Source organism: Apus apus, chromosome 2 (assembly GCF_020740795.1).
Source record: "Apus apus isolate bApuApu2 chromosome 2, bApuApu2.pri.cur, whole genome shotgun sequence".
Taxonomy (NCBI): Eukaryota; Metazoa; Chordata; class Aves; order Apodiformes; family Apodidae; genus Apus; species Apus apus.
Genome location: NC_067283.1, coordinates 67,866,643 through 67,938,731, shown reverse-complemented (window position 1 = coordinate 67,938,731; position 72,089 = coordinate 67,866,643). Strand labels below are relative to the sequence as shown.

The following is a 72,089-nucleotide window of genomic DNA, read 5'->3' as shown; positions in this document are numbered from 1 at the left end:
TCTAAATACATTGACTTCTTGGTGTTGCAGAATAGATAAATGTGTTATGTCATAATAATTCTCTATTATAAATGAGTGTGTGTACCCTGTACTTGATAATGCTCCAGATTGCTGCCTTATTGTCTTATTCTTCCACTCATGGTTCATGAATGCTGTTTCGAATCTATCAATTTTCAAGTGTTTTCTGATGTTTTTAAAGTATATCACCCTTCTCAACTCTATCAAAGCTCCTTTCACTGGAATATTAACCATCATTTCTAGTTAAGCCGAAAAGGGCTTTTTTTTCCCTCCCCAGCTGGCCGTCTTTTAGGATCTCGCTGTTCAACCCCATGTCAGAGAGGCTAGATGATTCTAGAAGTCAGTGTTAGCTTATTTTAAGATTGATGGTTAAGAGGTCTCTTTAATTTAGTTAGACAATTGTTTGTTTCATCAAACCTTAACCATATTGATTGGTTGACAAATGGAATTTGTCATTTAGTTTTCGCTATTTGTCTCAGGAGCTGGGTCATCAAAGTTACAGTCGGGTTTTTGTATTTCTTGGGTAGAGGATCGTTAGCTATACAAAGGAAGACATTTTTATCTTAGCAAACTTTCAGAAATAAAATTTTTCACTCCACCTTTGTAATAATAATAATAGTAATAATAATAATCTCACTTTATCTGTGAGACAATATGAAAAATTATTTGGGCAAGTTGCTGCTATTCTTAAGCTTTCTGAAAACATTTCTGTGAATGAAATCTTGGTTAGCTAAATTAGTCTGAGAAAATGACAATAATAAAAACAAAAGCAATGAAACAAACCAGAAGGCTTTATTGATGCTATTTTGAGGTTTGTAATAAGATTATTTTAGTCTTTATAATCTGCATCCCTTTGACTTTCAAGCTGCTTTTCTTTTTTTTTTTTCATTTTCTTCTTTTTTTCCCTTCCTATTAATGTTTTATGATGAAAATCAAGGAAGTTAAAGAAAACAAAGGAGGAATAAATTTCCCTCAGTAAAATCTATTACCAATTATATCTTGAGGTCATATTTCAAGATAACGTGGGGAGACAAGAGGAACAATGTTTACCAGTTTCACAAGGATGGTGCATCCTTACTTGATCTTAACCATATCTGGTTCTCATTCCTGATGAAGCACAAAAGAATTAAGAAGCTTGATCAATTGTGTTTCAAGGGTCTACAGGAAAAAGCTCCACAATTCCACTTTCTCTCTGCAGAATGTTGGCTTCAGAGGGAAAAATGAACAGTGGCCCGTGTCTGGAAGTTCTGAACTCTAACTCTTCATGAACTTGACAGGTTCAGATGCTTTTAGCAGTCTTTATTCTCTGATACATGTCCTTGTTTCAAAGACTTAGCTTGTTTCAGATGAAAAGCATTCCTGCAAGAAACAGTAACATGTTATTGGAAAAAACCAAACAACAAAACAATAAAAAAAATTGTCTACCTGAAATGATATGGTTTTAAATTTCTGTCTGGATTTGATTAGCGCTGCAGTGTAAACATCCAGACCAATACATGCAGAAAAATAATAAATAATTCTACTTTTAAGGAATCTTTCCTAGGTAGATATTGGAAATCACAAAGAAGCAATGCATACAGAATAACACAAGGGAAATTGTCACATCAAGTGAGGTTAAAGAGATCACACAGATTACCTTTGTGTTGTTATAGAGGACTAAAAGAACAACAGAGTAGATCAATAAACATTCAAAATTACTTTTGTTGTCATTGTGGGTATGGCCATGACAGATTCCAGCAGCATTTGTAGCATATACAAAAAAAGGAGGCAGAAAAGGTAAATTCATTAAAAAGCCTAGCTCTCCTTCCAGAAGGTCAAAATGGAACTGTAGTTTCGGTGCTGTGGGAATTGCCTAGAGTTTCTAGAAAAAGTCTTGTGAAGGAATCTCCTTTATTTCAGGCACTTAGGAAGCGTAAGAAGACAAACTTCTCACATGAGTGCTACCAACTGTCTCCCTGTTCTCCTTGTAACTTATGTATAGTTCAAATGAACCTGCCTGTCTCAGGAATACACTGTTTTCTTTTTCTATTTAAATTCTTAATTCTGTTTAGTTAGTATAGATATGTTTATCTTTTCTGACTAAATACAATAAGAGTATACAGCTTATAATCAGAAAACTTTTGTACACCTAACGTGTTCTTTGTGCACACAAAGACTTTTCAACAGCTTAAAATGTCAAATGTGCTCAAGCTTCTTTCTGATTCCAAATTCAACATTACCAAAGTACCCACAGCAAGCTTCTCAAGCTTTTTTGTGTGTGTGTGTGTGTGGTTTGCTTTTTTTTGTTTGTTTTGTTTGTTGTTGTTTTTTTTTTCAATTTCTTGTTTTAAATATTTGTGCTTTCCTAGGTTAGAATACTGTCTCTTTCTATAAAGGCATAAATTTTTTTTGTGACATAGCAATTATTTCCGTGGCAACAAATCATAGCATTGTGAAGGTGAGCAAAATCCAGCTACAGAAGACTGCCAGTGGTGGGGATGAAAGCTTGGAAAAAAGCCTTCTAAAGTAAAAGGGCTAATAGAAAATTATAGGCAAAGTAAAAAGCATTTTGTTTAAATGTTCTCTATTTCCTATTTGCTCAAGGATGAAACTAATTTTAAGAGGGATGTTCCAGACTTGACTGAACTGACTTTTCAGTGATTTGGACTAGCTCCTAAGAGAACTCTGATAAAACTAGCTCCTGCAGATCTCTGGGAAGTTCTGAATACCTTTACCAGGCAATTTTTTTAGTGAATTCTTTAAGAGTTTTTCATTAATACAGATTCCTAAATTCTAAGTTATATACAGTTACATGAGTTCAACTTATAATGCAACTATTACAACTGGTATAAATATATTAAATGCTTGCTCAAGATTTTCAGGCTGTTAATCAAGATTGCTCTTTGTGATCTTGCCTCTGCTGTTTTAAAAAGATTTTGACATAACCACTGCAAGTATAGTAACAAAGTGTTTCATTGGTCCAGTGGGACCTTACGCACATTAGCTCCAACAGATACAACTATTTTATGGTATTTTAAAGATGAGTATATCTGCATTAAATACTGCAGCATTGTTTATTCCATATTGATTTTTCATTATACTAACAAATGCACATTATTTAAGAGAGGAGAGAGGAAGTTTTAGCCTAACCTTATTAGCTTGAAATCAATGGCATTTCAGTTTGTCCTGAGTCTGATGTGACTGAGAACAGATGTGGCCCCTCTTGGATTAGTTTTTTTGTTCTTATGACATAATAATTTCATTCTGGATTAGAGTTTTTATTCATATGACATGGGTTTGGCGTATGTTGAATTGATCAAAGACTAGAGAAGGCCAAGCCTATCTGAGTATATAATTGCTTCATCTTTTGTACTGTAGTTGCATAGGGTCAAAGCTTGATATCTCAAGTTATTTTGACTTAATCCTTTTTAAATCAGGCCTCAGCTTTCTTCTAGCTTTATTAATGTAATGGCATTGAAAACAGTGCACATTTGCCTAATGAATTAGGGTGGTTTAAATGGAGAGGTGTAAATCTGCTAGTTGAGCTCAGCTTATAGATTTGTACCCAGGTAATTAAAACTAGAGGCTGACCATGACCATAAGAAGCATGTTTCAGCTGCTTGGCCCAATGTTAAGCTTTTGCAAGGATTTCTGTGTAACCTTAGTCAAGGGATGTTGTTCCTTTGTGCCAATTTTCCACAAAAACCTTTTCCTTAGTTTCCAATCTTTGCTGTAACCATTTCTGGGGAAAAAAAACCCAAACCACAAGCCAAAAAACAAACCAAACCCAAACTTTTTTAATCCCCATTAGGGAGGGCTCAATAGAGCAGGAACATAGTCTTATGTGTTACCATGGGATTTGACCTCAGTTCAACCACAATAGCCTAATAGTATGTATGGCACATCAGCATTTTCAGTGTATGTATGTACGTCCTCGCACTTCAGGGGAAAAAGTCATACTGTGGCTCCTATACCTCCATTTCACTAATGGAATATAGATATATAGCCTTGGTAGATTAGGTTTATATGACCTTTGCATGACCTAAAAGAGTTTGCTAAATTCAGAAGAGCCCCCTTGTACTAAAAGCTGAATGTTTGACTCAGTTGCCAATTTTCTAAGACTTTCTGAAGTCGTTCTTTCTTGTTGGTGCATAAAATAACTAGAGAATCGCCACAGAGGCTATTGTACATATTGCTTGAAAAAATGTCTTTCATTCTTCATTTGTTCTGGAAAAAGCAACAGCACTAGAGGACCCTCATCCCCGAATGTAATAATCACATTGTTTCACTCATATGTAGCTGGTGACTTTTCTAAGTATTTTGGATCAATAGAAAGAAATTTTAAAAATCAGTAGATTGCAGCTTGTAGCTGGAATTGATAGATAGTTTAGGTGGCAGGCTTTGAACTCCCTTGGCAATCAGTAGTTGAAAGAAATTACCTTACTTCCATAGCTAGGATCTTCTGCCAAATTTACCCTGTTCGTGTCTAAATCTCTTACATATTTTAAAGGATTAAAGTTAAAGATGAGATTAAAAACTTTCCTCTTGGCTTCAAAAAGGAACAGAATTCTCTACAGAAGCATAACTGACAACCTTTCAAGAGAGAAGAAAAAAAACAACAAAAACACACGAACACACAAAAAAACCCAAACCACAAAAGATGTTTTCTCATCTCCTTAACCATTTATTTTCCTTATTTTTTCTACCTAGGTGTCTCACTGGGATGGCTCTTTATGAAATGGTGTTGTTAGACTTTATACAAAGGTTATACTTTATGATTTGACATACAGTATTTTTCTTCCTTTGAACTCTTCTTTGAATCCTTAATTCTTAACAGTGTAGTTAATTCTACATGTTGTGGCAGAATTAATTGTGTTGCCATAACATCACTTTCCCCTAATAAATTTTCCACTGTGGGGATTTCAGCACTTCAAAGATGATAAAACATACCTTTTGCTAACTAGATGATAAGGTTTCATCTATGCAATGGAGCCAATGATTATTTTTGAACCAACATATAATTATGAAGACACAGTGAGAGAACTTTCAACATGCTCACAAGTGGCAGAACTAAATGCAAGCAGAAATGTCATGTTGGGGTGGAGGTTCAAAGTCAGCATCCAGTCTTCAACTCTGCAGCTGCTATAATTACACAACTCTGTAAATTGGAATCATTTATCCTCTGCCAGCTGCAGTAATTAATTTTCTCTTCAGTCAGTGGAGGGGGGATTGATCTTTCCTTTATGAAAATCTTTCTCACGCAAATACCACTTCGCTCATCTATGTTTCTAGTTCTAGAAATGTGTCCTTCTGTACAAGTGGTATTAAAGAATGGACCTGCAACTTCCTTGCCTGTGTTCCTGTCTGTGTGGCAGTTATGAAAACAAAGATCCAAAGCATGGGGTTTTGTCATGGTATTTAATTGCTACCTGATTGTCGAATGAAGGTGGCTTGTTGAAAAGCTAATGATGACTGGTGTTATTTACATGGAGACCTTTAGCTGGTTATATTAATCACTATAGGATATTTCTTCTGTATAAAGGCCTCTTGAAAATCTATGAAAATTAATCATGATTTACATCTCTTTCATAGTGAAGATGTGTCTCCATTTTCACACTGCCCTTATTCTCTTAAAAAGTTGCACGTAAGAGGAAGAAATCTTGGGAGAAAAAGCCATACCCTGAAAGTCAGGGACTTTACCCATAGAAGTTGATTTCTGTGTAGGTTTTTGTGATGTAGGTTTTTTTATACTCTGGTTGCTGCAAAAGAGCTGTTGCCACATAATTATTGCCTAATAGGTATTATGTAGGAGAGGAGTTTAGTCTACTATAGACTTTGTGTAATATTACTATGCTGACTGCTTTGTAGTTAAATGTAGAGGTTATGTGTAGTTCTCGCTGAAAACACGCTACAGCTGAGCTGGACGTTCAGTATTCCTAATGGCCTGAGTAAATGTGTAGTCAGTGAAAGTGAATGTGTGGTGGATGCTTCAGTTGTTTGTAACTGATGCCTTGTAGATCAGAGAATTACATCAGCAAGAATAGAGTCACCTTTGCTGTCCAAAGGGCTTCTGGCTCCAAATATGTGACTGGGCAAGAGTCAGAACTTCCAGCTAGGGAGGACAGGATCTGACTTTTTCAGATCCTTCGCTGTTGTCCTTCCAGTTCAAGGAGAGGCATTTCAATCATGCAGTGTGGGAGAAGATTTTATTATTATTAAGTATGCTCTGCTTGTCCCCAGAGAATATGAAAGCCTTGCATCTCATGACTGGGTACGGAACCCTTCTCCTAAGCAAGAATTTTCTCATGTTTTTTTTTTATTTGTTAATAGAACTTCTGTATATACAGTAAAAAATATGGCAATTTGAGTAGAAATACAATTTTCTTTACCTTTTGATCATAAAGGACAAGTGGGGCATTTCTCTACAAAAAGAAACTCACTATATTCAGTTTGAGATATTTGATAATCCTTCTCTGTATCAGAGTTTAACACAGTTAAAACACATCAAACATGATCAGGCTACATTTATCAGCAGAAAACAGCTCAAGTAAAATTATTAAAAATCCTTTGAATTTCAAAGGCAGGAATACAGCGTGCTCCTTTGGTGTTTAACTTCATATGGTGATTCAGAATAATCTGCTTCCAGGCCTTGATCCCTTGCATATTTATACTTGCTTTATTGGTGTTGGAGGTTTTGTTTGCATTTAGTAATTATGCAGCTCAGAGTGGTTGTTGAATGCATTTTTGGATGTTTTATAGAAATCACTATTGGTTTGGACAGGGAAAGCTGGCATATTGACAGCAGACATGCATTTGAAATCAATACATTACTTGTGTTTAGGAAGCCTGGAGCAAAATCCTCAGGTGGGGTAAATCACCATACCTCCTTTGACTTCCATGAGATAAAGTTGATTTTCACCAGCTGGGAACATAGACTTTATTTTGGTTTCCTATTTGACTAAAATGAGCCAAAAGCAAAGGAAATGTTTTATACGTACATCTTTTCCTGAGAAAGAAATTAAAAGAGAGAGAAAAAAAAAATCTGAGTGAGGATCATAGTAAATGAGCATCTCTGAGTGGAACAAAGGAGTAGAGGAGAGGGGCTAATTGTTTAATTAGTAAATGTCTGCTTGGTTAATGACATATTAATGAGTTTTTAAGACAGTCATATCATTTACCATAAAAGACCCATGTGCGTATCCCTGGATGTACTGTATAATTAAGTAATGTGACCCACAGGAGTTCATCATTTAAAAACCTGTCAGCTGTCTCACGTTTGGTAGCAGATGAGTAAGCTCTGGAGGGGCTTAGCAGGAGGACTCAGACATTTAGGTCCAAAATATCTCCCTGTATAAAACCTGTTAATCTGTCAGCAGTGTAGTATCTGTGCATAAAGACAGCATGGATTAGGATTTGTCCGGTAGTCCATTAGGTTATTTTTAAGAGAAAAGTTATTTCTGTGAGGTGGGGTATCCTTCTCAGTTCAATTCCATCATCTATTGCAATTGATCAAACAAGGTGCTTGTTCAAGATGTCAGTCCTGGGCTGAGACATGAGATTTACCTAGCACTGGTGGAGCTCATGCTGTTCTTTAGATACATTATCTCTGCCGGTAAGAACTTATATCCCTGTCTGTAGATGAACTAATGAGTTTACAGTCCTCCTTCTAAAGAATTCTTCTACCTATGCCAACAATGTATATCCATTAAAAAAAAAAAAATTCTCCCTTCCTCTCCTTCAACCCATTTTAAAGCAGTAGGAGACGTAGGGTGTTTTTATCACAAAATGTATTATTCACCTTTTTCATATTTGAATACTTCTTTTTGAATTGTTGCAGCAAGCTTCTTGCTGCTTATATTCCTTTAGATTTTAAAAAGAACATGTGTATTAGGAAAGGTGTCAATATTGGAAGCTGCTTGCCTTCACCTTCAAAGAGCAGCGCAAATGTCAGTAAGACCCATCCTTTCTGTCTCAATGTACATATACAGATAGATAATCTTGTACATAAATATATTACATAGCTGGGAACCAGATTTGAAGGTTATCAGATTTGGAGTAAGCTTCAAGTGCAGATTGTCTGGGTCTAAATTTTATGCTTTCTCTCAGAGTTGTCTTAAGCCGTTACAAGACCACAGGCAAAATACCTGCATGATATGCAGAGAAATCTAATTGCACATCTAGTTAATCTGGATGTACAAATCCAATGCAGAACAATTATACATCATGTGCAGTAAATCTGATGTATCTACTGTTAGACTTTTAGGTGATGAAGATCCTCTGAAATCTTGGATTTCAGGGCTGGGCCTTTGTGGCTGCATGATATAGTGCCAGAGCACTATTAAGGAAAAGCTCGAATGGATAGAAATCAAATATGGTAATTGTGTTAGCCCTATTGAATGCCTCTGGGTCAAAATCAGAGGGGTTGTCTCCAAGGGTGACCTTACAGCAGAAATCTATCACCGACTCCCAAACCAAGAAGATGTGACCAATGAAACAATACTCGGGTTGCTCAGGCAAGCTTTGATCAACAAAACGCAGTCCTTATGGGAGACATTAACTACCCAGACATTTGCTGGAAGAACAGCACTGGAGCTCACCTGACATCATGCAAGTTCCTGCAATGTGTAGAAGACTGCTTCCTCACAGAAATGTTGGATGTACCAGCCAGGAACGGGGCACAGTCGGACTTACTACTCACTAACCAAGAAAACCTGTTGTGGAGCATCTCAGTTAGTGACAGGCTTGGCTGCAGTGACCACATTATTGTGGAGTTTGGGATGCTTCTGAGCACAATTCCAGGACAAAGGTTTTAAATTTTAGAAGAGCAAACTCAGCTCCCTCAGGGCTCATTTGGAAGGGATCCTGTGGGAAGCTTCTATGGAGGGTAAAACTAGTGAGTGCTGGGAGTTTTTCAAGAACACTCTCCTAGATAAGCAAAACTGGTTCATCCCCTCTAAAGGCAAGGAAGTAGAAGGAGCAAGAGACCCCTTTGGCTTAACTGGGAGCTTCTGTGTCTGCTCAGAACCAAAAGGGAAATGTACCAGAGGTGGTAAAGTGGAACACTACCAGTTGGAAATTACAAGGGCATTGCCAGGGTATGCAGAGATGCAGTTCGGAAAGCAAAAGCTCAGCTTGAGCTGACACTGGCCAGAGATGTCAAAAACTTCAAGAAAGGGTTCTTCAGATACATTAACCACAAGCAGAAACAGAGGAATAATATTGGCCCACTATTAAACAGGAGAGGTGAGCTGCTCACTAGCAATGCTGAAAAGGCAGGGTCCTCAACACCTACTTCACCTCTGTCTTTACCAGTGCTGTTGGGTCCCGGGCCATAGGAACAAAACTCCAGATTGGTACAGACACCGACCAGCCATCAGTGAAGGAAGAGTTGCTGTGTCAACTATTACAGGAGTTTGACCCGTACAAATCAATGGGCCCATGGATGCCATCCACCCTAGGGTGTTGAGAGAGCTGATGATGTCATTGCAAAGCCTCTCTCCATAATCTTTGAGAAGTCGTGGAGACTGGGAGATGTCCCTGAAGACTGGAGAAAGGCTATTGTCACTCCATCTATAAAGGGTTCAAAGGAGGACCCAAGTAATTACAGACCCATTAACCTCACTTCAGGCCCTGGAAAGGTCACTGAGCAAATCTTCCTGGGGACAGTCACAAGTCAGTTGAAACACATGATTGGGAAAAGCCAACATGGATTTACCCAGAGGGAAATTGTGCTTGACAAACCTGATGGCCATCTGCGACAAAGTAACCCGTTTGGTTGATGCAGGGCGAGTGGTGAACATCGCCTACCTGGACTTTTCCATGGCTTTTGATATGGTCTCCCACAGCCTTCTCCTGAAGAAACTGACTTGTTATGGCCTTGATAAGTGGTCTGTGCGGTGGGTGGGGAACTGGCTGACAGACCGTACCGAGAGGATGATAGGAAATAGTTCCTCCTCAAACTGGCAACTGGACACAAGTAGGGTCCCCCAGGGATGGATATTTGGCCCAATGCTGTTTAACATCTTCATGTGTGACCTGGATGTTGGGATCAGGAGCACCCTGATGAAGTTTGCTGATGACACCAAGATGAATGGAGAGGAGAGGCTGACACTCCAGAAGGGAAGGCCACTCTCCAGGATGACCTAGACAGACTGGAAGAGTGGGCTAGCAGGAACCTTATGAAGTTCAACACTGAGAAGTGTAAGGTCTTGCACCTGGGAACACATAACCCAAGAGTGCAGTTCAGACTGGGATCCACCTGGCTGAAGAGCAGCCCTGTGGAAAGGGACCTGGGGGTCTTGGTGGATAACAGGCTCAACAGGAGTGACCAGTGTGCTGCAGTGGCAAAGAAAGCCAATGCAAAGCTGGGCTGCATCAACAAGGGCATCACCAGCTGAGATAGAGAAGTCATCATCCTGCTCTACTCAGCCCTTGTTGGACCACACCTGGAGTATTGTGTTCAGTTTTGGTCCCTGCTCTACAAAAAGGATGCAGACAGGCTGGAGAGGGTCCACAAGGATGATCAGAGGACTGGAGGACCTCCCATATGAGGAGAGGCTGAGAAAACTGGGTTTGTTCAGCCTTGAGAGAATAAGGCTTTGGGGAGACTTTATTACCATGTTCCATTACTCAAAGGGTGGCTACCAGGAAGATGAAGACTCCATATTTACAAGGAGTCACATGGAAAAGACAAGGGGTAATGGGCACGAGTTGCTCCTGGGGAGATTCCAATTGGACACAAGAGGTAAATTTTTCACCATGAAGACAATCAAACATTTTAATAGTCTCCCAAGGGAAGTGGTAGATTGCCCCACATTGAACAGTTCTAAGTCTCAGCTTGACAGGCTGCTGAGCCATCTCATATAAACTATAGTAGTACCTAGAAAGGTTGGACCAGATGATCCTTGAGGTCTGTTCCAACCTGATTCATAATTTCTGCTTCCTTTTCCCAGCAGTTTTTGGAGGGATTATAGGAACACCATCTCCAGACTTCCAGAGAATCCACATACAACATGCAGAGATTTGGGTACGACTAATTTTACTGCGCTTTTATATTAGTCATTTTGAGTTTGATCCTAAAGAGAGTACAGACTTGCTAAGAAAGGTGTTTGGATATCATTATACATGCTTAGTAATTAACAAAAATATGTATGTGGGGAAAACATCGAGGAAGATTGAGATAATTTTTTTGTTTTCTTGTGTTAAGTTTTCAAGACTTTTTCCCAGTAATTTTTTTTTCAACTATTTTAGTTCACAGGACCCCTGTAGCAAAATATTGTCTAAGAAAATATTCTATTTCTAGAAGCAGGTTTTGGTCAAAATTGCCAAAAGCTCTTTTCTAGTTTCCGTAATAATACACTTACAGGACAGAAAAGTAATTCCAGGAATTGCAAAATGAGAATCATGGCTTGTTGTGAGTCTCCAGCTAATTGGAAACTGGATGTGTTTTGAGGTTTCCCTTTTTAGGGGATCCCTTCTAGTCTCTTCAGGTTTGGTAATGAAATAGAAATAGATAAAAAAGCTAAGCTGTATATAAACAGACTAAGTAAGGGATTATGCCTTCTTCAAAGCACAAATCAACAGGAACAAAACCAGTGCTACCTTCATAGTAGGGTTGACTGACAAGACAGAAGAAGAAGCTAAAAGGATCATTTATCTGAGTCACTACTGGCTCAGAGTCATATATTCTGATATCATCTTATGGATTGTAATTTTACAGGGGCATTGCTTTATGTTAATTAGGTTATTATTTTTTTTAAATCCTTTTGCAAGCAGATAGTGGCCTGCTTGAGAGAGAATAGTATTCCAAGTATGTACCCTTCCCAAAAGCGGATTAAATCTGTGCACAAGTAGAAATAGGAGAATACTCACTATAATACCCGTTCCAAGTATATGGTGTAGAGGCCATAGAAAGAAATAATATAGACCTTATAATATTTTTTTTTCCAATTTGTTTTTTGGCAATGGTAAATGAAATACCATTGCTCCTGATAGATGAAGTTTGAGAGCAAGTATTACACATCAACTAAGAGCTCAATTCTGATTTCCCCTCTGCGGGTGTGTATCATTAAAGATTCAGCGCATATTTTGAATAATAAGCTGTCTGCATAGTGGAGGCCAGAACATAGTCCTAGGAGACACTTGCTTGTGTAATGCGTTAAGAATTATATTGAGAATGTGTAACTTATTAAAGTAGCTGTCTTGGATTGAATCACTCTTGGGGTGTATGTGTGTGTATTTATCTGAAAATTAAGGGAAATTAAAAAGTCATCTTAGGGAAGGGAAAGAGAATGTAGAAATACAAATTTAAGGGAAATCTATTTTGTAAAAAGAACATGAAGCACAACCTACAACTCCTGAGTTAATAACACTAGATTAAAACTGACAAAATGTATTTTTTTGCCTATTCTAGTTATTTGAGGTTGTTTTATCTGTTTAAAATATAATCTTCACTTTGTAAAATGAATGTGAGAATTTGTCAACAACCTGATTTCCTGAAATTATAACTGTAATGAAAAATTAATACTATCTTATTTGTTTATAAAATATACTCCTTTATAAGAGAGCAAGCAGAACTTTGGAAAGTTGCTATGCATATGATCTACACACAAACATGTATGCACTTAGTATTCCATACGTATATATTTAATATGCACTCACATCAGACTGTCAAAATGTGTTTGACCTCTTATTCTCAAGAAAGTATGGTTATAGTAAACTAAAAGCCCCCAAACTGTCTTTTTTTTTTTCTTCCCCCCCCCCCCCCCCCCCCCCCCCTTCTTCTTCTCTCTCTCAACACATGTAAGAATTCTTAGCTTCTTAGCCTTGGGTTAAGAGTTACAACAGTCTGTCCCAGCTGAGAATCTGCCTCACTGTATGTACTGTGTAGCCTGTTAAAATGCAGTGTTATTCTATATTCTATTTTAGCATATTCATCATACTATAATTTTGCATATTATGATATTATGACTATATTTCCTATATTCTACACTAAAAAATCTGTCTTTGCAGGAAAATGCTATTTCTAAGCAATATCTTCAATTTTTCACCTCTTCTCATATGAAAACTTTGTCAGCTTAGTTTAGGAATTTATCAGGACTGCTGTGTGCAGATTAGAGGGTGAAGGTTTTCTTGCTTTCTCTATGCTGATGACTTGACACTGAGAATGAAAGAAAACAGAAGGGAGAATGAGACAGAGGTGCAAAATATAATTTTGGCCTTTTACCTGAAAATCCAGGAATACGTTATTTATAAACAAAATTTAGACGTGGGAAATTTGGTTTGGTCCAACAATTCACATATACCTTGAAGACTGTGGCTAGCCAGGGGTAGTGATATTGTAGTTACATTGTACAATTCTAGTAATTGCTTGTAGAAAGACATGGATCCAGGCTTTGGCATGCTTACTGAGAAGATGAAAGTAGCTTTTCTGTAGTAAAGCAGGAATATTTTGTTGATTTTTTGATGCTTCCCTTTTCTAGTTCAGTTTCTGTATTGGGAATATTTGGGCTAAGTAGTAGATAGACACTGGTACTTCTAAAGTATCTTATTGTCTGTTATGTGTACAATGAACATGGATAATAATAGAAGAGTAAAAAGAAATACAGTTGTGTATGTAGTGTAGAAGATACAGTGTTGTCTGTGCTGGGAGGAAGGAAGGAGGAGGGTTATTTGATCTGTGTTTTAAGAGGAAGCGAGACTGTGAAGTTTACTAACTTTGTAAGCTTTTCCTTTGAGGGAGATATGAGTACAATCTGCATGCCTGGGTAGCTCTTTGATGATAAATTTGGACTCAGTTTTTAGTCAACCATAAGAAGGTGCCAAAAGCATTGGCTTCTGTTTTAGAAAATTGGCAGAGTTTCCTTGGTTGCAAATTTCTTTATTCTGTCTAATTACTTTACTCCTATCAGCTTTTACCTGCATGAAGAAAGACCAAAAGAAAAAGGCAAGAAAACCCTTTAAAACTCGAGTAGCTATTACAACAACAGAGCCTAAACCACTCAGGGTGAAGATTCCATAATTTCCACTCTTTACACATACTAGGTGCAATCAAACAACTTGAAGCAATAACACAGGGGAAAATATGTTTTACATAACTTGACTTCCAAATAGTGATTATCCCTTCAAGACTATTTGTTTTCCCAAGAATCCTGCTGATTATAGGCTCTATGTTATACCTGTTTCATGTGATAACCTAGCTAAACTCTGAATTCTGTTACATTACCAAATTATGGATGCTATGAATGAGAAGAACCTACGGGTTTCTTCTGCATGCAAAAATGTTGTTTAAACAGAGCAGTGCCGTCATACCAGGCACTAGTTCCAGAAGATCACAAAGGATAAGGTAAAACCCCAGTAGATTAACATCACTAGCAGAAACCTTGGTGGCTTCAGAGCAGTCAAAATGTCACCTCTGGTATCTGCAAGTCATTCTGCTAGTTAGCTGTATGTGACCCAATATCCTAAGAAATACACTGTTTTTGTTTTATGGTGAACAGGTTCATGGCGGTTGTGGTTTTGGTTTTTTTCTCCCAAGGTTTTATTTTATTGTTTTGAGAATACAACGTAGAGTCATGTTCTGTTCTGAATTCAGTGACAAGACTGGTTGGAGATAGTGTTCTTAATCTATAAACCTAAGCAGATCTGCAGTCATGAGATCCTAGAAAGCTCTTCAGAATCTAGCTTCTGTCTTTTATAATGATGTGTAGTCCCAAGGGAAATCACGTTCACATTTCATTCTTATTGCTACCACCTTTGGACTGGCAAAGACTAGATGCTTCTAGGTGGAGAAATTTCTCTGTTTTACTTGTAAACTGTTTTGCTTGTAGGGCTATCCCTGCAAAGCAACTTGGGTTCATAGCACAAACATCAACAACCGTTACTGAGCCTAAGTAAAAGATGCTCTTTGACTGCCTCTCCTTTTCTTCAGAGCCCAAACCTTTCTTTAACTGGGTTTCCTTAGACTGTCTTGCATTAAATTTGTGGTGTTTGAAGGAAATTGTTTTGGAAAGAAACTCACAGTGCTTCTTATTTCCTGGAAGCTGCAAATCTTTCCAGTAGGTCCCCCTTAGGTACAAGGGGTTTTTTGCTAGGCACTCTTCATTCTTCCCTCTCCCTCTTTCTGTTCCTACAATGGAAACTGATTCCACCCTCTCTTCAGCTCACACTGCCTCTGCAAAACAGATGAACCTACAGATGGATAATGTTAAATTTGTGGTAGAGCAAGCTTGGCTTACCACACTGCCACATACAGAAAACGTTTTTTGTGTGGTATATGATTTTTATGGTATTTTAACATGAAGAAGTACCCATGCTTTTTACACTCATAGTATATGCATGGTGAGAATGTAAATTTTGCTTCTGTGAGGCATCTAGTTAGGATTATTTTATTATTTCTTTTTCTTATTCCTGGTGTGATAGCATTTTATCAGCTGGCCATTCTCATGTGACAAGTTATAGAAACAAAAATGGAAGGAGGAACCAAAGAATTACCAATCTCTTATTATTTGAGACAGCAGAACAGTAGAGAAATAATTTACAAATGTTGTCAGGAGAAAGGTCCAAGTGAGCATCTGTTAATTTATTTTGATATGTAGGCATTGTGTGAGTATCTGAATAAGGTCATGGATTTTGTAACAAATGTTGTGAGGTTTTATATGTTTGTTATCAGAGAAGAGAAAAATGGCATGTGAGTCAGCACAACACAGAATAACAAATATTGCAACCTTTTACCATAGATGTTTTAAGGAATATTTTATTTGAATATTGTTTGTGCAAATTATTTGGCTATTTACCAGGGTGGCAACTATATATAATAAAATACTGAATGTTTCATACCTATATTTTTAATATAAACGAGGGCTTTGTTTATAATAACATGCTGTGTCAACACTAAGAGGCCTCCGTAGTTTTCACTTTCAATATTGACAATTTTATTAAAATATTTTTGTGTTTCATAATAGGGAGTGCTGGAAAAATCAAAATTTTCTAAAAGACATTGTGTTTTCTTCCTCAGGCTTTATAACCCAAAAGACGTTTCTGGCAATCATTTAAGAACCACTACAAGATTCACATCCCACCAGAAATCCTGTGGAACATCCATCTTATAGGAGTGTCCTAGATATAAGTCATCAGAGAAACTCTGCAGGAAGGAAGGAACCTTAAGGAGTCAAAGAACCATAATTTACACCTTCTTCAGTAGAAAAAGCCTGCCAGCTGATTTAAGGCCTTGGATTTTTATAGTTTGACTTGGTCAGGATACTAAGGTAAAACTCACACTTGTGCACATTTGTTTGCATTTGCATTTGATATGTATTTCCATATGTCTTTTAAGTATTTACTGCAAGTTTCTCAGTGGGTTGAATGATCTACAGAGGTGTTCAGAGAGTTTTTATACTAACTTTTTAAAGGCACAAATACATGCACAACTCTGGAATGTAGAATGACCTCATAATGAATTTTGTTGGTGATTTGTGGTTTCGTTTTGTTTGGTTTCTGTTTGCTTGTTTTTTAGGGGAGTACACCTAAGTAGGTTGAGTTCTGCCTTTCCAGACAGTTTTGGTGCTCAGTACCCAAGTAACAAGTGTTTCAGATGGTGGTGGGTCTTCATTTTTGTTGATTAGACTTACAGTCTAATCAGACTTACAGACCTCAGGAAAGAAGTGGAAACTTTGCACTCTTTCCCCAGATTCCATAAAGTGATACTTGATGCTCAGTGCATAATGCCCACCCCCCACCCCTCTCTTCTTCTGCCCCGCCCCCTCCCGGCTTCCCCCCCCCCGGTTTCTTTCATCTGCCTTTTTCTTAAAACAGAATTATTGAGAAGAGATTTTTGTGTCAGGAAGGTCAAGGTATTGAACTGTAAAGGGGTATCAGTTGCAATTGGAGACAGCCCAGTAGGAGGATCTCTTAACAGGGTGGAATAAGAAATTTACTTTTAGTCTGCTCAAAGGAAATACTTTTAAATGTGTGCTTCAAGGAATTAGTCTTTGATTTAGAATATTTTGTCTCCTGCAGGCCTTCAATCTTCCTATGAATAAACTATTTTTAGTAGATTAGAACTCCTATGAATTTGATTATTGTTTGTTTTGCCTTTAACCCTCTACCTTATCTGAAGACAGGTACAACTGGGGATTTTTTTTCACTTAGCTTTTTGTTGTGTTTGCTGGATGTGTCACTTTCTCCTTTGTTCATTTTTATTTCATCATTACTTACAGCTAGAAACTATCTCCGAAAGGCAAAACCATGAAAATGGTCCTCATTCACTTGATTAGCCAGCCCAGGTAGCTGTTGAAGCAGGAACTCCTCAGTCACAGCAGAACTGACTGATAGAGCAAAAAAAGTGCAAAAGCTGGCCTCTTGAGAGGAAAAAAGCAACTTTTCTTATTAATACTTTCTCCATTCTTTGATTCTGTCATAGATGTTCATGGTCCATATTTCTTTTGCATCTTTAATTGTTCTATGATCACATGGACAGTCACTGAAATGAACTGAATTTGTGGAAGATGCAAGTGCAGATAACAACTATTCAGAAACAACTAAAAACGATAAAAAATTCTCTGAAGGCTAATATTCTCTTATAAAAGTTCATCTATTGTTGTCCCTAAAAACTCCCTAAGTTCCCATATAAGAAACTTAGATGAAGTGAAGCTAGTAAATGTAGAGAAATATAGTCAATATAAATTTAACATCTTTAGATGAGGACTGATTTGTATATAACCAAGTTGGTTAATTGGAGCTGGCATCTCACCATCCCAAGGAAAGATGGACAATTCAGTAGTGTATGTGTATTCTTCTCAGCTCTAGACTTTGTGCCCAATCAACCTTTTATCCCTGAAGCTCTAGGGGAAGTTATCATAGCTGTCTTTCTATGTCAGGAAATAAAAACCATGACGGGAAAAAGAGCAACATTAGCATAGGAATGAATGGGTATAAACCAGCCATAATTCATTAGGATGGAAGTTAAAAGGAAGTTAAAACACTAAGTTTCTGTTCTGTTTGAGAAACAAGGTTATGAAGCCTTTCTCTGTTGGGAAGAATGGGAGTGAAAATAAAATAAATATGAGACCCTCTATTCCTTTAATGACTGAACATTAAAAATTTATGATAGCATTCATGTAATGCCCGTGCCTGGGCTTCAGTTCTCTGGCTTAGCAGCTAGGGTTGACCTTGGTGGCCTAGAAGATGCAATTCAGTCCAGTGCTTCTATGACTCCTTTCAGTGAAGTCACTGAAAACCTTGGCATTCACTGCCATATTGCCATTCATCTACATATTGTCAGTAAGAGGTTAGCAATGTACAGCACTTAGGTGTTTCACTGTTGATACTGTTAAGTAGATTGAAATATAAAAATAAATGAAATAATTTTTCCAATTTCAGGCCTTACAAATCAGAGTGGTTTTTTCACTAAGTTCTCCAGAACTTAGAATATTACAGGGGAGAGGGAAGGAGGGGAACCCAAACCCTGAAGCTTTGATCTGCATCTATGTGTGAGTGATAATACAAAACTAAGATATCACACGTAAAATAGCGATTATCTTCTTAACATCTATTCATTTAAAGGAATACAAAATGCTGTAATTTGAATGGCAGCTCTTTTCCGTGATGCATTATTCTCTCTCTTAAGCTTTGATTAGATACATCATATGCCATTAGATTCTACTACATTACATTTCTCTTCCACAAAGCAATAATCCTGTACATTAAAGTAAAACCTTAAAAACATTAGAGAGGATATACTTTAACCTGAGTTAAGAGTGTGTTTAGCTAGCCATAAAGCTTTTCTCTTCCCTTAAGAGAAGTACTCAAACACTTAAACAGACACAATAGTTATGCTAAACAAATAGATTCCTATAATGAACTACATCTTCCTTTTTTTCTTGATTGAATGCCAGGCTTGCTATAATTATACTGTGAAGAAAATCTCTTGCTATAGGAAAACAGAGAAATTTTAAGCACACTTGCATCATCTGACAATCCCGAAGAACCCTTCTGCTGCTTTTAAGTGTTCTTCTCTTTGGCCAACAGCCAAATCCCACTTTAATCCAAAATAGTTTAAAGTCTTAGGGTTTGATCCAAAGTCCATTCAAGTCTGGAGATTTTCAATGCCTTCAGTGGACTGAGCCGGCTGTTGAAAAAAGCTGAAGGCTGACATCTCATTTACTTTGGGGATACTCTTATTTATGTAGGTTAAGAGTAATTATAGTTAACATAGTGGGACAAACCCTGCAATCCTTAGATAATTCCTATTTAGGCTGAACTCCTGTTCAAGTCATGGATACAGATGAAAATATTCTACTTTGTGCTGCAATTAGCAACAATAACCAAAGGCTTAGATCTTTAATTTCTCATTAGTTATTGGTATGTTAGGGCAGGTAAAAAGCAGATATGGGGGAAATGTGTTTTGGTTTTAAATGTTTGTCCCCAAGAAACAGTGTTCAGAGGATTATGGCATTCATTTCCTTGCCTAATAAGGCTTTATGCCACACCCTTAAGCACATTTCTGAAGTATCTTTAGGAGCAGATGATAACAAGAGCAAATAGCCTAATTTCCCTTCCCCCTTGAGGCAGTTGGGACTTGTGTTTTTTTTAATAATACTTATTTTATTGCTTACCCAGTTTTCTCTTCTGCCAGTGGGCTGGCACACTGAGGCTGGTGTTGAGCCTGCTGTTGCCCTTGCCGCACTTTTGACAGCAGGGCATGGTAAGGGAAGGATGCCCACTGGTCCTGGGCTAGAATGGACAGGAAGGGCTGTCCTTTATTTCCACTCCTGAAGTACTGCCTTTCTCCCAAGTTCTGAAATTACTCCACTGCTCTACGCCTTTCAATCCCTCACTCTGAATGAAAAATGCACATAATTCTTTATTAAAAAAAAAAAAAAAAAAGAATGTGTAATAGAAATATCCTGAAAACCTTCTCTTCAAAAAAGCTTATCTTTTGACAATTTGTCTTTTTGCAAATAAGTTAAAAAAATAATAATAATAAATTGTACTGGGAAACTTTTGATCAGATTCTAGTTGAAATCCTAGTCCCTCCTAAATCATTCTTTCATCTGCTCTACTCATGACTTTGACTTGACAGTCTGACTAAACTACACTCTATCTGCTGTAGCTTGTCAGCAAATGAAATCAGGTTTACATGCTTTTGTTATATTTGTAAAAAGTACATATTTGAACCTCTCCTTCCAGCAGCTCAGTACCTTCCCGTAACCCATATTCTTCCATTCAGAAACATCATCCTTAAATTGCACAGAAGTATCTGAAATGAGAAGTGTTGCTCAGTTTGCTGCTAACTCCTTATGGCATGCAAGAGTCTTAAAATACAACTCTTAAACAACAGTTTAAAATGCAACATTTTAGTCTTTCATGTTTATTCTTTCTCTGCTGTAGATACTGATATCAGTACCACTGGTCTTGTTGCTAAAGTCTGCAAAAAAGACACAAATTGTGAGGATACAGCTAAAGGCAGCAGCTCTCTAGGGGGATTCCTAATTGTATTTGCTTCTGAAACTAGAGATGTAACAGTGTTAATAGAATTATAGAACCATAGAATCATCAAGGTTGGAAAAGACCTTCAGTATCATCAAGTTCAACCATCCTCCCTACAACCCCTAACCACTAAAACATCTGAAACAATGTGTCTACCCCTTTTTTGAACACCTCCAGGGAAGGTGTCTCTACCACCTCCCTGGGCAGCCTGTTCCAGTGCCTCACCACTCTTTCTGTGAAGACATTTTTCCTAATACCCAATATGAACCTCCCCTGGCACAACTTGACCCCGTCTCCTCTTGTCCTGTTGCCAGTCACTAAGAAGAAGAGGCCAACACCCACCTCACTACAACCTCCTCTCAGGTAGTTGTAGAGAGCAATGACATCTCCGCTCAGCCTCCTCTTCTCCAGGCTGAGCAGCCCCAGCTTCCTCAGCCTCTCCTCACAAGACCTGTTCTCCAGACCTCTAACCAGTCTAGCTGCCCTTCTCTGCACCCTCTCCAGCACCTCCATGTCCTTCCTATACTGCGGTGCCCAAAATTGCACACAGTGCTGGAGGTGCAACCTCACCAAGGCTGTGTAGAAGGGCAGGATCACCTGCCTGGTCCTGCTGGTCACACTATTCCTGATGCAGGCCACAATGCTGTTTGTTTTCTTGGCCCCCTGGGCACACTGCTGGCTCATGTTCAGCCAGCTGTCAATCAGAACCCCCAGGTCCCTCTCTGCTGGGCAGCTCTCCAGCCACTCCTCCCCAAGCCTGTAGCGCTGCTGGGGGTTGTTGTGGTCAAAGTGCAGGATCTGACATTTGGCCTTATTGAACCTCATGCCATTGGCCTCAGCCCATCAATCAAACCTGTCCAGATCCCTCTGCAGAGCCTCCCTACCCTCAAGCAGATCGACACTCCCACCCAGATTACTATCATCTGTGAACTTACTGATGGGCTTTAGGAACCCAACATCTATGTTTTATTTGGTAGTTTACTGTAGGATTTAACAGCATTAAGCACAGGTTCAGCAATTTCCATTGTTGGTGGCTGTACAGAAATATTTTACCAGTTGTAGAAGTGCTGGTCTCTGAATATATCCAATGCCTTCTTTGGATAATATTCCAGTGGAAAAAAGATGCAGGTAATTTTGGCCAAGCTTAGACTTCCTCCTCAGCAACATAAACCAAACCATAACAGGTGATATTTGTTGTGCTCAGAGTAAATGTGTTAGACCAATATGGTGCAAGACCTATATATTTACTTTGTTTTAATTTAATGCTTTCACTTTTTATGTAGAGGAGGTATCAGGAGCAAGTACAGCCAAAATTTGTCAGAGTAGACTTGTCAATACCAGCTAGTTGATACAGCATTAAATTGGAGGATTGATGGATACCAGAATGAGGAGCATTTTAGCCAAAACAATCAGCTTTGTGGAAAGCTTTTTAGAGTAGGAAGACCTGATTCTGGTGGAGACAAAAATGAAAAAAAAAAAACCACAAACCACCCTACTCTAATATAAACTCTTTCCTTTGGCTAGTACTATCTAATCTTGAAGAATGACAGAGAATTGTAAACATAACCACAATATACAGAGAAATTACTTCACTCATCATTGAAGTATGTCCTGTCTCTGTGGGGCAAAAACTAGCAGTGCTTTTAGAGGATGCAATGATGCTTATACATTAATTTATTTTTAATACAATTCCAGCTTCTTGGTGTAATTTCTTACTATCAAGTTCAGTGATGGCAATGAAGCTAATGTTGCTGTTCTTTTAAATGTGCCAGAAGGCTCTTTGATAATCCAAAATATTGTGGAGATCTTGACTGAATCTTAAAATTATAAGAATCTCTTTTCAGTGAGAGTCATTTCTGTAGAGTTCAATGGGGCTGGGTGGATATAGATAAATCATATTGACTTATGACGTCTATGCCCATACTGCAGGAGATTAGTTTGCCTCTCTACAGCTACCTGGATAATTCAACTCAGCAAGTGCTTAATTGGTGATGTTTTCTTTGCAGCAAGATGGTTAAGTACTGATTCACTTTAGTTGTGAGAGAAAGAAATCGGTACAAAGCACTATATCTGTGGTTTTGGGGGGGGTTTATAGATGTTGAACTGGGGGAGGTTGTGGTGTTTGATGGGTTGTGGGTTAGAATGAGGGGTTAGAGTTCTCAGGACCCAGCTGACACTTGCTGTACAGTGATACAAGTAGCAAAAGACAAAAAGCTGTAAGAAAGAAAATAAAAATACCTGTCATGACCTGTAATAAAAAAATGAATCCCACAAGAATTTTTGCCTATTCACTTAATACATCCCATGTGTTGTAACTATGGCAAAACTTTTTGAGCTAGGATACCTAAATAATTCCCCAGATTGAACTAACTGGCAGGGATTTTTTTTTTTAAGTTGATATAACTGTATTTATAATGTTTGACAAACTAACTGTAGTTTACTTCAGGCGGTTGTATCTGGTTTCTTATGGTATGTATCACCAGTTCACTTGATAGCTCTGTTGCCCAGGACTAGCCAAATCTAATTTACATACTGGAGGCTCTGTGGTCAACTGGAATTATGTCTTTACCTAGTAATTCTGTGAACCTGGATTCACATGTGATGGGAGTTCAATAGAATAATGTGTTTGGTGGTCTCAATTACCATCAAGTCTCCAGAAGAAATTTGTCCATATTAGACAAACTACTCAGATTTGATGGAGTCCAGGCCAATTTGCATCCTCTGATCCAGAGAAGTAAAGTAATGGAAGAAAATGGCATGAGTTCAAATTAGATTAGCTCTGCTCTGGGTATATAATGTTCACAACTGCTACTTGTATAGTAGACACTGCAAGCTTCATTGACCTTGACAATACTATGAGTGTAATATTTTCATAAGAAAGGACAGTTGTTGAAATGCTTTAATATTCACATCACAGATTGCTTTTCCAGCTTTCACTTTTACTGAATGTCCATCTCTGTTGCTGCTTTGATTGTGTTTTCTAAAGTATTTATTGAGCACTATCATGTCCAAGGCCAATGTAGGTTTCTTCTAGCTCTGTGTCAAGACATAATGGTCTAGTGGGAGGTGTCCCTGCTTGTTTCAGGGGAGGTTGGAAGCTGGTAATCTTTAAGGTCCCTTCCAACCTTAACCATTCTATGGTTCTATAATTGCTCTACACCAGATAGTAGAAATAATTTACTTTCTTGAAGGTCTGTCATTAGGTCTTTTTTTGTTGATTTTCCTCAATTTTCTGAATGACAGTAGAGCTTGTACCCTGTACAAGTGACAGTACACAGTGACCTTTGTACCAGTGACTGTAGAGGCTGTAACCATGAGCGCCTACTGTCATCCTTCCTCTGAGGGGTCTAGGGCAATATCCTAGTGCCAACTTCACCATCTCTCTGATCTGAGGATAGAATCAGCAGTGGTGAAGGTGGCACTGGTAAGGTGCCACTGGGAAGATGGCAGTGAGAAATTGTCCCCATCCCTCCTGTGAGAGAGTGTAGACATGGAATAGAGGAATCATAGAAAAAATGAGGTTGGAGAGAGTCTCTGGAGGTTTCTAGTCTTGATTCCTGCTCAAGGTTGTTCAGCTTACTCTCTTCACAGTTGGCTAAAGGTGTTCAGGCATTTACACAAGGATATGGAAATCCTCAAAGGTGGGAAGTTGTCTTCCTCTCTGGGCAGCTGTTGCAGTGCTTAGCTATGCTTAGAATGAAAAATTTTTTTCTTATACCCAGTTGGAATGTCCCTTGTTGCTATTTCTAACTTGTTTTTTGTTCTTTCCTTGCGCTTTCATTGAAGGAGTTTACTTCTGTCAGCACACTTCTGAAAAGGTCACAACCAATTAGTCTCTGTTTCTTTCTTTATCTCTTTGCTCCTCCCATTCTTTTCTAAACCAGTGCTACAAGGGTGCTTAGCAAGTCTTTTAGGTTTGGCCTGTGACATTTCTACTGTCAAATTTTCTATCGGAGGGGAAAAAATAGCAGACTTAAAATTGTGTTGATTTTTCACTCTTTTCAGGAGATTTCTGTAGAGAATGGATGCAAAATTCCCTTTCTTGTGTCTGTCAGTCATTAAAATTATTTTAGAGATGGAGGAGTGCACTAGACAAGTGCTTTTAGGATGCAGTCAAACTGAAATGGTGAGACAAATCCAGTCTGATGGACAGCTCAAGGTAAAGGAAGCAACTGCCCTTTGTTAGGGAGAGAGAGAATGAGCCAGTGTCTCTTTGGTACCTGTGCAAATCCTATGCTATACTAACGCAGAGACTGATTAGATGTTCTTTCACATATTCAAGGTAGATCTTTATTTGTAACGCAATTGAAATATTTCAGTATGTAAGTGTAATAATGAAAAACTGTAGAAAGTTGAGATATGATTTTGAATACTCCTCTGTAACTGGACATGATTGTTAATACACTCAGACATAGAACCATATTAAGAGATCAGCAGCAGATTATCATGTGCAGAGATTCCATTAAATGCCCTGGAAGGAGTGCTCTCTCCTGCTGAAATGTCATGGTTTAAGACCAAATTACAGTAGAAAAGCTAAATGGGTTTAAATATGAAGATCCTTTCATAGCAGGTGCATGCAGTTTTTCAAACTACAGAACTTTACAAACATAGTTTGTTTGTTTTTTGTGGACAGATGCCATAGCCCAGGAGAGAAGCTGGGTGTGTCAGTGTACAGGACCTCCCTGTCCTGAGGGAAAAGCTGTGGCCCAAGGGTGAGGTTGGGCAGTGGAGTGTAGTGATTCTAGCAGTGCTATGCATAGTCTTCCTGCAGGGCTATGGGAAGCTCCTTGGTTCTCCTACCTCCCCAGAGGGTGGAGGGATGGTCCTGGTGCAAAGCTGTAGGGTTCCCTCACTAGACACATTCTGGGAAGTACTGGGGAACTCTGGGTTGCTGTGGTACTCTTGGGTGTCCTTAGAGGACTGGGGACAGAACACCTCATTGCTGAGTGTGCTGCACAAACTGCACTCTCTTTTTCTGAGTTCCTGTCAATATTGGTGGCTTTAACAGTCTGCTTGTTCCAGACACTTCTGGACACTTTTGCACTTCTTGATGATCAACACGCTCTTTGCATATTTGGCTGTCTGTTTCCTTGAGCACACTAAAACTTTTCAGTTGTTTGGGATACCTACTTATTACAGCAAAAAATAGGTTATATATAATTCACAGATTTATTCTAAGGGCCATGCTAGCTGTGCCTAATTCAGGCTAGCTGCTACATAAAGTCACCACGTTTATTAGCTGACATGGTCCCTGTGCAGGCTCAGATCCTGACATGGCTGGCTTTTTCTGTAGAATGATGAGGATACTTGTCCTAGCAATATTTTGCATATTAGTATTTCTACATGCAATAGAGCTGGTAAATGTCTCTAACTCGTGTTGGACAAAGCGATTACTGGTTTTGATGAAAATGAGTGGACATCACGTGTTCACAAAATGCATGTTATCTGGACCAGCTCTCATCTTAAGAACATATAAAGAGGGCAAGGAATGCAACCAATAGCTGATGAAAAAAAATAATGTAGTTAAAAGGAAGCAAATGAAAAAAATAATAATCAGAAAACAAAACAAAAAAACACAACCAGCAAACAGACACACTCTCAGGCCAAGCTGCAAACACTGAAACTTACAGAAGAGTCTCCAGAGTTTGGAGCCCTGCAGTAGTGGCCTCACTACGGTAAACTAAATCATCTGTACAAGCTGGTTCCAATAAACCAATCAACGTGATAAAGGGGAACTATTATATTACAAAGCCCAGAAGGCTGTGGCACTTCCACTATCATGCACTGAATAGGTTAAAAGTATTTTAATGCAACTTTCTACATAGCTTTCTACAGTGAAAACAGAGCTACAGGCAGAAAAATATCCCCTTATTAAAGTATACAGTAGGTCACCGGTACAAATTATAAGGAATCAATCCGGTTTGTCCTGATTACTGTGAAAACAGTTTAAGAAACTATGTAAAAGCAGCTGGGAAGAAAACACATTTTATATGAAGTCTTGTAATAGAAAGTTTCTCTTAAAAAAATGAGTTGCATGTTGTAGTTAAAGGGGGCCATTCAAGATGCAGTCATGTTTTCTACTGGAGGGAAAGGTAGCCTGGAATCAGCCTCTGAAGAGAAGACTCCTTGCCACCTTGCAGTTTTTGTTCTATTCTTTTTTTTCTGTCTTCAGTACTAGGGGTGTGACAGAAGAGAGAGGCAGTTGCCTGGGAACAATAAATCCCATTTTGAAACATCCGCTGTTCTTGGAGCTCTGTGGTCATCTGACATTCAGTAAAACAGGATAAAGACAAAACAAAGTCTGTGAGCCAAATGCCAGAATCCTTACTCACGCTCTGTCCCCTGCTTGTTGATGAAAAATGTGTGAGAATTGGCTAAAAGGGAGAGGAAATCACAGTGAATTTCAGTTCCTTACAGTTTCCTCTTGAATTCTCTGGTCATAATTGTTTTTAAATCCCAGGAACCTCAGGCCTTGAAATTTGAAATGCATATTTTAGGTGATCTGAAGGCATCAAACAATCAAATATGCATGATATAACATTTAATGATAACTCTGGGCAGCATAGTTCTACTGAATTTTCTTGATAGTGTTTGTGTATGGTGTATCCATAGGGGGCCTGCTGGGCCAGGCAAGTTTCTTGGAAATGCAGCTCCAGTGGGTGGGGTGACATACGTTCTCTGAATATGGACCAGCAGGGCATGATTTGTCCCCCAGTCTACACAGGCAAAAATTCCAGGGGAGCTTAAACCCCTCATAGTTTTCTTTTGACAGTATTTTGTGCTAACTTGATGAACTGGGAGAAGGAAGAAGTTGCATAGAAAGGTCTTAGGCATATAGGGTGACCTGGTAGGACAAGCTCCCCTTACCAGCAAAGCCTTCTGAATTTTTCATGTGTCAGTTGTTGAAGTCCCAGGGTGCTTGGAAGGAAAAACTGTGAAGACAGTTGAGGGAAACACTCTGCTGAGTCAATGCTTTCCATGCAAATGCAAGCCCTGAGTTTCTGCAGCTCTGCTGTCAGTGCAGCTAGCTTTGTGTGGTTGTCTAGATTGTCAGCAGGTGTAAATAGACAAGACACCTCCAAAAGCCCACCCAGCCTTGCCTGGCTACCTTTATTGAGGATCTAAACTTTAAACACACGAGGCTTTGTCTAGTACCTGTGGTTTGGGTGAAGTCTTAAGAGATCGGTGTAGCTCAACACGTCTCTAGGCAGTTGTTCCAACAGACACTGGCTGCACAGTTACCTTCCAGATTTTACTCTGATCCACAACATCAGAGCCATAAATAAAGCCCTAAGTGCATCATGCCAGTTACTTATGCACACATTCAGACCTCACTGGCTTGCACCACAAATCTCCCAATGCAATCATGGCAATTAGTGATTTCATGAATAACAGGAGAAAATATGACATACTGAGAGCTATCTCTCCCAGCTCTCTTTCCTGCAAACCCTTGATTCTGCAGTATTTGAGAAAGAAAAACTAATTCAAATATTAAGTAGAACTTCTTGTCACAACAAATATAGAATTAAAAAAAAAATATTTGAAATACTTGGTATCATTTATGATGTAATCTCCTGGCAATAGAAAGCTGGCAATGTGCTACAGTCATGCTTTCAATTACATTACTAAGTAATCACACATTAAAGTCTAATGGCAAATGAGTCTTTATTCCCAGGGTGCCCTGTCCAATTGTTTTCTAAATTGGTTTCAGGAATAAGGATGCAAGCATGACTGCAAAAATATTATTTATGGTTTGGAAGTCATCTTTTGTATCCTTTTTTTTTTTTCCCTGTGTGCTTTCTGGCAGATATTTCAGAATGTAGTTTATTATTTCTAGGTTCATGTTTTAGTTTGACAGTTAAGAAATGCTTAAACCTCATGATAAACTTGGTTGGATTGATAGATAGAGTTGTCAGATTTCCATTGCCACCAAATGCGTTCCTTGTCCCATAGGAAATTAATATTCTCCAAGGAAAGACCTGTGCTGGAATTCAGTATTTTTGCCTTTCTCATGCACTTGCATCTCCCCTTTTCAGTGCCTGCAGCAACGGGTATACAGCAAAAAGAATGTAGAGGCTTTGTACCTTGACAATACCAGAGTCTTCAAATATGACAAAATGTAGGACTTATAGTCCTTCTCCTTATAAAACATGAATATAAAGAAATTAAATGTAATCCCTGAAGGACAGAGAACCTCAAAGTGCAAGATAGTTCCTGAATTTTTAGGAAGGTAGGAATTAAAATTGTGGGGGAAATGAATGTGAAATGTTTGACGTTTGCTGCTATATTGCACTTTGCATGTTGCAAAAGTATATTTATAGAGATGATGCTTTCCTTATTTTTGTTTTGATATGGCTGTGTTTAAACAACTCGGCGGTCTTTAATGAACAGGGTTTATGCATTCAACTGCATTTTCACATAGTGCAAAAAAATAAAACACTATAAATCTAATTAATCAAGCCATCACACATTAAGTTAATGAAAAAGATACGGTACCTCTGGTGGTTATTGAGTACCACTTGGGTGCCACTCAGGTACAAAGAAGGAAGAAATGCAAAGCAGGCTTGTATGAAGACTATATGCTATGAAAAGATCATGAAAAAAATGGGGTATAGTTGCACCATGAGCAGTAGCCATCTATTCACTGGTGCGTACTATGCTCTGTTCCTGAGAATGGAATTTAGAACCTGAAAAATCTAGAGACTTTGGACAGCCCAAATTTCAAGTCTGTTTCCCTGTTGACACCACTCCTAATTATGAGAAACTTTTCCATGATCTGAGGTACCCTCAGAGAAGCAAAGCTTCATGCTGCTGTTGATATTATTATTGATATGAATGTGTGCATATATACAGAAGGAAAGATACCTTCGGAACTTACTTGTATTACACAGGAAGGTATTATCAAAGACACCACTATTGTTGGGTTGGTATTTGTGGAGCAAACTTACTAGAGCAATGTACATTTCTGTTGGATCCTGCTGTTCCCAGGATTTCTGCCTCCAGTCCTCCTTGTGCTCCCCATGCTGTGTGGTTTGTTGCTTTATGAGGAGATACTATGTAACTGAATTTTTTAGTTTCATTCTTCCTTTGCTTTCACACCAAGTGTGTCATCTGGTGGAATAACAGTGCTACCGGATACATAGACCCAGCAGGATCCCAATGTGAGCACTGCCAAGCTGCCCCAGAGCCCAGTATGAGCCCTGCAAGGTTTGATGAATTCTGAAAGTTAATTAAGTCAGATGGCTAGTTTTAGTTAAGACCATAAGTGGGTCTGATCCCTGTGAGATTTTGCTATAGTGAAAATGCAAGTACTAGAAATTACATTATCGTAATGACTTTTACAGAGTCTATATGCTGAGACTGGTAACTGAGCGAGTGAAAGAGGTTACTTTCTAAGTAGGAGATATATTATGAGGACAGCATTAGACCACACTAAAGAGAATGTTTAACACAGAAGTGAAATTCAAATTAGTAGTGTTGTGTTAGATGGACCTGGTTAGTTGTTTTGACGACCTCCATCTCTGCAGCACTTGATAATATTGTAGATGTCAGTGCAGACCACCTCTGTGTTTTATGAAGGAAGTCACTGCAACCAGCTCTGGGAGAAGGGATTGCCTTGGTAGTGTTTTTTCTTAATTATATTACCTGAAGATTAGGTGAGGTAATTTTTCAGAAGGGGCCTGGCTCTCAAATCTGCAAATAGTGTGGGTCATGTGAGAAAACTGGCATGACTGGGACCCAGACTAGGACATCGTTGGACTTAGTCCCTGCAGTGCTGTGCAGGATGTCTTGCTTCCGTGTTGTGAGCTGCAAAATGTGGGCTATGAATGAGACTCTTACTCAGATTTTTAACCTAAGTCCTGAATTAAATTTGACAGACCTAAGTAGGATTGTGACTCAGTGTGAGCCAGATATTCTGAAATAGTCCTGCATTATTTATTTGATTGGTTTGATTTCGATGTAAAATTTTATAGGTACCATGGGTTTTTTAATGTGGTGAAGTGCTCATTTTAAGGGTAATGCTGTAAATACTAAAGTAAACAAGTATATGAATAATTTCTTGAAGTGTACCTCCCTTCCTATCCCATAAGTGCCCTTGAGAGACTTTAGCAATAAAGTGCCTTGTATTCAAGTATACTTAGGAAGGAAGTCTAGAAAATCTGCTTCTTGCATTTATTGGGTCACTTCTTGACCTGAAACAAGATCAGCTGAGGACAAACCCTAAGCATGAAAGGTTAAAATTTATAAAAATGACAGTTGCTGCAGGTGTTCTTAACAGAAATATTTTTGTTTTGAGATTTTAACTCTATCTGCCTCTTCTAGTAAAAGAATAGGGACTGTAGAAGAAAATTAGGTTGGAAGTGTTCCAAATACTCCAAGCATAATTTGCTGCTGCTTGGTTTGTGCTACAAAGGTTCAGAAATTAATTAGAAAACTGTCCAAATTCCCTGAGAGAACACTGACATGTTGTCTTTTACCAAAGATTGTTGCTAACAGTAAGAAATAGTTCTGGTATAGACTATATCCAGTGTGTGCTAAGTACTCACTGTAATATCACTGTATTTAAAGGTCTCCAGGCTTTATAATAATCTAGCCTTTTTTTTTTTTTTCTTTTTTCTTTTTTTTTTGGCTAGGTGAGGTACAAAGAAAGTGGGGAACAAGAGAATAAGAAAGGACCCTTGCTCTGAAATGTAGCCAATTCAAAGAGGCAAAGGTGTATACAGGATGCTTTTATTCCCATTTTAGGCTGTAGGTTCTTTGAGCAACTGCCTAATGTAAGCATCTAATTCATCACTTATTGAATAGGAATGTTAATATCCAACTAAACTAGGATTTTGGTGACTCATCTAAAATCACATTTAAAGTCTATGACACAGGCAGAAATGAGGCCAAGATCTCCTGAATCCCAATCCTGTGTTTTAGCAGCAGTGTCAACATACCTTTAAATATGACTCTGCTATCATGTATTGAGGGTTATAAAGCATCTGTATCTTCCTCTCTTTCTCAAGTTCTGGAGAGTTCAACAAGTTTTAACTTCCTTATAGTTAACATCAGGGTTCTTTTTAAAATATTTTTTTATTTTCAGTTATTGTCTGTCGTTGTGTGAGCAAAGTATGATCTAGTTCCAGTGCAAAAGCAGTGTGATTAGGGTCAATCTGCATAGGTGGCTGTGTTTTGCAACTCAGTTTGGGTTAATAATTTAACCTCATTGCTACAGAAATGGTTTGAGTCACAGAACTTTGTGTCAGCTTGGACTACAGGGATGTCTTCATGGATGTTTGGGAAGTATGCATTTACAAGTTACACACTAAAATACCTATCAACATTTTAGTCAACTTTTCTTCTTCTAGCCTAAGCAGGTCCTAATTCCTCCTTTTGGTATTGATTTGAAGCATCACGACTTCATTCTGGATTGCATTCAGAGATGTTAAGACTTTAATTTGGCTTCATGACATTTATAGTTTTATTTTCTCTATTTTGGCTACTATGACTTCTAAAATCATTTAAAGAAATAGCAATGCAGCGCATTAAGGTGGCATATATTTGAGACTTAAGTTATTTTTGCTGTTACTATGGAATAGATTATTATTTTTTTTTCTTAGAAGGAATTTTGAGAGGCAAGTGACAAATAAATGAGCTCATGATCTTGGAATCATATATATTTATGATGGGCTTTGACCTTGGTAGACTGTGGACTGGTCTCTATATGCATCTTGTATATTGGATTATAGGATTCTTCCTGTGATTATTGTGTACTGTACTTGAAGTAAGTGAGATACTCTATGTACAGTAATTTTGTATTGCAGCTAAATAAAGATTAACATCTATGACACTGAGAAATGGTAAAAGCCTCCAGGAATATGTCAGATATAAGAAAGTGCAGTGAGCCTGTCTATATAACAGATCACACCTTGACTGAGAAGCTTATTCTGAAATCAATGCCACACAACTACACACACAAAATCAGGGCAAGTCTTCAGATGAGAATATAAAGTATAAACAGTGTTCAAAATCATAAATGCATGATCCTTTTTTCAGCTGAAAAGCTGTTTATGGAATAATCAAATTTTTTGTTTCTTTTCATTTAAGGAACATGGCCAAAGATAACTAGAAATTGATTCAATTTAATTTTTTTCCAAGGAATCAAATAAGTTAAATTCCATGGACCAGCAACTTAAGCCTATGGACAGGGCAGCTAGCTGGTGAACACACACTTTCACATGAATCATGAAGCTGTTATCAGTCTTGGGGGGTTTGTGGATGCAAATTCTCATGAGCAACTTCTCCTTTCTAAATTCAGTTCAATATATCTTATTCTCTATTTCTATTCTCAAGATTGTAAGTTGAAGCATAAAATCAAAGTTTTGGAGTTTTGGAACTCAGACACTGAGGATATGTATATAGGGCCACAAAGATAATCAGAGGGCTGGAGCACCTCTCCTATGAAGACAGGCTGAGACAGTTGGGGTTGTTCAGCCTGGAGAAAAGAGAAGGCTCTGGGGAGACCTTATAGTGTCCTTCTGGTATCTGAAGAGGCTACAGAATAGCTGGGGGGGGGGGGGGGGGGGGGGGGACTTTCTACAAGGGCACTTAGACACCAGAGAAGGGGTAATGGCTTTAAACTGGAAGAGGGTAGATTTAGGTTAGACATTAGGAAGAAATTCTTTCCTGTGTGGGTGGTGAGACACTGGCACAGGTTGCCCAGGGAGGCTGTGGATGCCCCATCCCTGGAAGTGTTCAAGGCCAGATTGGATGGGGCTTTGAGCAACCTGGTCTGGTGGGAGGTGTCCCTGCCCATGCAGGGGGGTTGGAACTAGGTGATCTTTAAGGTCCCTTCCAACCCAAATCGTTCTGTGATTCTATGATATGCATTCAGACTTCTGAGCTTAATTGAATTTTCTTGAAGTTTACCTTTTGCAGCTGCACACAACAATAAGTTTCTCTGTACAATGTGCGTATGCATATATATAAATATAAATATAAATATAAATATAAATATAAATATAAATATAAATATAAATATAAAGTGCAAACATTCTGATTAAGCCATAACCAAGAATCATGTGCTGGAAATGCAAAGGGTGTCAAGGAATAGTAACATGTGAAATAGTTAATCAGGGATCTGAAAGTGCTTCCCTAGTAGTAGTAGTTAATTATTCCTGAAAATGCCGTTTATGATAAAGCTTTCATTACATAAGTATTAAAAGCTAAAAAAGTGTTTGCGAGCATTTTAACTTATTCCTCAATTCAGCAGAATTTGTTTCTTATTCCCAAATGCATTCAAACTAATGGTTAGTTGTGAACATGTGCTGAAGTTATATGGGCATGAATACATAATTAATTTTTAAGGGCCCTTGCTGAATAGGTCTACTTTTCTGATTTAGGCTCTGACTGTGGGAACCCATGATGCATTTTCATTTGTAATGAATATAATATTCTATTAAGTTCACTAGAAACCATGCCTTTTTTTCATTAATGTGGACTAGCTCTTTCATTTGGGTTCCGATTCTACTCTCTGCTTATGTGTTGCTGTAAATCTGGGGTAATTTGAGCAAGTTACAACATTAGATTATTCATAAAACTATAGATGGGGATTATGCTGACTTAATCTAATATACTGCATCTTTTTCTTTATGCATGTGGTGAGCTACATTCATTGATTAATTTCTGTATGTTTATACCTAAAGATTGAAGTGGTTATCCTGCTTTTGTAGTAACTAGTTTCTCTTCTTGCTGATTCTTTTACTCTATGCAATAAAAGAAATTCAAAGTAAAAGCCAATTACTGTGTATCCTGTGCATTAAGGTTGCCATTTGGTGCCCTAATTAAAAAATTCTGCCAATTAGTAACATAATTTCAACCGAAGTTTGCATGGAGACCACTAAAAAGGCATTGTCCTTAAGCCTGAGGGCAAAGATCGTGTTCAGAAACAATTCCTTTTGTCTGTGAATGAGTATATTGTTCATTCTTTGGAAAGCTGACAAAGATACTTGTTGCTGATGTTTACATTTCTATTGGGCTGTATGAAAATGTTACATCCCACACAGGCAGACCTTGGATCATGTGAAGGGAGGAAAGGGAATGCAGGCATCTGATCACACAGTGAGCACAGACATGCATGATGATGTGACAAGAGGCCTTGACTTTGGGCCTGCCTTGTCATCACAGACCTTTCCAGTGATCTCTGGGCTATGCCTAGCACTGACTATTTGCTCTGGACCTGATACTGCTTTCCTGGCTTGACTTGAGGCCTTCCTTAACACTGCAAACCCTGATGATCTTTTTGTTGAACCTAGTTGAACCAACTCTGGGCCCACCTTGCTTGAAGACAGTGGAACATGTCACCTGTCTGGTGAAACCCTGCTAGCCATGTTATCACCCTTGGCTCCTGACCCTTTGTGCCTCAGAGCTAGAAGCTTGCAGCTTCCTGACATACTGTTTACTTCTGCTTTTCATAAAACCTCTGTTGTGTACATGAAATGATCTGACAAGGTGCTATATGACACCAAGCTGAAGTTTGCATGCCTTCTTGCAATATTTTTGACAGGTTGTAGGCTTTGAACGAAGAGAAGTAGGAAAAGACATGCTACTGTGGTGGGGAAGAAACAGGCAGATCTCCACCCTGCATTCATTCCTCTTCTTGAAGTACAATTGTGTCTTTTTTTTTGGATGAAACATATGCAGCTATTACTGCTTTCTATCACAGCAAGAGCTTCTGCCATTTTTTTCTTGATACATAGTCTCTACATTGGCACACAAAGTTACATGAGTCCCTTCAGTGACCTTTCAGAAAGTGGAGGTGGCTCAGCTAAGTGCCCTGAGCAAGATGAGTGTGGGTTTGAGAACCTTGTGTCATCACCCATTGCACTGAAATGGTACATTAAATAGATAGGCGGATTAAAAAAATTCATTTCTTAATCATTCAAATCCTGTCCATATGTTTTTTTGTGCACAAAACCCCCCAGCTGTATTTAAGAGTTGACTGAAAACCTGGCATAAATGACTGCTGCTCCCATTTTTTGTTTTGAGAGGATGTTTGCAACACTGGAAAATCAGGCTATGGATGTCTGAGTTCCTGTGAGTGCTCACGACAGGGGAAACTAGATGTTAAAGTGTTTCCAATGGAATAAAAAGTCACTGCAAGATGTAGATACAACATAGTTTTCAACCACTGGTTAAAGCTTTGGCTCATGTTGTCCATAGTTGTGAAATTGTGACAAATGGCTATTAATAGCTTTTCATCTGTGCATCCTGTAAAATACTGTAATGCCACTTTGCATAATTGAACTAGAAGGTTATCTAAAATTCATATTCACACTGTTCATACTAAACAATATAGACATAAATTTTGTATTCTCACGGTGTTCAGATTGCATAGGGCATGTTTAGAATTTCTCTCCTAAATCATGTATTTTTTTCTGTTTGTATTGTAACTTATCTGCAAATTTGTTTCAAAATGAAGCCTTCCCAAATAGCCTATTAAATTCATACCTTTAGGCATTCAGTCCATAGTGAAACTGTGTTAGATCCTAAAAGCACTGTACAAGAAGTAACCATACTCATGATAGTAGCTTTTTCATTAGAAGTCTACAGAAGTAGAACAATGTAGTGGACATTGCATTTAACAGAGTTAATTAGTGTACAATGGTTATTTAATATGTTAATCAAGTTTTAATCATGATAAAATATACTAATCTCGCCATTATTCTGCCACTATAAAAGTGTAATTGAAATAGATTGGGAAAAATACAGTACATTCTTGTCAGTATCTTAAAAACTCTGAGCTCAGAAGCACTGCAGTGCTCAGATGCACATTTCAAAATAAGTTGTATTTTATCAAAGTAGATTTAATTTGGTCAATAACCACTTGACAAGTTCAGTTATAGTTCTGCAAACTTGTTATCTCTTTCAGCTTGATTTCCTAGGGAAGAAACTACTGCAGTCATATCTGTCTCTGACAATGTTTATCTTTCTTTCTGGACATTCTTATGAAGTCCAAACTCTTGGAAAACTTTGACCAAATTTGTCAGAGAAGTAGCAGTTCTGAAAGGATGAAGTGTACTCAAGCTGAGCTCATGCATCAGACTGCCAGGAATCTGTGCGAAAAGGGAAGCATCATGAGTCACTACAGATTTCTGTTGGGTTTCATTGGACATTAGACAATCTAACCACAAGTACAAGTTCATAGGAATCTGGACCCCATTAGTTTTACTTGGTTACTTACAAAAAAAGTTGTAGAAACTTTGCAGCAGAGTGTTCTTCATAAGATTTTTTCTCTAGGGCCTTCACCAGCTTCATTGCCCTCCTCTGTACTTGCTCCAGCACCTCAAGATCTCTGTTGAACTGAGGTGCCCAAAACTGGACGCAACACTCCAGGTGTGGCCTCACCAGTGCTGACTACAGGAGGACAATCACCTCTCTACTTCTGCTGGTCACACTATTTCTAATACAGGCCAGGATGCCATTGGCTTTCTTGGCCACCTGGGCACCCTGCTGGCTCATATTCAGCCGCTTGTCAATTAGAACCCCCAGGTCCTTTTCTGCCAGACACTTTCCAGCCACACTTCCCCAGGCCTGTAGGGTTGCATGGGGTTGTTGTGGCCCAAGTGTAGGACCCGGCCCTTGGCCTTGTTGAAGCCCAGACCATTAACATTAGCCTAAGGATCTAATGTGTCCAAGTCTCTCTGTAGAGCCTCCCTATCCTCATGCCGATCAACACTCCTGCCTGGCTTGGTGGCATCTGCAAACTTACTGATAATACACTCTAAGTCCTTATCAAGATCATCAATAAAGATGTTAAACAGAAATGGTCTCAACACTAAGCCCTGAGGAACACCACTTCTGAGTGGCTGCCAGCTGGATTGGACTCCACTGACCACCACTCTCTGGGCCCTACTGTCCAGCCAGTGCTTGATCCAGCAGATCGTGTGCTCATCCAGGCCATGAGCAGCCAGCTTTTTTATGAGAGTTCTATGGGGAACTGTGTCAAATGCTTTTTGGAGGTCCAGATAGACAATATCCACAGACTTTCCCTCGTACAATAGTTAGGTCATCAGGTTAAAAAAGGAGATCAGGTTTGTCAGGCAGGATCTGCCTTTCATAAACCCATGCTGACTGGGCCTGATTCCCTGGTTATCCTCTGTATGTCTTATAATAACACTCAAGATGATCTGCTCCATGACCTTCCCTGGTACTGAGGTCAGACTGACAGGTCTATAGTTTCCTGAATCCTCCTTTCTGGAGGGTTCATGGTCCTGTGTCTATACTCTGCAACCAAAAGGTTATCTATATTTTAACTATCTTTTAAAATAATTAAGTCTGATGCATTAATGGCTTCATGGTTGAATCTCTGAGAAATCTTTAAAAAAAGTACCTGTTCTTGTTATGCTCCAGCTAACATAGAGATATTTGGAAACAGAGATAACTGTTATCGATTTCAGATCTTTCACTAGTGTAAGTGAGTAAAACAGAATGGTTACAACTATTTAGAGGCCTGATTTTGTATTTTGTGTGTAAGCCAAAATCTTCTTGATTTCCAAGGGATGCCAGACTTCCAGGTATCTGTGAATATTGTTAGTATCTCTGTACTGTGAATTTGCTGTCTAATTATATCTGAAAAAATATTGTTCTTCCAAGGTCATGAAACTCGAACCCACTCTATTTTTTTATTATTTTTTTTTCCTATTAACTGTATTTCTGCAAGCTGTCAGCTTGATTTTTTTCATGTACTGCTAAAACCAGCAATGTGGGTAAAATCATACCCCTTTAAATTTTAATACTGGAGAATGATTTTCTGCAGACCTTTCTGTTAGTAGGCTCTCAGGAGGAGTACATTGTAGGGAAGTTTATAGTGCTGTGTCTCTTAGCGAAGAAACGTAACGTTTAAGTGAGGCAGCATCCACTGACTGTTTCTTGACTGATCACTTTTGATTTGAATTGTGGTTTGGATTATTTCCTGTATTTCATTTTTTTTAAGAATAGGTTAAACAAAGAGAATAATTCATAATTATGAGTTTGAATAATTCCTGCTAATGTTTACAATGCCCTTTTTATAGGCCGATCAGCAAAAAGCAATCAAAGGTTGCTGACACGGAGTCCAATTTGACCTAATAGTGACCAAAACAAGCACCTGAGTCAACTTAAGTAAGAACACAAGTAGTGGTGCAAATGACATAAACACCTTTCTTTTAGTAGTAAGAAGCTTTTTCTCAGAACGCTTTGTCATAGCACTGAAGAGCCCCTTATTCTTCTTTCCTTCATCTCTGCAGTTCTGGCAGTCTGGGGAGGCAAGCTGAAGAATATAGAAATCTCTGGATGATCTCCCTTCCTGTGCAGTGGTGCTGAGCAGCCAGAGCAGTAGCTCTGCCCCAAATAGACTGAAGCACCTGCTGGTTAGGTACATATTACAATGATGATTGTTTGGCTAAGTTATGGCAAATTTTGGCTTTGAAAAGTAGTTGTCATACAATATTCCCTTACTACCAATAATTTTGTGCCAGTTGTCTGTACAGATTCAGGGTTACTACTGAGGAGCCCTGTTGCCCATGCAGGTATCTGTGCTCATCATATAGTGCTTTAGTGTTCTGCAACTTGCAAATGTTTGTTTGCTGATTTCTGCAGTGCCAAGAACTTGCTGAAGTTTTAAGTGAGCAGTGTAGGGATGCATGTTGCTGAAACAATCTATGGAACCTCAAGTACACATTTTTTGTTCAATAAACTGAAAGATGGGGTCATTTCAGATATTCGGATAAATTAACAGGAGATAGGGGTATCCAGTCCAATGCTGGCAAAACAGTACCCACATTTTTGATGTATGATTTTTCTCTCTACTGAAGCTCTCAGAAGAAAAAAACCTAATGGGTGAATTCAGTTGATAAACTCATTGTTCCTTTGTTTTGATTAAGTTATTTCTATTGTCTGGGTTTCAAAAACTACCCATATTCTCTTTTAGTTAAAATGTTCATGGATCTTTTTTACTTAAAATTTAATTAAGAATGAATGTAGATCAGTTGTTAAATAGTATGTTTTCCGAAACATTACAGTCTTGGAAAGGGCAGTATAGCTCTGGTAAATTTAAAGTGTTGCTAACCTTTTTCTTCTCTTAAAGCCTATGGAAGTGAAATTCTTGGTTTCATATACTCTAGACAGTTTTGTAGAGAAGAAAAAAAAAGTGCGATGCCAGAAACAGTTTGTGAAAATCTCATATAGAAAAAAAAAATCCATGTAGTTTTATTATTGTTGTTAAGCTAGCTCAGGAAAGGGAGTAATCTGTAATATTGTGTAAACGAAAAGCGATTTGAGAAGTCAGAGCATGCACATGACTGAGAGCAAAGTATTTGCCTTCCAGTTATTAGGGACTTTTTTTATATAGTGCTCTCCAAAAAACCTTTGTATTTATTACATTCTGTTTGCTTACCCACTGACTTTCAAGATGGTGAAACACACAGAGCATTGCTATTATAAATATATGAAATTACTTATCTTCTCTACTCTAGTTATTTCTTTACCTATCAGTGGTTCAAATTCACAAGCAATAACCCCTGAAATTGAAGAGTAACATGTTACAAGCTAATAAGAAATATTGATTGCTCCCTAGGGATTTAACCAGTGGAACTTAAGGTGGTAATTTAGAAGTAAGAATTTAGGTTTGAACACTGATGGTGGTGCTGGTAACTTTGAGTTGCATATTAGCATTTTTTTTTTTAGTAGCTTTGAAGGGACATAAGTTCACGTGATCACAGTAAGGAGATACTTTGGTCTGCTTACTTGGCTCTGGAGAATGTGCAATGGCTGTGAGGACATTAAATGTTATCTTAATATCTGTGTCCCCTCTAGTCTGCATGTGACCCATTGTAAGAGTTGCTGTGGCCAAGGCTGCCAGTTGGATATGACCGTACAGGAGTTCCAAAACTTGTGGCAAGGCAGAGAGGACCAATCTGGGTAAATGCATCACCACTCAGGAAGGAGAACAAGTAAAAAACTACTGACTATTTTTTTGTAAGTTACTGAGCTGCTGGGCTGACCTAACTCAGGAAAAAAACAGGCTAGGTGGGCCACTGTAGTGAGACTAATAGACCAAATTAAGAATTTTCAGAATGGGTTGGAGCTGAAGTTCCTCTAGTTTAATATAACTGGATTTCAGATCTGGAGATGCTGAGTTCAGGGGACAGTGTAAAAAAACCTGGTGTTGATAAGGACAGAGCAAATCTGTTTTAGTGCATGGCTAGTTCCAGTGTCCCTGTGACTGGAATGATAGACTGATGTCAGTGAGTGTTTTACCAGTAGAGGTGTTTTAACTTAATACAAATTGGTTGAAGAACCACTAATGTTGCTCTCCATCATACAAAGAGCTACAGAGATCACAGCTAACGCTGGTTGAAAAATGTCGGGGATTTTTTGCAGTTTTTCTTTTTTATTTTATTTTTGATGCTACTCAAAGTCTAGCTGGGACAAGTTTTAGCCCGTAAATCATTGTCCAATTCTTCCCTGTTGTCGTTCTGTTAAATGATAAGATACCTAGGCTGCATGATTTGTCACCCAAATTACATGGTAGTACTGGTATTTTTGTGTCTGTCAGCTTAAATTTAATGAGTTATACATTCTGTGAGCCTTGACGTTTTGGTGGACCTGTCAGAATAATTTGATGTGTGGTTTTTAGAGGAGGGTTGTTTGTTGTGGTGTTTTTTTTTTACCAGAAACATAGTAATATTGTATGGTATTCAGTCCAAAAGGAAGGCACAATGTTAAAGGTTCTTTTTCCCAACAAAGAGAATTTAATTAACTGTGGAATACATTTCTGTTTTGCGGTCAGCCAAATAGACTGGTGGCCCCACACTTGTTTTCTGTAAACACTAGCATGAAGAAAACTTTCCTCACACAAATGCTCATAAAAATCAAGGTCAGTTAATGTCTAAACCCTAATTCTGTTCAGAACCTGTGGCTATTTCTTCATAGCTAATTCAAATGCTCTGTTTAAATGATGATTCTTCAACTCTGTGGCGATGATGTGGGGAAAGGTGTTCTGATTTTTTTTGTTATGCCTCATGGCTTGATTAATATATTATTGTTCTGAGATCAGGAGCTAAGATGCATTTACCTCTGAACTTCTGGTGTCTGAGAACTTACCACTGACTTCAGAAGAGCGCTGGGGTCAAGCAGGTTTTGCAAAACTGTCAGTAAGTCTTGGTGAGGGAAGGGCAATGTGGCAGCAGACCAGTGAAAGCAACTCACATGGAACTGGCAATTGTCCAAATGATCTAATTCCATTAAACTGGAAACTTGTGACACTCCTCTTAGGGGCATATGGGATAAATGAAATAGATGGCCACTGTGCAACAGCAGGTCAATAATTGTCTTTAAAAAGTAAATATGGTCTCCAACCATGTTTGACAATAACTGGAAATGATTCTTTGGCAACCATCTATTTACTGAACCCAATGTGAACTGTCAGAGCTGATTAGGGCAAGGTAAATGTCAGGGCACTCAATTAGATACAGCCAGCCAGTTTTTGCTGTAGTTTCCATGATTAACACCATCCAGCAAAAACTCCAGGCCAGCTGCGCAGAGATGGTTGTCCCCTTTCTGAACATTATTATGAGACCTTACTCCTTTCAAAACAACAGTGGTAACATTGTTCTCCCCCCTCTTTTTTTTTTTTTTTTTCCACGTGAGGTCAAACAACATGATTTAGTTCCTTCTGAATTCATTGCATGTGAGGCGGCAAGGAAGCCGTATTCAGCTTGGCTTCGGTCAGGCACGCAGCCAGCAGCCCGAATGCAGCGGCGAGGAGAGGAGCAGGGTTTCCCAGCCCACCAAGGGTCCCAGGCCCACCCCCGGTTCCGGAGTGGTGGCGGGTCCCGGCCCCGGTGCCGGTAGGTGGCGGTGTGCGCGTGCGGATGGAGCCCCGCGCCCGCCGCGCCGGAACGAGCCGGGTAAAGATGGCTTTGTGACTTGGAAGCGTTTATTAAGTGAGCCCTTGGCCGTGGGATTGTCAGGCCGCCAGGTCTCTCCTGCTCTGCAAGTGCATGCTCGGAAACAAGGCTGAACCCTCTCGGAGGAGACGGGGAGGGGGGAAGAAAAAAAAAGAAAAGGAAAGGAAAAGAAAAAAAAAAAAGAACACGTGTGCTATTCATTTATTCAGAGCCACGCAATCTGCCAATCATCCTCTACAGCACTCGGTGCCTCGGGAAAAGCTGCTCAGAAACAATCTTTGTTACTCGAGAGAACCAAGCGTGTGCTTTTGTGCCACTTGGAGAAAGCATGAACCGCTTTTTCCCTTATGAAGCTCAGCATGCATAAATCAATTAGGAGAAGATCTTAAACCTCTGACCCTTACAGATTCAGACTGAACTGAGCTAAACCCTCCCCTTAACTTCCTCACTCTTCACTCATAAATAAAATAAAATAAGATCGAGAGGAGGGAAAGGAAAGAGGTCTGAAATGACAGTCCAGGCACTGGAAGAAGGTCGTTAGTCTCAACTATACGGTTATACTGTCTGGCTGTAGAGATGGTGTGTGTGTAACAAACCTCAAACAAACTCAGGAGAAATATATGTGTGTGTGTGTGTATATATATATATATATATATATATATTTAACTAACAAAAGCTTGGCTTTGACATGAATTATATTGTCAGCAGTATCAATAGACAGGGATGAAAGATCTTTTTTCCCACCCTCCCAGAAGAGACCAAGAGCCCCGTATCAATGGATGCCAGTGGGAACTTGGATATCCAGCAAGATCCACGCCTCGGGACAGCAGGACAGTACTGAATGCCACTTTGACATTGTGCATCATGAACGTCAGTCAATTCAGTTTCCTTTTTACTAAGGGGACTGGATGAAAGTCGTTAAAGGATGACGTAGAGACCCGTACAAAGGAAGCCACTTACAACACCACTAGAAGAAGGAGATATATATCGAGCATACAAAATCCAAGACTTATGCTAGATATTTTTAATTATCATATATTGACATCTTACATGTTAGTTTACTTTAAAAATGCCACTGCTTATAACTTGGGGTATATTTTCATCCAATTAGTCAAGTAATTAGATTCATAGCTACTCTTACACTATGCCTTTCATGATTCAGTGATCTTTATTCTCTAGTTCAATACATATTGAGCTGAGACAGCTGACTTTCAGCTCGGTCTGCCTAAAAGCCACACTAGCCCTTATCTCCAGATTTTCTAATCTTGGGATAAGCACAGGTTTTATTTACTTAGTTGTGATACAAGTTTTTCTACTTGAATATTTCTGAGAGGCCAAACTTTTTTGCCTTTGCTACAGACATCTGTGTGATACTTTGCACTCCCTCTAGCTCAAATGGATTGCTGTCTTAGTAGAAACATAAAAACGTGAATGGACCTTCATAGCTCATCTAGACATTTTCTCTGGCCCAGTTGCGGGTTGTGTACCAAATCTGCTTACCACAAAAACTATATTTGTTGGGTAGTTTCATCAGCCCCTGCTCAGAGAGAAAGTATTTGCCTCTTGAATGAACGGAGAATTCTCTTTGCTATGACTGTTTCGTGGATTTGTTTTTTTGAAGCCTATCAGAGCAGCTCACCCACCAGTGAGCTCATGATAAGCATAGGATGGGCCAGGGTCTATCCTGTGGTGCTTTTCATACAGGTCCACAATAAACTCTTTCTCACTCTCTTTTTTCCTTTTTTCTTTCTTTTTTCTTTTTTTCTTTTTTTTCTTTCTTTTTTCCTTTTTTTCTTTTTTTCTTTTTTCTTTTTTCTTTTTTAATTGAATCTTGTATAGGTCTTTACAGCACATAGGTTTTGAAATGTCAGGCTTCCATTGAACACCTACTGCAGGAATCAGAATTAAAAAATGTCTTTGACTACATTCAGAGTCACATATATGACCTAGGAGTCATTAAAAGTAGCCCAGAAAGTCTAGTGGGTTGTGGGAAAATAATCTTGAGTTTAAATCTTAGCAGCATTTTCCATGAAAAATGCTGTTGAGGATGATAAGGGGTCCTAGAGGAAAAAAAATACTTAAAAATGCTTTATGTCCCTAAAATCAATAGCCTTCACTCTAACTACTAGTTAGAGAATCAGAGTCAGTTAATAAGTTTTTCGTGTACGCTTCTGAAACTCACTTTTTAATTTTTTATTTTTTTTTGTCTGGGGTATCTTACTTCTGCTTTTGACATAAATAGACTGCACAGGAGTTTCTTAACCAGCAGCCAAAATATGGGCTCACATGTTTTTGTAAGGTTAGTTATACATCTGTTTTGGGTAAAATTTTTGCAGGAATGGAATTTGACCGATAGTGTTAGGCTCTTTGTGCCATTTGTTTGGGCTGTGCTTATAAATTGTTTGGTTTTGTTTATGTTCATCTGTGTAAATTCTAAAAGGAGAAGTCACCTGAATCAAGCAGAGTACTTGTCTGCTTTTCTGTCTGCTGGATGAAATCTGAAAATAAGAGAGGAAAAAACTAAAACCTATTTGATCACGCCCGTGAAGGAGACAAAAGCTCTCCAATTCCGGGTTTGGAAAGTTTTTATCCTTTAAGTGATGGGCTAGTCTCCAAAAACCTGTGAAGTGTTCAGTTTGAATAAACAATCAAAGATCTGGCTGTTTATCTGAGGCTTTTCTATAGCCCTTTGGGGTGGAAATGGGTTTGGGAAGCTTGAGAGAATGAACTCTTTGTACTCTTTGCATTTGGTGTGGTCAGCAGTATCACAAGCATCGTCTTTCTTCCAGTCATTTGGCAGTTCAGCTTCCTGTTCTGGTCCCACATGAAGGTGTATGATACTGAAACTAAAGAAGGGGTCTTAAAACAACACTGTACAGAAATAAACTGTAAATATATATTAGATTTCTTTCTCTGCTTGCCTTAAATCGAAAGGGCCATCTTCAAAATCATGTCTATGAGGGGACTCTTTATGCCCAAATGGGTTTTCCCTGTCTTGGAATAAGTGGACAGTCAATCTGGCACAGGCGACAACCTAGTCGGGTCAGGACTTAAGTGGTAAATGCCTCTATGATTTTAATATTTTTTCCTGTTAGTGCAATGTGTCCCAACTTTTTCTCAATTTCATCTTTACTGATATAATTATCTTTAAAGATAAAGGAGGTTTTGAATCTTTAAAGAAAAGCACTGCGTTGTTTGTTTCAGTTTGGATGTGGGGTTGTTTGTTTCAGGTTGGATGTGATATTTTGGAAGATTCCTGTTTTACCCCAGATGGTTTTCTGACTCTTGCTTCTGTTTGCTCATTTTAAACTAAATTAAAACTCTGTAAAAAAAAAAAAAAAAAAAAAAAATCCCTTGTGCATTGCCTCACTTCCTCATGTGCTGGATCATCTACGATGCAGAACATTGTAGGAGAATCTTTACACCATCTGACTTTTGGTTTGACTACTCAGATCTTGTGCTACTATTCTGAATCTGCAGGCTCCAGGCTCTGAGCTGAGAGGTGCTTGATTGAGAGAGCTTGTTTGGCTGGCTGTAAAGAGCTGGGCAATATGTCATCTTTCACTCAGGAGGACAACATCTTCCAGGGGTACAGGAAGGGCTGTTGGCTTAGGCACTACTGAAGGATTGTGGAGCTTGCCTAAGCAGGGTGAGTGCCTTACAGGGCAGGTCGGAAGTCCCTTGCTGCAGAAAGCTTTGGAGGAGTTGTGTAAATCACCCTGTGCATATAAGTCACTCTGAATTGCTTCTCAGTAAAGCAGTCCATGCTGGCATAGATATTTTTCCCATGAAGGGCAGCCTCTAGGTATTAGGGTATGGTGCATAATTTAAATTTACAGCAATAAACACCAATCCACCACGACAGGTCACAGTCCAGCCAGCCTGTTTCAAATCAGTTTGCACTATCAGTGAAAATCTATTTGGCACTTGTTCATTACCCTTTTTAAGCCAAAACAGATTATTCATTGTTTCCTTTAATGTTGTCTGTTTGGCTTAGGAGGAATGACTCAAGGAAGTCTTTCTCTAATTCAAAACAAACAGTCTACTTACACACTGGTTGTCTGAGCTTCAGCTGTCCTTGGGAGTCTGCACACATGTCAGGTGTCACAAGAGTGGAAAAGATTTTCAGGATCAAGTGGAAGAACTATGAGAAAGAAACATCTAGCAAGCCATGGCTGTTGATAGCTTGTCATCTCTAACCTGATGTAAAGATCTGACTGAAAATGAGATCCCTTGTGCAGGATACTGAGTTAGTACACTATTAGTTATTTACCCCTGGATTCCTCTCTAATTGGTAGAAAAAGATACATTACCCTAGAGAACAGTTCAGAGCACCTTGAGCAGGATCCTTCTGCATGGTCCTGTGAAGGGAATGTTTTCTCTCTGCTGACAACTGGCCTAGCTGGCTAATGGTGGTGTCTGAAGTCAGACTGTGCATGCTCCCTTTGTATCTCCCTGTTGTAGGCAGTAAGCAATTGTCCAAGCTTGTTTGTACTGAAATTACTCTTTTCTTCATCACAAATTTCAGTTGTGACTAGACAATACTTATAAAATGCAACATATGAGTTTTCCAAATCTTACTGTCATGTAAAGATTACAAAGAAACGCATAATTGGTAAGAAAAGAGTATATGGTATCTGTGACAAGATAAAACTCCCAGTAAACTCAAACTGTATTGGAGACTAGTTGACAGGCTTAAAAAATGTAGAAGCTTTTTTTAGTGTGGGTGTCAATATAAGCTATACCTCTGTCCATGCCCAACAAGAGGTCTGTTACACTGCTAGCACTGAAAAAGTGATTTGCTGCTGTGTGTGATGTTCTCTTGTTCATCTCCATTCAGCTTTCAAGAATCTTCTTTCCATGTGCCTCTTCTCTTTTTCTCTGTTGTGTCATTCTTCCTTGATTTCTGGAAGGAAAATCTTACCACATGCTTGTGATCTTTGTATTAACCAATACTCCAACTACAACTAGTGGATTAGGCTCTCTTCTGCTACAATGTTTTAACCACTATCAGTGGAATTATTCTAGATTTTGGCAGATGTAACTAATCAGATTACTGAAATATTTGTGTGGTCAAATTTATAAATTATTCTGGAGTGATATACCTGGAGTATTATAGTGCTGTATCTGAAGGCACCATAAAAGATATTTCATGAGAAGCCATCACTGTCTAAACCCCTTGATATTAAAAATATTTGATCTTTGGATTAGCCCAGTGGTATTAGGATACCATAAATTACCTGTTCCACAAGTCATAGATTCAAATTTTCTTCACATGAGGGTTATGAAGTATCATCAATCAGATGACCATTTCTAGACTTCTGAATTTCCTAGTTTTAGAGGCAGCTAAAACCTTATAAAAGGAAATAAGTGAAATCCAAATTATTTTCAGTCTACAGCATTAACATTTTCCTATGCTATTTTAAAATTTAAAATATAATTCTAATTATTATTTTAAAAAGCAGTCAATGGATACTTCATAGAATAATAGAAAATAAGGCTGAGAAGTATCAAGAAATAGAATCAACTTTATCTGTATTGTCTAATATCCCAGTAAAAACCTCAAAATTGGGATTGCACAATCTCTCTAGGCAATCTATTTTAAGGCTAAACTGTTCCTACTGTTAGGAAGTGTTCACTGTTGTGTTAATCTCACTTGCTGAAATGTAAATATCTTACTACTTTGCCAAAGTGCATTGAGTAGAATAGAACTATTCCTCTCTTTGTGAAGGTATTTCTCTTTCTCCCTTAAGAGTATGAAATACTTTTTTTAAAAAAAATAACTTGTAGGCACTCATTGAGCATGTTTCTGTTGAATACGTTTGCTACAGGAACTGCAGTGCATTTCGTACAATTATGTTATCCTAAATGCTTAGTTATGTCCCCTTCATTTTTTTCTTCTGTTGTTGCTTTTTTCACTCTCTGCACAGACCGGTCCACAGTCAGTTTCTGCAGTGATTTTGCTCAGAGTTCCATTCCAAACTGCCAGAATACGATATTCCCAGGACAACAATAAATCTGATGTATTTTGACTATTTATCTTGCAGGCAATAAATAACTGTTTACAAAGTGTGTTTTGTGAATTCACTCAAATTACATTTGGGCTGCTGCAATCCTGGAAAAAAAAGAGGTGCTAAAGGTTTGATGTGGGAGAACATTGCATTTAACTTCAGGGGAGAAGTAAACTTGTGATTCTGTCATCAAAGGTGAAACAGCAAAGCCCTATTTCTTGCTAACATTAAACCATTTATTCTTATTTCACTGTCATTTTTATTACAGGCATTCAGTCTGATGCTCATGACAAAAAGAGTTCAGACATGCTTCAAAATGATTTTGTTGCATACCTAGTGTAGAAAACTGTACTTTATGGATGGTGGATAGGGGTGGCTTGTGGTTTACCACTGATTATAGATCATTTAAAAATTTATATTCAGAGCTGATAGCACCAATTTTAATTGGCACATACTCCTGTCTCAGTTTTATCTGTGGTTACAGGGCATGTAGACTAACCCAGGCATGTAACACTTGGTATCTTGGTAGGCCCAACAGCTCTTCATTTACACTGGATTTGTCTACTATTACTTATGCAACTATTTTTAGAAAAAGATATGTTATAATTGGGAGTATATGTTAGTGAAGATGGCATCATGATGAACAAGTTCTTATTGTCTGATAATTTAGTATTTCCTCTAAAGAAAATGGTAGTTCCTTAAACAGTTAATGTATGTAGGACTTACCCAAGTGAATGAGACACATATAAGCAGCCACATTTCTGAACTTGTCTGAAGTCTCCCTATAAATTCCAGCCTTTGTTGGGTTCATCTTCCATAGGAATGATCATTGTTATTCCCAGGTTTTCTAAACCTAAGCTGCCTTGATCCTTTTGAATCTAATCCCTTAGATTGTTTCAGCAGATACCACACTTACCTTTTTTTTACTAGTCTGACAGCCACAGTCCTTCAATTTCCTCAGCTGAGCAAGTGCAGCAACTTGCAGTTGTGTGCCTTGCCAAAGCTGTTGAAAGAAAAGACAGTATTTGCAATGTGGACTGGAGCTGTGGCCCTTCTTCACGCTCTGGGAGGCCATTGGAGAAGATCCCATCTTACCGTTTTCCCTGGTTTCTGTGACCACAAGAGAGAGTAGGATTTTTTCTGCTGTTCAAGTTACATTAATGATAAATGTGAGATGTCTAACTTCCCTTTTACTTCATAGCAATAAACAAATAAAATTAAAGCAAGTAATTTTCTTGCACAGCACCAAAATGAGTGTCCAGTGGGCTTTTGAACACTATATTTCTATGCTGCTCTGCCAACCATCAGGCCTATGATGTTCAGCTACTAAGCTCAGATAAATTTTAAACCAGATTTACTTTGAGTGCCCAGTAGCACTTTATTATTTCAAACTTTGAATTTATAGGCAAAATACATTGGGATCAAAGTAAGAAGATGTGCTTTAGCTACAGTTCAAAACGCCTCTGTTAGCTCAGAAACAAGAGTTGATTTTTGCACCCTGCAAAGTTTTTATATTTAAAACTGAAGCGGATGGAACGTTATCAAAGACTACATAGTGCTGAAGGTATAGAAATGTGTTTTTAATATATAAATAAAAATTCCTTCTGCTCAACCATGAAATAGGAACTTTAAGCAAAAACTGAAGCAAAACTTTGAGGAGGTACTTGATAGTTTATGTGGTGTGGTGCATGGTTCAGCTTGTGAAATTCTCCTCTGAGTTTATGGGGAATGGCTGTTCAGGCAGCACATGATAGGCAAATGCCTCTTTCCCTGCTTGGTCTTTAAAGTCCATGCTGCTGCCTATATGTCTGCAAGATAAGACAAAATGAGTGTTGAGGCTTTGGTCTGGTACCTTTAGGGTTGCCCAGGCTGGATTTGGAAGAGAAGAGAGGATTTTACTCTGATGATTAAGATTTGCATGTCTGTCATAGAATAAATGTATTTTGCAGTTTTTCCTTTACCTTACACATTCCCCTTCTTTTGAATAATTTTGAATTCCTGAAAATAATAGCTGAAAGGATGGACTGCAGAGTTTTTAGTGTAAGATGGATAATCAAATGCAGAGGAGGACAGTTGTATTGGAAGGGATCTGTCCCTTCTGTGTTTGGTTCATATACTGGTTTTGTCTCTGAGCAGGTTTCCTTTGAGATTCTCAAAAAAACATCTGAGGATGGACCTCATGCAAAACCCTCTGAAACAAGTTTATTAGAGATTTCAGTGGAAGATCAATCGTACGTTACAGTTTATCATTTGTTTGCAATGTAAGCATAGTGGGCATCAACTGGGCGTGTGGATTATCTCTGGATACACATAGGAAATAAAGGATCCTGCCCAACCAGCTTGTTACCTGAGTAGGTTAGGCTGACACAGACCAAAAAATGAAGACAGGAGGTGAAATGACACACCTTGGGTTACAAAGCAGAATGGTAGGGCTGGGAAAAGTAGGATACCCAAAACATACTCAAGATATTGCTTATCAGATAATATCCTTATGACTCATCACTGTTCTCCTGTTTCTGCCAGAAAACACGGATGACGCTTCATCTGGCAACCTGATTGATTTATGTATCTAGCTAATGTACTAACAAAAAGAGTGGAATGTTCAGTGTAGTAGTCCTCTTGCTTACTGGGCTGATTTTAAGTGGTTTAGGTTTTGCCATTCCAATGTGACACACTTATCAATCATCTGGCTTTTATAACTTGATTATCAGAGTCACTGAAAGTGATTTTAATGAGCCACTTGAGTGTCACTAGTCACTGTGGAAAGTCTTGTGAACATACGTATAAAACAGGGATCTGGACAAATAATTTTGGAACAAATTACTTGTAACCTCTAAATCCACTTAAGTGTTCAATCTGAATAAGCAGCAGTTCTGTCACTAACTGAGAAGTTTAGTGTGCAACTACATCTGCATTATGTAGGATATAAATTAGTTTGCTCTGTGTTTTCCAAGTTCCAGCACAATAATGGTATCCCATTACTTCAGAAGTTCTAATGTAATAGCAATAAAAAGTAATCAATAGCATAAGGATATCTGCTAAATAAATAAAATATAGAACATCTGTTAATATCCAGATAAATTTTGGCCACATAAGTTCTCAAAAATAAATTATAACTGTCAGAGAAAATATCTGCTAAGAAAAAAGAAAAAAAAAATAAAAAGAGGGGAGTAGTTTGCAGGAAAAAGACGTGCTGAGAGCTGTTCTGAGGAAGGTTCAAAACATGGTTGGTGATCCATGGTATTTCCCAGTCAGGTACTAAGCAGTCACAGTCCACGCAACATCCTCTTGGGGCATATTTTTAGAAAAGTAAATAGACCTTTCTTAACATTTGCTTTAAGTATTCAGAAATGGTGTTTTGGTATTTTTTCCCCCAACATCAGACCTTTCTTCTTGTAAGGGCTGAGTGCCTTTCCATGACATGCAGATGTAACTACAAAGAGACTTGCACTCATATCATAGTGGATTATACCTTATCCAGGTTGCCTGATATGTCATTGTCACTGAGAATTCTTCTGTGATACATCATGCACAGATATGCATATACTAATAGCAGTAGTAACAAATGGTAGCAGGGTCACTTGCCACATATCACGATATATAAGAAAACCTAGTGATCAGTCAATATAGAGTCAATGTTGCTGTGCCTCATAGCATGCTCTTATTTTTTAGAGAAAAAGGAAGAAGAGAAAGTAATACAAAATTTGAACAGTCTCATGTTATTTGGGTGAAGGAAAATAAGGCAATGTCTGAGGGTCTCTGTGAGCTGCATCTGTTTGGGGGCCTTTCACTGAGGGCATATTCAGGAAAAACTGCCTCATAAAACTCTTAGGCAAATCATAGCTATAAATCATAGGCAGCAAAACAATTTCCCTCAAGCCAATGGCAAATTGTTGCTATATCTTGAGTGTAAATTACTAACAATCAGCAACACACCTAGGAAATGGAGCAAGTCTACAGTATATTTACGATTTATCAGAGGTGAATATACTTTTGACAGAATTTAAGATCTCTAGAAAAGCATAAAGAAATAGGTTTGTTCCTCAGGTTCTACTTACCTCCCTTTCCAGGGGACCTCACAGCTGGTGCAGAAGCTGCTCGGTGCTACCTTTTTTATTGCCCATTCCCATGCCTGAGGTACTTTGGGTGGTGGTTTTTTGTTTGGTTTTTTTTTTTAGCTTTCATCAGGGGATATAATCTGGTAGACAAGATAATTAAATGTGTATGGGCTAGTTTCTGATCTTATTTAGAGAGTCTGCAGTAAATCTGAACTCACTCCAGTGACTGCAAGGGAGTCATTCTAGATTTATGTTATTATAAATGGGATCAGAATTTGACTTGTATAAATGAATACTAAAGAGGGAGAAGAACTGTTCATGTTCATATTCTTATCCCCTAGCCTTCTTCATTGAGCACGCAGAGGTTCAGTCACTGTTGATCTTTAGGAAGGGTTGAACCTGGTTTTAGGGCTTTCAGAGAACAAATCATAATTATTAATTAATAGTAGTATTTACTACAAATGCTAGATGTGTTACTGCTAAAGGAAGTCTAAAGTAATTCTGATAATATGTACCTATTTCTGCGTTCACCTTTACTAAAATTAAGGATCACTTCTGTGCTTCAAACACCTTTTCTCCTTAAATTATACTTTCTTTTCCTGTCAATGTTCTTGAGAGAGGAAAACTACAAAATAGGTGATGCAGGTTCATTTTATTATGCAAGAACTCTGTATTGTTTTACAGTAGTTATGAGCCAAGTATGCTGCTCAAGGTTTCATACCACTCTTTCCTTGGTGTCTCAAAAAAATTCTGGCTTGATTCTTAAACATGAAGCTTCTACTGGGATTGGCCAGTGGCTGGATATACATGGAAGAGTGCTGAATTGTTTCATACTTAAGGTTACATCTTCCCCATAGAGAGGTAGATTTTTGTTTTCTTTCTTCTAGTCTGGTGGGGAGCTGGAAGAATGAGTTTAATGTGCATTTTTGGTAAACATTTTTCTGAAAAGTAATTTTCTTGTAGACTGTGGTAAGTCAGTCTCCACAACCACTCAAGTATGACCAGCAAATGATTCATTCTGAAGACTGAGGATTGTGGCTGAAGACTTTTTTTCCTCATTCTGTGATTGCAGGAACATAAATCAAAACAATTATTTTTCCTTTTTTGTTTTCTTTTTTTTCTCCCAGTAAACAAAGCCTAACTGTTAGAAAGCATGGAAGCCAGATTTATCTCAGCTAACACTGAGTTTTGGAAAAAGGTGGGTGTTTTTATAGAATTCATTTAAGTGGCTTCATTATTTATGACAACAGTTCATTTTCCACCTGACAAAGAAGAGATCCTGCAGTAGATACAATCGGTGCCATATTTAAGTGTCAATTGTTACGTGCAGTGACTCCAAAGACAAATATTCCACCCCTTTCCAATTCATAAATATAAAATAACAGAATGAGTATGTAATATTGGAGATTTTTTTTACTCTTTCCCTTTTTTTTTTCCCCTCAGAAGACTGCAGTGTGTCTCTTTTGTGATAGTGTGTGAAGATAAAAATTAGGTGCTTGTCAAGTGACATCCTAGTCTAAACAGTAACTTGGTAGCTGTTTTTTTCAGAGGAAGACCTGAAGTGCTCCACTGGCATAGAAGACGTTCAGGCATCTGATTCTGACATTGTGTCAGGTGGGGAAGGGTTAGGACTTACTTCCTCCCTTGGGTTTTCATCCTGTGACTTCCCCCACTGTGTGACTTAATGTACTCATGATCCCCTTCTAGCACCTGCCTAGCTGCGGGTTTTCTTCTTTAGCTATAGACTTTAACCGTTTTACTGTAGTTGGAGACTTGTACCATTCTTAGCTGGCAGCAACCTAGAAATGAAAAGCTCTATATGAACTTCCACAAAATCCAGTTCATCTTGAATAAAACCGACTTGTGTAGGTAGAAAACCTGTTTAGTTGTTTGGGTTTGTTGTTGTTGTTGTTTTGTTTGTTAGTTGTTTTTTTAACAGGATTTGCCTCTTTGTTATTATCTCTTGAAACAGTTTAATAAGTGCATTTCTAACATGGAAGTTACTTAGCATGACACCAGCCAAACCATGAACAAAAGCTGTAGATTGAGAGAATAACTTCTTTTTTTTGTAGAAAACAAAACTAATTGCAAATGGTCACTACATTTTCCCCCTTCCTTTGTGGTATACTCTCCTCAGTCCATTCTCATACTGGAAATGCCATTACCTCATGTACATCTCCAAAATTGTTTAAAAGGCTCCTCTTCGTCTGCCTCTAGGACTTTTATGTAGAATTCCCAAACAGTCTTGAGACATAATAAACTGCTAAGGAAAACCACAAAACTGAAAGTATTAAAGTGTGGGGAAGAATTTCCCTATGATGTCAAAGTTGTCTTTACTTACAGTCAGACAGACACTTGTAATAAGAGTAAGAAATAAATAATTTTTAAATTCAACCAGTAACAGGAAGACTGGTGCTTTGTTTCAAGCTGCAAAGTGATTTAGAAAATAAAATCTCCAATCCAAAAAACCTCTTTAGAGTTTGTATTCCAACTTTTATTCTACTTGTCACCATCCCCTAACATTATTTCCTTATACAGTCATGACAATCAAACTGTGATGTCATGTAAAGCAGTAATGTGGCCAATTGCTATTTTGTAACTTTTATGTAGAGTGTGAACATTGGAGGAGTTTTCATGTAATTTTTTTTTCAATCACTGAATCACTTTCTAGACAAGCAATAAATATGGTAGATTTTATATGAATATTTGGCAGGGGAAAAAATTAGCAGTCAGGTCCACTGTACTTCTAAAATGTAACTTTTAGTTTAATTCTTATCTTTACTGAATTCTTCAAGCTTTCTTAGGTGTCAATGTGGTAACTGACACTGAAGGGTCATTTTCAGTGTATCAGTGCACATAAAAAGGCAATATTAGATATATACTTCAGTTCTGAACTTGATGGCTTGAGTCAATCCAGTGCTATGCTCAGGTACCTCTGGGTTCATTGCTCTTTATAGTTCTTGCTTCAAACTGGCATACACATTCTGGTGTTTCACATGTGAATTTTCAAGGTAGCTGGTATTTCTTTTAAAGCTCCTTTTACATAAAGGACAACTAATGGTAGTTTTCTTCAAAGAAAATTTTGTGATGTCCTATAATTGTGATTCTTTGCCATCTTGGAGACTATGAATTCAATGCATTTTTTGTGTCCATGATTTTAAGTCTTGGGTATTTCTCGTGCTTGATGTTTATGGAAATTCTATTCACATAAATGTGGAATGTCAGCAAAGCTAAGCAGTGATATTTGGAGATGCCAGGAGATTTTTTCAATAAAGAAATATTAATATCATGTAGAGGTCTCCAGAAGTCCAGTTTACTGCAAAACCCATAATACATCTGGTTCAGGATACTGTACTTGTTAAGAAAAATATATAGTGTTGTTTCTTGGACTTTGGTCATAGCTGTCTTCCATGTGTTAGCATGTAATTTCTTCCCTTTTCCCTCCACCTCTCAGGTATCAAGGCTGTCATCCTTGAAGATGGCAGATCCTAGGAAAGAGAAGAGAGTTTCCTGTTGTATCTGCAGTTCAAGAGGCACCCTGAACAAAATAGCATGCTTGGGAGCTGCTTTCACAATACAAACCATTATTTTGTGAAAAGTGAGACAGAGGTTATAAACATTTCCCAGAAACTCTCCAGTATCTAAATCCTGAATATCTTCTTCTGAGATGAAATGTTGGACACCTTCTTTCATGTGGAAAAGCAGGGGCAGCAAGTGTTACTCTCAAAAGCAAAGTTACTTGGGGAAGCTGTTGGGAAGGCTGCACAGTGATCTCTAACAAAGATTTTGCTCTCAGGAGTTCTTATGTGTTCTCTTGGATCATCAGATGCAGACAGAAGGAACACCATGCTGAACGGAAAGATTCTTGTTATCCATCAATTCTAATGTATTTATTTCAAGGCTATGTAGTTAGCAGGGCCATGTACATGGACCTTACAAGCATTTTTCTAACTCCTCTCTATCAGGTACTGGTAATCAAGGTTGAAAGGTTGAATCAAGGTTGAAAATACCAAATGACAGTTTGAATTACCAACTTTTGGAAAGAAATTAAATGCAAGACAACCTCCCAGCCCCTACACCCCCATTTTCATTAGCTTAGGGTTTTTCCTGGTCTTTTTTTTTTTTTTTTTTTTTTTTGGGTGACTGTTATTTGGAGTTGCCAGTGGGGTTAATTCCTTTGCTGTTCAGTCAAATGCTAGGTTCTAGTACAGATATTTGTGTATATATGAACAACTGTTTTTTAATAACCTGCCAAGAAGCTATAATCTTCCATTGCAATCCCCTGGGATTTAATTAGAATGGTTTTCCACAGCCTGACATGTTTATGGGGCATAGGTAAAGAGACAGTTCATAAAGCTGTCAATTTTCTGAGAAATTAAAGAAAAATTGGGCTGCTTAGTGCCTTGGCAATTCCATGCTGCTGATAGTAGCATTGCAAACAATGAAATCAAAGGCAATGTAACAAGATACTGATGCATTAGAGATGGGGAGGGTTTAAAATTATATACAAAAGCATTTGTCAATTTGAATTTGAATGCATAAGAGGAGAAATATGGAAAACAAAATATGAACTCCAGTAGCAGCACATTAAACTGCTCAGGTTTAAACAGTGCAAAGCTGAACAATAGTCTCTTCATTTCTGTAACAGTAGCTGTAACTTCCTCTCCTAGGGCAAGTGGGAAGGGATGAAAACTGTGACTGACTGTGAAAAGGCTGGACTATGAAACTCCTTGCTATGGGTTTCTGTCTTCCTTGCTAACCGGAGTCTCAGGGTGCTTGGTGGTATAATGAAAGGTTATGAGTAATTCTTTGAGGTACAGTTCACATTGCTTACTTGTTGTTGATACAGCCCATGTCTCTCCAAGACTGTTTCACATTGGTGGGTGAAAACAATCCAACTACCAAATATTGTCCATTTTCTTTTCAGTAATTTTTCAGTCAAGCTGTTTGGATGTATCTGAGTTTGGGCACCTTTTAAAATGTAGAATCGTAGGTTTTTTCCCTTTTTTGGCTCTCAGGTATGATTTTTAAAAAAGGAATTAGAGTTGCTATCTCTACTGTTCATGCAAATAATCTGTAACTTCACAGTAGAGTTAAACTGGTATTAAGAACAGTCATATGGTTTCAATAGCAGGTGAACTGTTGTTGAGGAAGCTCTGAAGTGGGTTTGGCATTTAAACAGAATTTAATAGGGATGGTTCACAAGTGTTCAGTATCAAGTGTACACTTCCATGACACATTTTACACTAATATTACTGAATATAAAATCAGAGACGTGTGTCATCTTTATAATCCAGTTTGAGTGGCTTTTGTCCAATTGTGGGAATTACATTTTGGAATAAATATGGAGAGTCTAGGGAGCATTCACGAGAAGGTTAATAAAACTGAAAAGGTTCATGATGCACAGCTCACCAAGGTAAAAACTGAAATAAGGTTTCTCTTAACTTCCAGAAGAAAGTTTTCAGAGGAACAAAGCAGTTTTCTGACATAGCAAGGGCTTTTCTCCAGATGCAGTAAAGTCATGCCAGGAAGCTGTTTGCTTAATTATCAACAAAAGTGACTGATTTCAGAGGTCCTTTCCAATTATGACAATTCTGTGTCATTGTAGCTGTAACTAAGCTAATCCCTGCAAAAGCAGATTATAGAGTCTTTGCCAGTAGAGACTTCTAAGAAGTTTACACAAATTCTTGCTTGTATTTTCTACCTGCTATAGTACAAAATAGAGGTTCTAGTTCTGATATTTTGCATTGTATTATTCTGAGAATTGGAGAAATAAGAGGACACATCCCAAACCAATAAACTGTCATAGCTTCAGTTAATCAAGGGAAAACCATATCAGGGTGTACACTATATATCAGTGACTGTGCTCTGCTGCCAGGCAGTTGAAAACACAAGTGTTGCTGAAGTGTGTTTATGAACTGATAAGGGAAGTACATTTGTTTTATCCAGATCTCAGGCTACATGTTAAGCTGTTCAGTTGTAAAGAGTGCGGAGCTGTAGTAGTCTGTCCAGGGCACATGAACTAGACTCCATATTTCTCCTCAAAGTAAAGAAAGAGTTTGACATTTCAGGCTGATGGTGTACTCATCTATGGTCCAGTCTCTCTTCCTCATTAACTTGTGTTCTCTCTTTCTATCTCTACCTGTCCACATATTCACCTATTACTCACTGCCAAGACAGCTGTATGTCTTCCATGTCTGGTGTTGGTTCATACAATGCAATGTTGCACACCATGCAATGAGACCCTGCACTGGAGTCCCCAGGCACTATTCCAGTACCAATTGCAGTTAATACTGTCCAGCATTTATTGTGGAATTATTTGTTTATTTTCGCTATGCCATTTCTTACGTCCACTTTATTTTCTTTCTTTTTTTTTTTTTTTTTGTTTTGTTTGTACTTTGTGGCTGTACTGTCTCCTCTTACACTATCATTTCTTTATCTTCATTAATATTTCTATTACTTTATTTTTTAGATTTTTTTTTTTCCCTTGTGCTGCTCCAGTGACCTCCCTGCCTGGCTTTCTAAGTTATAGACATTACTCCTATAAAATATAGTGCAGGAGCCAACAGATACAGAGTTTGTATCTGATATGTCTCTTATAACCATAAAACACCTTAGGGAGAATACTTTCTCAACCCAAAACATCATATTTTTGCTCCTTGCAAGATTATTTAGCTTTCTGTATATTTCTCATTTCTTTTTAGGTTCCTACTGCACTTACAAGGTTGGTGGGGTTTTTTTCAAGCAACTATAAAATAAAAGTCACCAAGCCATTGGATCTAGGGTTTTTTTATATTCGTACATGTACATGATAAAAAAGGGAAAATAAAAGTTTATGAGCAGAGAGACTGAAAAAGAAAGGAGTGGAAGTCAAGGAGAGTCTGTGCTATAGGTCAGCAAAGAACACAGAGATTGAGTGCAGATCAAAGAAAGTTAAAAATTATTTGACAGCATTTGATTTAGAACAGTCATGCTGAGAAGTCTCCTGTAATAATTTATCCTACCTTTCACTCGTAGATTGCTGAGCTGTCTTGAAAGAATTCAGAGACTGTGGAATGCAGCCACTCTTCATTTATGATTTGAGAAGATGGGGTGCAATGTAATGTGTCAATGTGTGATCAAGATGTCACCCTCTATCAAGATGGCTCAAAATGGTTTTCTACAAAAGGCTGTGAACTGAATATTTATGGAATAGAATCAGTTTTTCCTATGCTTTATGTGGCTGATGGAAGAAGGCTTAGAGTAGAAGAATACCATGTGCTTCCTCCTGAAGTTGTTTAATTTTGTAGATGTTCTCTTCCATTATGAGTGCCTCTGCCGTGGTGGGGAAGTATACTGAAAATGGAATGCAGCAGGCTGAGCTTAAGGTTAGTGTGATTCAGTAGCTGGTATATTCTGTGTCTTAGCTATTTGCTTCTCATATGAATATTAGAACAGTGATATTCCATTGAATGCAGGCATAATTTTCCTGAATTGAACTGCCATGATTCACTGCAGAGGCAAAGAATGTAAGTCCTTAATTAATGCACAGAATACAAACTAAAATGGCACTGATTGAGGTTGAACTCCTACTGTCTCAAATACACAAATATTATAGGAGAATTTTCACAGGGTCCTAAAAACTTATTCCATGGACTTCTCCACATATATGTAAGTTTTTCAGGGCTGCCTTGACATATGTAGTGTCTACTACAGTGCAACATCCCTGCCAATGCTACTCATTCTGAATTCACATGTCAGCCCTTCTCTTCCAAGACCATGAATTTAGCTTAAAAACATGAAGAGGGCATACAGTGCTCACTTTCGTTGGCAGTGGCTATTGCCAAATGGCAATAAATAGATATTGAATGCACTGGGGAGAGTATTTTGGTTGCAGGAAATACCTAATTTTAATAAAAGCTCTGAAGTATTTGATGACAGCTTTATTTTGATTTGCACAGAAGTAGAGCTAGTGCTGATCTTTCTACAGATGGATGTGGTGTGATGTACAGTGGAGCCAAATTCAAATATAGAAAGTTTCTGCTGCTTATTAAAAGAAATCATATGAAGTAAGACACAGCACATCTTTAACATTTTTCATCAAACAGTACAGGAAATACCTTATTTCTATAATGCTCCTTTCTAAGGAAAATTGCCTGTAGGAATTAAATTGTGAGCACAATTTAGATCCCAAGAATACAGTCTGAGGGGTACAGTTTAGTTTTTAGCCAGAACTCACTGAAGTTTCATATAGAGAAAAGTAAATTTTTAAAACAAGCAAAGAAAAAAACCAAAATTATCTTGAGTACTCATGTTTGACCTACAATATTCATACAGGAGAAAGAAGTCTGAGAATTTTTCAGAAAACGATGATTGACATCAGCTTCTAGTCTTACGTTTTATTCATCATAGATGGTGTTTAGCATGTATGAAGAAAATAAGCAAAGATGTGAAATCCACTGTTGAACACAGTTTCTTTTGGTCACAACTGTGTGCCGGGCACTTCTTTTCTACTATGTAGTGTAAGGAGCAGGAATGACAGTAAGAACCATGACAGGATATGTTTTTCTGGAGTTAAGCTGCTGTTTCATGGCTTGATGCACTCTGTCTATGAGAGGATCCTTAGATGAGTAACTTGGATGTACAAATCTACATCATCCGTATCTACTTTTATTCAGATGTATCTAATCCTCAATCTCCGGTTCGCCTTTAAGTTTTCACATGACGTCGTTAGCAAGTCTCTCACTTGTATTCCGTTCCATTTAGAGACCATACGTAATTTATTAATACCACACATCACTGCTAAATCTGCCTTGCTTTTTATTAGAATGTTTTGTCTATTGGCTTCCCCACCACATCCTGTGTCTTACTTTTGGGGCTTCCTCTGTTGCAAGCATCCATCTGGATGTATAGTGGTTTCAATGACCTTCCACTGTAAAGCTTTCCTAAATTTTGTGAGCTTTTAAGTGATGAATGTCTCTGAGCTGTTCACTGTTTCACTATACATATGATCTAATCCCACTTACTCTAATTAGGCACCTACTTCACAAGTGGGATTCATCTCTTACTTTTACAAGAAATCAGAAATTACTGACTAGCTTAACCAGTCATGGTTACTCTCACTAAGGCTAGTTGATAAATAACTTTATGTGGGTTTAGTCATTCTTTGGAGGTAGTAGCAAACTGTAATGATGTCAGGTTGTGAAAACTTAGATTCCAGTCAGAAAAATGTAGAATCTAAAACTTAGGTTTTGAATCTAAGCACTCCAGACTTCAATGGGACTTGTCAAAGTTTAAGCAGAGGTGCAAGCTTTTCCAAAGGCTTGTGTAAGCCTGTCTGACCAATCTCCACTTTTGCTGATTTGTATTAGGACTACTTTAATTAAAAAGTTTGTATTATATTCAGCACCTCAGTGAATTTTTCTTAGCTTTGTGGAGAAGGCTTTTGTGGCCTTTAATACCAGATGATCCTACTATTTTTAACTGAAATCAGAGTATATGCAAAGCATGTATTTCCAAGATTATTAGAATAAATGCTGTAACACTAGGGAAATCACCAGTTGCAATGTGGATTTTAACATCCTTATTTTAAATATGACTTCAAATGCAATATTTTTTGTCTTCTGATTTCTAAATTGCAAACTTGAAAGATCTGCTTAACATCCTACTTATTAATTATTTTAATTAAGTTTTTTAACACAGAAACAAGACCTACCTTTTGGCCTTGCTTTTACTTGTTAATGCAGAGTTCATTTCAGCGCATTGACTGCTGTATACCTGGTGTTAGATAATGTTCCTATGACCACCTTTTTTTGTACAGTGAAGAATATGGATGCATCTTCCCATTCTTCAGGCCAACATTTGAGCAGAACTTCAGGGAAGTTGTTCAAGTTGTTTATTAGTTGATATGTGTGAGCTAGACTTGTGATTAAGTATTTTGGTATTGGTTCAGACCATGCTCTAAAGACAGTGTCCCATATATCCTTGTATTTAATGTATTTAGTGTATTTCACTGTCTATTTCACAGGCAGTTAGTGAAGTAGGAATTTCAGTTTTCAAGATAACCAGAAATCTTATTAGGATATGTCTGTGTCAGTTTTTATATCTGTAGACAACTGCATCTAAAGTTAGAATGAAGTTATCCTCTTGAATGATATATAAAATAGAACACAGAATCACAGAATGTTAGAGGTTAGAAGGGACCTCAAAGATCATCTAATCCAACCCTCCTGCCAGAGCAGGATCCCCTAGAGTAGCTCACACAGGAACGTGTCCAGGCAGGTTTTGAATGTCTCCAGAGAAAGAGACTCCACAGACTCCCTGGGCAGCCTGTTCCAGTGCTCTGTCACCCTCACAGTGCAAAAGGTTTTCCTCATGTTTACATGGAACCTTCTATGCTCCAGCTTGCACCTGTTGCCCCTTGTCCTGTCATTGGACATCAATGAGAAGAGCCTGGCTCTGTTCTCCTGCCACTTGCCCTTTACATATTTATAAACATTAATGAAGTCGTCCACTCCTTGTAATCTGTATTGTTCAGCTTTCTAGAATTGCTGCATCTACAAGTGGTTCTCCATGTTCTCCATTCAACTGAATTATCTGTGCTGAGATCTGCTGCACTTCTTCATATTTTCTTAACTGAAGGATTTTGATTTAGAGGTGGTATTATTCATTATTTTTCCAAACTTTTTCCTCAGTAGTGTTTCTCTATGTTTTTCCCTGAAACTCTGGTGTTAGTCTAACTAAAGTGATCTGCAAATGTGTTCTCTTGTGTCAGACACTACATGCAAAGTCCAGTAGACATAAAATTCAGAAGTCTGCTACAGTTCCGGGCACTGTGACATGCTGCGTTCCACAGGATGTTTCCTCATTGACCTGTCCCCATAAATTCCAGTAAGAAGGACAAGCTGAAGGAGAAGTCATAGTCACAGTGACAGTTACCTGTTTACTGTGAGAGAGGTTGGAAACTGGCCCTGGCACCCTTCTTTTCCTTTGCTGTCTTTTTCAACTAGGGCCTTACACTATGACTTTCCACAGCACAGGCACTCACTTTGCTGTGCACTTCCTAATTCCACCATTGTAAGTTTGAATCACTTTTGTCATAAACTCTTTCTAATGATGCAATTGCTTCAAGCAAGCTACAAATCCCCTTAAGATTGCAGGTCATGTTTTGACTTGCATTGTCACTCTGGAGCCCCTGGAGTCTTATGTTCTGATTGCATGTGTACTCCTAAAGTTGTCTTTTGGTTGCTTTAGATCAATATATCTGCCAGTCTCGAATGCACAAACACAGACAGCTTCCATATAATTTTTTTCCCCATGGTCCCTTGCACAACATCTTGTTTAAACATTCAGCACTTGAGAAAAGGTTGGTGACTAAGCAAATGAAATGAGGGAGTTACTGTTTTCCTAAAAAATGATCTTATTCCCTGTCTTCTGTGCAGCGGGATGTGCAGGCAGTGTTCACTGTAAGCAGTCACCATGTCTTTGATTAAGGCTTAAGTATTGGGATAATTTTGTGGTTTTTAAATGTACTGTTTGGGTAAATGCAGCAGGGAAGTGTATTTATTCATCCACTGTACATAAATGTAGCGATCACTGACTCAAATGAATGAGATCAATTTTCTGCTCGACACTTGACTGTGGCTGGAATGGTGGTGGCATGTCAACAACTACAACAGGTCACATGACTGTCAGATCAGGAAAGGATTTTAAGATCTAAAGCTGAAGATTAGGTGTATTTGTGTAGGGGAATGCAATAAAAAAATACATTTTTTCCGTTCATCAGAGGAAGGGGTACTAAAAACCCTCTCCTGAGGAATTTAGCTGCATATCACTGAAGGTAAAGTGGATATAAGAAAAATGCCATGTGTATGGAGAGCATTAGGAAAGGTCATATATTTCAAGAAAGAATATTGTTTACAAGGAGTGTTAATAGGTTTCAAGGGAAATGTTAATTTTTTTTTTTTCCTTGCTGAAATAGCTACTGTAAGTTTTTAATGGTTAATCATTCATTCTTGAATTTTTATATTAAGCATTTCATATTACTTTATTGACTTAACTTTTATGCTCTTCTTCATTTTGACAGTAAAGAATGACCAGGCAATACTCTTTGAAAATTGGAGACCATTTGCAGCTGCTCTCTGCTGAGGAAAGTGAATAATAGGGTGCCCTCAAGGAATTTCAAAGGTATCACTCAACAGAAACTTTTGTGTCTGAAGAAAACTAGATCATTTTATCATGGTAGGCATACTGATATGTTTGCTTTAATAAAATGCCATATTTCTGCCTTTAATCTCTTGTCAACCAGCTATTAAAACCCCAAAGTGTATGCGTGCAGCACATGTAAACACTTGTGGTTTCAAGTTTGTCACACACAACATACAAACAAAGCATGTAATTTTTGTTTTGTGAACAATATGTAATAACCCTTAGTGAGTAATGGCAATAAGGTTCTTTTTCTCTCTCCCTACCTCACCCTTCCAGCCAACAAATAAATTGGATTTAATTCAATAATCTATGCAATTTTTAAAAAAGCGTTATCTAAGTCCTACAGAGTTAGTTCTCTGAAGTGGCCAGATGAGGAAATAATGTCAATTGTTTTCCATGTAAATACTGATGAGCGCCTGAAATAATAGTGTTAGAAGATGATTACTTAAGAGAATTGACTTTAGGTGCCTCAAGCCCCTGGAATTTTGCACCTGCACTGAGCAATTCCCCTTGTCTTTCAGCGTGGCAAGTCTGTGCTGTTAACTCACTCATCCTTTCTTGCCTGTTAAGGCAAGGCTTGAATCAGTGCCTGCAGTAATAGCAGCTTGCTTTGAAAGTAAAAGTTGTTTCTTGTGACCTGGCTCTTGTGATCCTTGTGTTATGTTCAGTCAGAAATTCCCAAAGCTTTGGGTGGAAAAGGATACCTTAATGACTTTGGGGATTGTTTCAAATAATAATAAAATGCTAAAAATTAATATATTCTGAACAACAGTCAATAAATATGTTCTGAACAACAGTTACACGGTTTATGAAATATATAATAAAATAATGACATTAACAGATAATATCTTATTTCTATCTATTCCCATGTTCTCAAGTATTTTACAAGATAGTCTAGATAAAAAAAAGCTTGTCTGTTCATAAACCACTTCCCCAAAACTGCAATGGTAAAGGCAAAACTATGTGTTTAAGATTGTCTGCAGTCATACAGCACATCAGTGAAGAACAAATACTTGGAATTGTAAGTGGTTAAGAGGGAAGAATAGAGCTTCACACACTGTGGCCTGCTGCAGGATAGACACAACCACTTGTTTTGTGTAAGTAAGTTGGGAGGGAAGATTTCCTTTCCCCTGGGTCCAGTGGAAAGGGAGCCATAGCTATGCTGTCAACTGCCTGTCTGTGCCCATTCTTTTCTCTATTGTATTAACTCTTTTCAGTGTTTCTCTAATGGAATAGAGCTAAAATTTTTCATTTCTACTTCTGGGGAAGTTTTATCAGTATCACTGCTAATTTCTGTGCCTTTTGTCTATCTGCTACTTTTTCTTTGAGGTGGAATTTATTAAGTTAGTATTAGAAGTAAAGAAACATAATAAATGTAAATAATTACTGTTTCATTGTTGATATTATTCCATAAATGGAACCTGTTTTCATGTATGTAGGTGTTTGATTATAAGATATCTTCATAGAGCTGTCCAAATTGTTTTCCTTATATTACTACAGTTCTAGGTTTCTTTTTCTTTTCTCGCTGAATTGAAGCAGCTGTTTATACACATGTGACACTAGCTCAGGTTTTTTTACTTTCAGAGAAAGTTAATGTTCCTTTTTTGAGTTTACTTTCAAATACATGATGGCCTGTGTTTTTGAGGTGCTTTTACATCTCCTCTTAATCTCTTTCAGATTTGGCTAGCTCATATAATTTAGCATGTTTTTCCACCCTACTGTTGCTTTACTTTGTTCTGTCATATATATTCTTTAATTAGAGTGTTGAACCCATGTTCTATTTCTTCCTAAACTGAAAACTCGTAAGCAATTTCTGAATCATGGGAAGATAGGCCTGTAATCTATTACTTCGTTTTCCTCTTGAGTTTTATCAGAACTTTTTGGTTAGATGTGCTGTTTATACAAATGTCTTTATTTACTTTTTGTTTGTTTGCTTGTTTTTCCTCTCAAAATGAATTTTTGACCCTGCTGAGCAATCCTAATGCTTTGGAAACTCGTAAGTTTGCATCATAGAATTTATGTTCAACTGCCTGTTTTATAGATCTTCCTTGGATATTTTTTGTCAGCCTGTTAGCTGTGTTATTCTCACATCCAAGATTGCCACTAGCATTTTTCATTCACATTTCATATAAAAGATATATTGATAAAATTATTGGTATAAGTTAAACATTGCCCAATATGGACTAATAAATTATTGACTAGTCGATACTGTACCAGTTATAATCATAGCTTGTTACCATGTGAGTACATTCAATTGTTTTCCTTCTTACTCTATATGAACAGGGTGCTTATTTTTACCATACCATCTAGTAAGTACTTGTTAATCTTTTGTAAGGTATTGGTATCCTCTCACCACATTTTTACAAATAACTGGGGTGATTGTAGTACATTTTTCAACAACTTTTAAGTTACTTAAGAGCCTTTGCCTTGATTTAGAGCTGCGTATGTGGACAACTTGGATCCCTCTAAACATTCAGTTGAAAAATCTCTCTCAACTATTAGTTAAATATTGGCTGATTCTGATTGAAATTATTTGGGTTTTTTTTCCAGCTTTTCTTATTTTGACATAATCTTTGACAACTTTTCCATATTGCTAAATTGCTGACCACCTACTGTTACTAGTATGTTCCACCTCTGCAAGGGACATGGCTCTGGAAGCCTAGTAGATCTCTTCAGTTCCAATGTCTCCAACATTAAATGTTCTTGCCTGAGGTTGCAGGCCCTGTGTGGGCCTCTAATGGGAATTTTCCCCAGACTTTGGCTGTAAGGTTTGCACTGTTCTTCAGCTCCAATGAAGTTATGGGAATATTTTTTTTTTCTTTCTGCTAACATGATTGCTGGAAAAGGCTTGTTTATGGTAAAGAAAGGCTCATCTTGGATTCTCAAGACAGATAAATACTTCTATTATGTATTTTATATATATATACATATATATGTATATATATATAAAATACTTATATTGGAATGGGATGGGTTGGTGGCCTTTTCCTGTGTTATGTGTCTTTATGGCTACATCTCAGCCAGTAGACCTGGAGGTATTTCTGAGTCCTGAGACAAGATGTGTATCTCAGACAATGTTCTAACCCCCTATCTTTCCAAAGTGTGACACACAACAGCTTTCTTCTTGCACCCCTGATCAGCTTGCTGGTTTTCATGATAGGGAAACCAAAGGATGCAGGCCAAAAAGAAGTTCCTGTTGAGTGGTCCTGCCACATCTTTCTTCTGGATGACTGAAGCATGGCCACTAGCAACAGATGGCTTTTTTTCGTGCTCACTCACAGCAAATATGATTCCATATGTAGTTAATAGGTTTTTTTCACTGATGTACAATCTGTGTGGATAGGGTTGCTGCTTAATATCAACAAGCGAAAAAAGGAAAACTGTGATATAGGATTATGAATGAATTAGGAAACTGTTATTCTATTATAACATTTTACCACAACTGTAATCTATTACACCCATTATGTGTCTCTATTGAATTTATTGCTGACAAATTGCTCTGTGTAGTCTGGATTTAATACTTGCAAAATGTGATTGTAGGAAGAAACTGCTTTTCTGCATCTTGTAATGGGATCTCTTGTCAATTCATTTGAGTGTGACAGGAGATCTGACAGACAACTGATGAACTATAGCAGTTCGCAGAAAAAAAGTGCAGAATTCTGTCTGACTTTGATACACGCGAATATATTTTTTCTACATTCTCAAAACATGCATCAAATATGTCTTGAATTACATATTCTCTGCTGCACAGAGTCAGACAACAAGCAGACAGGCAATAATTAGGATGGAGCTACAGCAAAAACTGACCCAGGAGACAATCTTGTTTCATGGCTATTCTTAGGGTTAGACATTCTTTTTCATTACTCATAATGAAAAGTAAACTGTTTAAAGCCTTCTTGTGAGCACATGTCTGGTTTAGAGCAGGAGCTGAGCGCAGATCAGGCAAAACAGAAAACTGAAATGTGACTTTGCAGGGAGTTTTGGCCATAATAACAGCATGCATATTGCAAAGTATTCTGAGCACCTCCACTCACCTCATGTATTTCACCTGTGGTGTTTTATACCTGCTCCAGCTCTGTGTGGAGGTGCTGACTCCGCCAGTGCTGCTTGGCCACTGGCTACTTTTCCTCAAATAGCTTCACTAGCAGTAGTTTGTGACTTGATCTTTACCACAGTCCTCCACAGTGGACAGGGATACACAGTATCATCTTCCTGACACCTAGGTTGTCTTTTGGTTATAGAACTAAGATGGGTATATGTACATTTTCTTCCTGGGACATGTGAAAGACTGGTCACCTTTTTCTGCACAAGAGAGCTCTTGCTGAAAAGAAGATTCTGATATAAATGCAGGGCACTATCCATAATACAAGACTTTTGTGAGAGGATTTTAATTTAAAGGTTTTGTTTTGTTTTTTAATGGTAATCTTTGGCAGTGCAAATGTTGGTATTTTCTCAAGAGATGCTGTTCCACTTGAAAAGTTCCACACATTTTGTCACCTTTGCTCATTCTAAGTCAGCTTAACAGGTCAGGCAAAGTATTTATGCAAATAAAAATGTGCTAAATATTATCTGCTAATCTGTATAGAGCATCAGCAAGTCAGGATCAGCTCTGCAGTCTGCCACCATCTTTTTATGCTTATTTAGGCACATTGTGTGTCTGCTTCCTCTACAGTCTGTAAACATTTTATAACAGAGGCTATCTCTGGTGATCTCTATCTGCAGGACAAAGGGCAGTGAATCCCAGAGTTTAGCTTCATCCTCTGGAAACTATTTTCAAAATGGCTTTGTGGCATCTCTATAGACCTGTGTTTCAGTGCTAAGAGTAAAAGACTAAAACGAATATTGTGGTCTCATTTTAGTCCTGTTTTGTCCAGGCTTTCTAACACATGCCTGTAACAGGAAAACAGGGTGTTCTGTGGTTGAGATAGAACAGGAATGTTTCTGGGAGTTATGCACAGATTTACAAAAGCTTAAATTATTATTTTCCTCTTGCTCAAACTGCAAATTTAAATTACTCAGACCACTTGTGAGGCATCATGGGCATGCTTTTTCTGGAGTATAAAGGAAGTCCTCTTTCTTTTTTATTACAGATGACAGTTTTAATTCCTCCTTCTTGCTGAAATAGGAGTGGAATGCAGGAGTCTAGGAAGGGAGTAAAATCTTGGGGCTGTAGACAGTGCACAAACGTGGAATTAAGACAGGGCTTGTGCATCTCAGGTGCCTACAATCCTAGTGCACAAGGGGCAACAACAAAGCCATGCTGCCTAGTGGCAAAAGCAGCAATCATGGCAAATCAGCTGTATAAACATTGTTTCACCCAACAGCATGGTTTCCATTTTGCCCTAGATAGAGGATGAAATAGTTCAGAAGCTTCCTTCTGTCAGTGCCCTCCTGATGCTCCTGCAGGGCAGAAACTTGACATGCAGGTTAAACCAGAGCAGAGAGACAGCTCTGTGTGTCATCAGTATATTGAAACTACTCTCTGTGCACAGGTATAACCACCCCAAGGAGCTCTTCATCAGTGTCTTGGTCTTTCTGCTCTCCCGAGAATTGTTTTTACAGGATCTACTTGTAGCTACTATGGGAAAATAACATTTTATTTTATTTTTTTATTGGTGGTTTGCACGTTAAGTAATTAAGTGTAAAATCTCATGTAGGTGGAAGTGGGTTTTTTAAACAGAATATGGCTTCAGAAACCTCAGAAAGAAAAATCAAACCGTGGGTAAAAAGGTGGCCTCCATTTAATGCAAACTATTATTATTGAATGTTCTGATATTATGTCTACACTCAATGCTTTCATAGATTTAGGAAACAGCAGCAACAAAAAAGCCTCCATTCCTGGAATGAAAAGTCATAAGCATCGTGCACGTAAATGGTTCTGATAGGATCTACGTCCAATTTTTGCTTCACTTGGGCTTTTTCTTTTTGTTTGCAGAGACTGGAAAGATGTGATGACAGCTTTTTCTGATGGCCCTGTTAATCGTTTTCCCTAACAAGGAAAGGGGAAGGGAATAATTCTCTGCAATAGTATTGACTTCTTATGTGATTCTGGGTAAGTCACTGTACTGTTGTGTGCTCAGCTTCCTCAAGAAGAGAACAATACTATTTCTGTGCCTTGCACAGGTGCTATGACTGTTGATGTGAGTAAAGGATATTTTGTTTTTCATGGGTTGAACCATCAAAGAATGGTTTTAGTTCTCTTTTTTAAAAAAATAAAATAATAATTACGATCAATCAATTTGCTTTATCCTACATGTACTGAGTTGTCCCATTATGCTTTATAGGTTAAATTAAAAATATATATATACATTTGTAAAAATTAAATTATAGATTTAAAAAAAATGAACACTTTTCTTCTGGGCAGAACAATTTTCTTTAGAAAATGTTGAAGCAAAATGTTTTTTACATTTCAGACAGGGAAAATCATAGCATTTCTGAAATAGCTCTGTCAGAAAAAAAGAACAATTAATGTCTGACATGTTCAATTACCTCCTGCTCCACCCCTCATATTTTTTTTTCAGCTGAACCTCTGTGTGGAAGTTTATTATAACAGAAAAAGTTCTTTGAAAGATGTAACATCCAACGTACAGACCAAGGTGCATATAAGAAAGCAGAAGTGACTTTAAAAGACCTTTGCAACCTTCAGACTCCAGTCTGATTTATAGATATTTGCATTTGTGTGTCTCCCCTCCTGGGGCTTTCCAAGGAGTCACAGTAACGACCAAATTGCTTCCGTGTGAAATGTCAGTGCTGAAACTTTTTTTAGAGTCCTGACCTTGGTGCGTGTTATTATACCAGTGTATACATAGGGCACCTCAGAGGATAACTGTAATGTTTGGTGTGGTCTTGCAGACACTATGTGTGCTGTCCCTTAGCCTGCACCACTGGCTTTTCTAAAAGCCTGTGGATGCTGTGATTCAGAGTTATGGTTAGGCTGCAATCAGCTATTTGGACAAAAATACCTTTCTTGATCAAAACATTAATGTTAATAAAGGCTGGTGGTTTGCCTGATAAGAATTAATTAATGTTTGCATGATTTTCTGAATGTCTGGAAAGCAGCTTTTCTAATTCCACATACAAATTTTTTATGGAAGAATGAGCACACTTACTTCATCAGATGTTTAAGAAAGCCCAAACTGAAACCTCTTCAGAGACTCATCACTAGTCTACCTTCTTTCTTCCTGAAAAGGGACTGAAGAGTTACTTCTTATATTAATCAGCTACCTGTTGAAACTTGTCATAACAGGATAGAAAGCAAATTTTCCCTTTGGTGAGCAATTCTGTGATTGTACATCTAATACTGAACTACAGTTTATAAAAATGAAAAAACCCAAACTGTTTAAAACCATAATTATTAACGTAACAAAGCAAGGCAGGAACAGCATCTAAAGAATTCATGTTTGAAGTAACAGATAATC

At 38.0% G+C, this 72,089-nt stretch overlaps 1 long non-coding RNA gene across 2 annotated transcripts; it reads left to right on the top strand.

Moving 5' to 3' along the window:
- The first annotated feature begins 16,018 nt into the window (after positions 1-16,018).
- On the top strand, positions 16,019-70,717 carry LOC127380641 (uncharacterized). Of its 2 annotated transcripts, none has more exons than XR_007888546.1 (3): positions 16,019-16,262; positions 64,550-64,650; positions 70,607-70,717. It is a non-coding gene; the product is annotated as an uncharacterized LOC127380641 (long non-coding RNA). The 2 variants fall into 2 exon arrangements; XR_007888547.1 differs by lacking the exon at positions 16,019-16,262 and adding an exon at positions 59,764-59,852.
- Positions 70,718-72,089: the final 1,372 nt, after the last annotated feature.